The 72089-nt window shown below is 40.5% G+C and overlaps 2 protein-coding genes across 4 annotated transcripts; both read right to left on the bottom strand.

The window, feature by feature from the left end:
• Positions 1-24007: 24007 nt before the first annotated feature.
• CH25H (cholesterol 25-hydroxylase) lies at positions 24008-26224 on the bottom strand. Of its 2 annotated transcripts, XM_037805028.1 has the most exons (2): positions 25881-26224; positions 24008-25518 (listed from the first exon to the last, which is right to left on the bottom strand). In XM_037805028.1, the coding sequence occupies exon 2, from the start codon at positions 25358-25360 to the stop codon at positions 24548-24550; it is 813 nt and encodes a 270-aa protein (XP_037660956.1). In that variant the 5' UTR covers positions 25361-25518; positions 25881-26224; the 3' UTR covers positions 24008-24547. The 2 variants fall into 2 exon arrangements, with proteins under 2 accessions (XP_037660956.1, XP_037660955.1); XM_037805027.1 differs by lacking the exon at positions 25881-26224 and having other exon boundaries at positions 24008-25613.
• Positions 26225-33550: 7326 nt separating this feature from the next.
• LIPA (lipase A, lysosomal acid type) lies at positions 33551-65544 on the bottom strand. Of its 2 annotated transcripts, none has more exons than XM_037804447.1 (10): positions 65407-65544; positions 62618-62729; positions 61356-61473; positions 48946-49144; positions 47654-47763; positions 46058-46194; positions 42424-42570; positions 41501-41572; positions 35762-35833; positions 33551-34905 (listed from the first exon to the last, which is right to left on the bottom strand). In XM_037804447.1, the coding sequence occupies exons 2-10, from the start codon at positions 62726-62728 to the stop codon at positions 34672-34674; spliced, it is 1200 nt and encodes a 399-aa protein (XP_037660375.1). In that variant the 5' UTR covers position 62729; positions 65407-65544; the 3' UTR covers positions 33551-34671. The 2 variants fall into 2 exon arrangements, with proteins under 2 accessions (XP_037660375.1, XP_037660376.1); XM_037804448.1 differs by lacking the exon at positions 65407-65544 and adding an exon at positions 63086-63104.
• Positions 65545-72089: the final 6545 nt, after the last annotated feature.

Below are 72089 nucleotides of genomic sequence, written 5' to 3'. Positions count from 1 at the left end.
GAAATAACAATCGTAAATGTCTATGCACCCAATCAAGGTGCCACAAAATACATGAGAGAAACATTGGCAAAACTAAAGGAAGCAATTGATGTTTCCACAATAATTGTGGGAGACTTCAACACATCACTCTCTCCTATAGATAGATCAACCAGACAGAAGACCAATAAGGAAATTGAAAACCTAAACAATCTGATAAATAAATTAGATTTAACAGACATCTACAGGACATTACATCCCAAATCACCAGGATACACATACTTTTCTAGTGCTCACGGAACTTTCTCCAGAATAGATCATATGCTGGGACATAAAACAAGCCTCAATAAATTTAAAAAGATTGAAATTATTCAAAGCACATTCTCTGACCACAATGGAATACAATTAGAAGTCAATAACCATCAGAGACTTAGAAAATTCACAAATACCTGGAGGTTAAACAACGCACTCCTAAACAATCAGTGGGTTAAAGAAGAAATAGCAAGAGAAATTGCTAAATATATAGAGACGAATGAAAATGAGAACACAACATACCAAAACCTATGGGATGCAGCAAAAGCAGTGCTAAGGGGGAAATTTATAGCACTAAACGCATATATTAAAAAGGAAGAAAGAGCCAAAATCAAAGAACTAATGGATCAACTGAAGAAGCTAGAAAATGAACAGCAAACCAATCCTAAACCAAGTACAAGAAAAGAAATAACAAGGATTAAAGCAGAAATAAATGACATAGAGAACAAAAAAACAATAGAGAGGATAAATATCACCAAAAGTTGGTTCTTTGAGAAGATCAACAAGATTGACAAGCCCCTAGCTAGACTGACAAAATCAAAAAGAGAGAAGACCCATATAAACAAAATAATGAATGAAAAAGGTGACATAACTGCAGATCCTGAAGAAATTAAAAAAATTATAAGAGGATATTATGAACAACTGTATGGCAACAAACTGGATAATGTAGAAGAAATGGACAATTTCCTGGAAACATATGAACAACCTAGACTGACCAGAGAAGAAATAGAAGACCTCAACCAACCCATCACAAGCAAAGAGATCCAATCAGTCATCAAAAATCTTCCCACAAATAAATGCCCAGGGCCAGATGGCTTCACAGGGGAATTCTACCAAACTTTCCAGAAAGAACTGACACCAATCTTACTCAAACTCTTTCAAAACATTGAAGAAAATGGAACACTACCTAACTCATTTTATGAAGCTAACATCAATCTAATACCAAAACCAGGCAAAGATGCTACAAAAAAGGAAAACTACCGGCCAATCTCCCTAATGAATATAGATGCAAAAATCCTCAACAAAATACTTGCAAATCGAATCCAAAGACACATTAAAAAATCATACACCATGACCAAGTGGGGTTCATTCCAGGCATGCAAGGATGGTTCAACATAAGAAAAACAATCAATGTATTACAACACATTAAAAACTCGAAAGGGAAAAATCAATTGATCATCTCAATAGATGCTGAAAAAGCATTTGACAAAATCCAACATCCATTTTTGATAAAAACACTTCAAAAGGTAGGAATTGAAGGAAACTTCCTCAACATGATAAAGAGCATATATGAAAAACCCACAGCCAGCATAGTACTCAATGGTGAGAGACTGAAAGCCTTCCCTCTAAGATCAGGAACAAGACAAGGATGCCCGCTGTCACCACTGTTATTCAACATTGTGCTGGAAGTGCTAGCCAGGGCAATCCGGCAAGACAAAGAAATAAAAGGCATCCAAATTGGAAAAGAAGAAGTAAAACTGTCATTGTTTGCAGATGATATGATCTTATATCTAGAAAACCCTGAGAAATCAACGATACACCTACTAGAGCTAATAAACAAATTTAGCAAAGTAGCAGGATACAAGATTAATGCACATAAGTCAGTAATGTTTCTATATGCTAGAAATGAACAAACTGAAGAGACACTCAAGAAAAAGATACCATTTTCAATAGCAACTAAAAAAATCAAGTACCTAGGAATAAACTTAACCAAAGATGTAAAAGACCTATACAAAGAAAACTACATAACTCTACTAAAAGAAATAGAAGGGGACCTTAAAAGATGGAAAAATATTCCATGTTCATGGATAGGAAGGCTAAATGTCATTAAGATGTCAATTCTACCCAAACTCATCTACAGATTCAATGCAATCCCAATCAAAATTCCAACAACCTACTTTGCAGACTTGGAAAAGCTAGTTATCAAATTTATTTGGAAAGGGAAGATGCCTCGAATTGCTAAAGACACTCTAAAAAAGAAAAACGAAGTGGGAGGACTTACACTCCCTGACTTTGAAGCTTATTATAAAGCCACAGTTGCCAAAACAGCATGGTACTGGCACAAAGATAGACATATAGATCAATGGAATCGAATTGAGAATTCAGAGATAGACCCTCAGATCTATGGCCGACTGATCTTTGATAAGGCCCCCAAAGTCACCGAACTGAGCCATAATGGTCTTTTCAACAAATGGGGCTGGGAGAGTTGGATATCCATATCCAAAAGAATGAAAGAGGACCCCTACCTCACCCCCTACACAAAAATTAACTCAAAATGGACCAAAGATCTCAATATAAAAGAAAGTACCATAAAACTCCTAGAAGATAATGTAGGAAAACATCTTCAAGACCTTGTATTAGGAGGCCACTTCCTAGACTTTACACCCAAAGCACAAGCAACAAAAGAGAAAATAGATAAATGGGAACTCCTCAAGCTTAGAAGTTTCTGCACCTCAAAGGAATTTCTCAAAAAGGTAAAGAGGCAGCCAACTCAATGGGAAAAAATTTTTGGAAACCATGTATCTGACAAAAGACTGATATCTTGCATATACAAAGAAATCCTACAACTCAATGACAATAGTACAGACAGCCCAATTATAAAATGGGCAAAAGATATGAAAAGACAGTTCTCTGAAGAGGAGATACAAATGGCCAAGAAACACATGAAAAAATGTTCAGCTTCACTAGCTATTAGAGAGATGCAAATTAAGACCACAATGAGATACCATCTAACACCGGTTAGAATGGCTGCCATTAAACAAACAGGAAACTACAAATGCTGGAGGGGATGTGGAGAAATTGGAACTCTTATTCATTGTTGGTGGGACTGTATAATGGTTCAGCCACTCTGGAAGTTAGTCTGGCAGTTCCTTAGAAAACTAGATATAGAGCTACCATTCAATCCAGCGATTGCACTTCTCGGTATATACCCGGAAGATCGGAAAGCAGTGACACGAACAGATATCTGCACGCCAATGTTCATAGCAGCATTATTCACAATTGCCAAGAGATGGAAACAACCCAAATGTCCTTCAACAGATGAGTGGATAAATAAAATGTGGTATATACACACGATGGAATACTACGCGGCAGTAAGAAGGAACGATCTCGTGAAACATATGACAACATGGATGAACCTTGAAGACATAATGCTAAGCGAAATAAGCCAGGCACAAAAAGAGAAATATTATATGCTACCACTAATGTGAACTTTGAAAAATGTAAAACAAATGGTTTATAATGTAGAATGTAGGGGAACTAGCAGTAGAGAGCAATTAAGGAAGGGGGAACAATAATCCAAGAAGAACAGATAAGCTATTTAACGTTCTGGGGATGCCCAGAAATGACTATGGTCTGTTAATTTCTGATGGATGTAGTAGGAACAAGTTCACTGAAATGTTGCTATATTATGTAACTTTCTTGGGGTAAAGTAGGAACATGTTGGAAGTTAAGCAGTTATCTTAGGTTAGTTGTCTTTTTCTTACTCCCTTGTTATGGTCTCTTTGAAATGTTCTTTTATTGTATGTTTGTTTTCTTTTTAACTTTTTTTTTCATACAGTTGATTTAAAAAAGAAGGGAAAGTTAAAAAAAAAAAAAAAAAAAGAAAAAAGACAAACAAGGAAAAAAAAAAAAAAAAGATGTAGTGCCCCCTTGAGGAGCCTGTGGAGAATGCAGGGGTATTCGCCTACCCCACCTCCATGGTTGCTAACATGACCACAGACATAGGGGACTGGTGGTTTGATGGGTTGAGCCCTCTACCATAAGTTTTACCCTTGGGAAGACGGTTGCTGCAAAGGAGAGGCTAGGCCTCCCTGTATTTGTGCCTAAGAGTCTCCTCCTGAATGCCTCTTTGTTGCTCAGATGTGGCCCTCTCTCTCTGGCTAAGCCAACTTGAAAGGTGAAATCACTGCCCTCCCCCCTACGTGGGATCAGACACCCAGGGAAGTGAATCTCCCTGGCAACGTGGAATATGACTCCCGGGGAGGAATGTAGACCCGGCATCGTGGGATGGAGAACATCTTCTTGACCAAAGGGGGATGTGAAAGGAAATGAAATAAGCTTCAGTGGCAGAGAGATTCCAAAACGAGCCGAGAGATCACTCTGGTGGGCACTCTTACGCACACTTTAGACAACCTTTTTTAGGTTCTAAAGAATTGGGGTAGCTGGTGGTGGATACCTGAAACTATTAAACTACAACCCAGAACCCATGAATCTCGAAGACAGTTGTATAAAAATGTAGCTTATGAGGGGTTACAGTGGGATTGGGAATGCCATAAGGACCAAACTCCACTTTGTCTAGTTTATGGATGGATGTGTAGAAAAGTAGGGGAAGCAAACAAACAGACAAAGGTACCCAGTGTTCTTTTTTACTTCAATTGCTCTTTTTCACTCTAATTATTATTCTTGTTATTTTTGTGTGTGTGCTAATGAAGGTGTCAGGGATTGATTTAGGTGATGAATGTACAACTATGTAATGGTACTGTAAACAATCGAAAGTACAATTTGTTTTGTATGACTGCGTGGTATGTGAATATATCTCAATAAAATGATGATTAAAAAAAAAAAACAATATCATTTACAAGAGCACCAAAAATATAAAATATTTAGGGAAAAATTGACAGAAGATATGTAACACACACTGAAAACTACAAAACATTGCTGAGAGAAATAAAATAAAACCTAAATAAGAAGAAAGATACTTCATATTCATGGATTGAGGACTCAGTATTGTTAAGGTATCAATTCTACCTAAACTGTTCTATAGATTCAGTGCAATCCTAACCAAAATTCTAGCAAGCTTATTGACAAGCTTGTTCTAAAATTGATGAATTTGCAGATTCAATTGCAAAGATCCTAGTCCAGCCAAAACAACTTTGAAGAAAAGGAATAAAGCTGAACAAGTTATACTATTTAATTTTGAGACTTTTTATAAAGCTCCTGTAATTAAGACTGTGGCAATGTCATAAAGATAGACAAATAGATCAGTGATTCAGAAAAGAGTCCATAGAAGAGAATCCAGAAATGAACCCACACATGCAATGCCAATTGATTTTTGACAAAAGTGCCAAAGCAATTCAATGGAGAAAGGACCATCTTTTAAACAAACCATGCTGGAACAATAGGGTACCTGTATATAAAAAGAAAACTTCAATTCATAACTGGGATTATATATAAACAGACATGTAGGGGATCAAAATGGGTCACACACCTGAATATAAGAATATAAAACTTTTTAAAAAATACAATAGGAGAATATTTTTGTCATCTAGGTTTTGGCAAGATTTCTTAGGTACAATACCAAAAGCATGATACATAAAAGAAAAATTTGACACACTGGGCTTTATCAAATTTAAAATTTTTGCTCTTTGAATGACATTAAGTCAAACAAAAGACAAGTCACAGACTAGGAGAAAATACATGCAAATCATATATTTGATAAAGTACTTGTATCCAGAATATATAAAGAACTCTCAAAACAATAAAAAAAATCAGTCTAATTTTTAAATGGGCAAAAGTTTTGAACAGACATTTCAGCAAAATAGATACATGAATCTCAAATAAGCACATGAAAACATGCATACTATCATTAATCATTAGGGAAATTCAAATTAAAACTACAGACATACCTCAGAGATATTGTGGGCTTGGTTCTAGACCACCACAATAAAGCAAGTCATATTGTGAAATTTGGGGGGTTTCCCAGTGCACATAAAAGTTATGTTCACACTATACTGCAGTCGATTAAGTGTGCAATAGTGTTATGTCTAAAAAACAATATACATACCTTAATTTTAAAATGCTTTATTGATTAAAAAAAAAATGCTAACCATCATCTGAGCCTTCAGTGAGTCATAATCTTTTTCCCGTTGGAGGGTCTTGCCTCAGTGTTGATGGCTGCTGACTGATCAGGGTGGTGGCTGCTGAAGGTTGGCATGGCTGTGACAATTTCTCAAAATAAGACAACAATCAATTGACTTTTCTTTTTACTTGAACACTTAGAGGCCATTGTAGAGTTATTTATTGGTCTAACTTCAATATTATTGTGTCTCAGGGAATAGGAAGGCCAGAGGAGAGGAAGAGAGATGGGAGAACAGCCAGTCATGGAGCAGTCAGAACACACAACACATCGATTAATTTCGCCGTCTTACATGGGTGTGTTCATGGTGCCCCCAAACAATTGTAATAGTAACATCAAAGATCACTGATCACAGATCATAACAGATATGATAAGGAAAAAGTTTGAAATATTGAGAGAATTACCAATATATGACACACACAGAGTGAGCACACGCTGTTGGAAAAATGGTGCCAACAGACTCGCTCGACATGAAGGTTGGCCACAAACCTTCAATTTATTAAAAACACAGTATGCGAGAAGTGCAATAAAGCACAGTAAAACAAGGCATGTCTGTACAATGAAGTGCCATTACATACCTATTAGAATAGTTAAAATTTTAAAAAGAAAAAGAAAGAGGAGAAGCAGTGGTCCTAGTGTTGCCGCTGGGTAAGAGAAGCTGAACCACATCCCAGGGCCTGGGTTGGGGCAGGTGAGCAGGCATCTGGCCCCCGCAATTTGCCCCACCTGGGTTGGGGCGGGCAGTAAAGGGACACCCCCACCCCCATCTGCTGTCAGTCCCAGAAGAGAAAACAGCAAAACTTGCAGAAGCTGCAGAGAGAAGACCAAGGGAGGCTGCATCTCGGGGCATTTTGGATGTTCAATCTGTGGAAGGAAAGAGAAAAAAAAAGGAAAAATTAGAAAAATAAATCACCACATATGTACCCCCTCCAGAAGGTGGACTTAGGTGGACAATTTCATAAAGCATAACACGAGTGGAAGAGTCTGCTGCCAGTAACTTTAACATCTGCAATCATGTGGACCTTCTCAATTTAATTTTTTCTCTTTGGATAAAGGAATACTCAGCCTTTAATTTTAGTGTCCTTAAATACAGTACTAAATCTATGTAGAAAATATTGCAAATGCTTTTGATTTTCCAACTTAGAAAATGACCAGTCCTTTCATTAAATAATTCCTACATTTGCTCTTCTGCAGGCAGTGAGTATGTGCCATTTTTTAGCAGTTAAAGCATGGTAAATAGTGAATTTATATACCTCTGCATGTAAAAACTCTGCATACATCTGTAATATTAAAATTTGCAATTCTCTTTTCTCTCCTTTATAAAATTATCTAGCTATTTATAGTTGTGCTGCTTAGTCATAAATCTGTCTTTATCTCATTATATTTGAGGACTTTTGCTTAAACATAGATTTAGTGCCTTTGATCACTAGGGAAAACTTTGAAAAATCATTTAAAGGGTGTTCTGGTTTGCTAACGATGCCATTATACTAGAAATATATTGGCTTTTATAAAGGAGGTTTATTTGGTTACAAATTTACAGTCCTAAGGCCTTAAAAGCAAACTAAGGCATCAAGAAGGGGATACCTTCACTGAAGAATGGCCATTGTCATCTAGAGCACCTCTGTCAGCTGGGAAGGCACGTGGCTGGCATCTGCTGATCCTTTCCTCTCAGGTTGTGTTTCAAAGTAGCTTTCTCCAGAATGTCTCTCTCAGGTGTTCTTGAGGCATTTTGTCCTCTCTTGGCTTCTCTGGAACAAACTCTGGACCAATATCTCAAAGCATCAGCAAGTAAGCATCTCTCCAAAAGTCTCTCTCAGCTGCTCTGAGCTCCTCCTGTCTGTGCGCTCCCTTATAGGACTCTAGTGATTTAATTAAGACCCACCCTGAATGGGCGGGGCCAGTATCTCCATGGAAATAATTTAATCAAAGGTCTCACCCACAGTTGAGTCACATCTTGGAAATAATCAAAAGATTAATTTCTGCCTCCACAAGATTGCATTACAGAACTTGGCTTTTAAGGAACACAATATATCCAAACTGGCACAAAGGGCTTATGTGAAGGAACGCTGTAAATTTTTATAACTTACCAACTATTGAATATTTGTAGACAAATGTTGAATTTTCTTCAAATTTTTATTGCTATAGCTTATAAAATTAACATACTGTGTTGTGCATCATATTGAAGAATCTTGGGTTTTTTAATATTTTCCTCGATTTAAAATTATATAATGCTGGTACCATCAGAGGGCAGTGATGTGATATTGTGTAATATCAGATTCCACTCTGTAAAGATCTTTGTAGTAATTGGGTGAGTGAAACTGAAAATCTGTATGAGTTATACTGTGTTAATATATTTGTCTAAATTTCATAAGCATTTAAAATTGTTTGTATTTATTAAAGAATGATTATAGGATTTATACAGATGTGTAATTACCAAGGAAAGTATTAGGGTATGAGAAACATAGGTTCTGTATTTTAAAATATTTACTTAAAACATAAATATTATGAAGTAATTCTATGTGATATATGGTCATAAATTTAGATTTTCATTCATTAGAAAAACAAATTTTATAGCATTTTGTTTTGTGATTTTTAAAAATATATAAGCCAAAATATAGGAATTACTACTTCTTTGGATCAGCTATTATAGTTGCTAACTGTTTTGAATGGTAAAACCCCATACTTACCCTAAATTAGAATTTGCAGATTGTAAGTCCTAATAGAATTAATTAATCCTGCAAATTAAATAGACCAGTTCGCTTGATTTAGTGAAAGGAAACTGAGCCCCCATCTCACCCATCCCTCCCACAAGACCATTATTATATTCAGTATGTATCTGCTAATTTTAGAGTTTGAACTATAAGAGATGTAGATCTCTTGATTCCTCACGGAAAAAAACTAATTTTTAATCATGATATGAAATATTCTATGAGTATCTAGGCAAAACTTAATTAGGTTCAATTTTCTTCATCCTGTTAGAAGGTTAGTGGTGTTTTTGTTCATAAAAGATAGTGAAATCATTGAACTGTGTTTAGAAATAAACATTTCTGTCTTTATGAAGATGATTAACTTTTTCAAGGCAGAAAGGAAAAGGGGTCTTTAATGACTGAATGGATTTAGAACTAGAGCATTCCATCTTTGAAATGTACATATCTTTCCTAGTATTTTAATATAGCAAGAACAATTTTAACCCTAACTCTGTTTTCAAGAATAAGAACTTGGGTTAGAGGTCAGGGAAACCTGAGGGATACTTTCATCTCTGTGAGATAAATGAGAGCAGAGCTTAGGACTGCTTGGTGTGTCCATACAATCTTTGAATTTATAGTTAGGCATGTTCCTTTTGCAATACCCTAAAGGAGAAATTATATCAGTCTCCAATTTTCTTAGAGAATGATACTATAAAATAAAGGTTTACATTCAGGGACCAAGGTCCTATTTGAAATAGCAATATATCCAAATTCTGTGCTTATCTACTGTTCAACCAGGGATGATATGTTGGTATACTACTTTCTGGGAACAATGGGCTGTGATCATTGCAGCAAAACATGGCCTCCCTCCCTGGGTATGATCAGCTTTCCCAAAATCATGTGGGTTACATGGACTGGGGTGGATACCCAAATGTTAGGAATACTGTTAGGAAGGGGAAGGGAAAAGGGAAGGCTGGATACCTGATAGGAAACCAGAAATGACTACTAAATTCATTCATATACCATACATACAGGTGTCTCCCTTATAAAATTAAGAATCAATTCCTGATGAAAACACTTAATGGGGAGCTGATTTGCCATAATTTAAATAGGAAACAGTTATGTTTCTATGTTCACCAAACCCCCAAAGCCAAATCACTAAAATATAACTGAAACAGTAAAATGTGTATATATGAGGATCGTGTTAAGATGTAAAATGCTTAAATCACTGTTTCCTAATTCTAATCAACAAACTATTAATACGGCTAGTAACAAAAAGTTGTGTATTACTACATAAGCCCCTTTGTTGATACAATGCATGTTTTAAAAACTCGATATGCGATACTGCTGTTCTCACCAATTGTATTTGTAATGTAACTCAATATTTTTCTCACATGTAGTTTTATTAAAAATTCTGTATTGCCTTTTGGGGATATAAATATACATTTTTCTTATATTAAAAATTTAAACAAAAAAATGATCAGTATTGGTGAAGATGTGAAACAATCTGGAACTAGCATATACTGCCAGGAAAAATTTAAATGCTTACAACCACTTTGGAAAACAGTTTGGCAGTTTCTTAAAAGGTTAATATACACCTACCACATGTCCCAGACATTCTACTTCTAGGTATCTACCCCCAAAGAAATTAAAGCATATTTCTACACAAAGACTTGTACAGAAATGTCCATAGTAACTTGATTTATAATAGCCCCAAACTGGAAAACAAGCCAAATATCTACCATATGATGCATTTATATAATTCTACAAATTGCAAACAAATGCATAGTGACAGAAAGCAGATCATTGGTTGTCTGGGGATGCTGAAGTGGACAGGAAGAGGTGGGAGGGATTTAAAAAGGGCACAAAGAAAGTAGGGGAGTGACAAAATCTTCATTTTCTTGATTCAGGTAATGATTTCATGGGTGTATACACGTCAAAACTTATCAAATTGTTCACTTCAAATATGTGCCATTTTCTGTAGGTCAATTAGAACTCAATGAAGCTGTTTTTAAAAGGCCACCTAGCCCATGAGCCTTTCCTGGAAATTCCAAGCCTTCTAGTTGTTTTAATGACCTTGTATTTTCATTTGAAAAGTATTATTTGTTCATTCTAAAAGATTTGGCAACATAGAAAGGCACAGAATAGAAAAATATACACCCATAACCATTGATCTAATTATAGCCATATTTAAAATTTTAGTGACTATATAGATCTCCAGTTTTTTGTTCTACAAGAATACTTATTTCTTTATTTATGGATTACCAAATCATTGTTTTTGTGGTACACAGGCAGCCCAGTGAGTTGCTGAGAGCTCAGACCCCTAAACCAGGCTGCCTCAGTGGATCCTGATGTCTGTAGCATCCTATTCCATTGTAGTTGTACCATAAACTACATAACCAATCTCTAATGTTGGACTTTTAGATTTAATCCACTTTTTTATTATTCATTTATTATTTTCAATACACATGTATTAAGTGCCTGGGAATACAACGATGAACAAGGTAAAGTCCCTGCCTTTATGGAACTTGCTGTGTTGAATATCCTTACAGATAAAGCTATCTGAACTTGCGTGATTATTATCTGTTCTACTTATCTATTGATGCATAACAAACTATACCAGTCTGATTTCAGACGGCTAGCCTCCAGAACCATGAGACAGCAAATCTCTGTTGGTTAAGCCAACTAGTCTGCAGTACTTTGTTACAGCAACCCTGGCAGACCCTTAAGATAAGACGGCTCTCCCTTCTCCTGGTCTCACGTTTCTAGGAAGGGACTTTCACTAGAATGATGAGAGTTCAGGCCTCTCTCTCCACTCCTTACCCACCTTTCCCCATGAGATGAGCGAATTACCTGTCTGATGAATGAGGAGAGCCGGACGTTCACTTCTCCATGGTCCTCTGGTGGGGGATGTTAATGTTTTAAGAAGTTGAATGCTTTGAGGGCTTCCCTTTTCCCCTTCTGTCCCCCAAAGTATTTTTATCATTTTTTTATCGTGGAATATAACATATATACACAGAAGTGATAACTTTCCAAGTACAATTTAACAAGTAGTTAGAGAGCAAATTTCAAAGAATGTTATGGGTTACAGTTACATAGTTTCAGTTATTTCCTTATTGTGAAATATTACATATATGCAAAAAGGTAATATCTTTCAAAGTATGATTTAACAAAGTAGTTATGTAGGAAATTTCCAAAAATGTTATGAGTTACAGTGAAATATAACATATATACAGAAAGGTGATAACTTTCAAACTGCAATTTAGCAAGCAGCTATAGAAAATATTTCAAAGAATGTTATGGGTTACAGTTCCACCAGTTCAATTCTTTCCTTCTAGCTATTCTAATACCCTAGCAATTAAGAAAAAGAAAGTTATATAGAGATTCAGTATTTATAACCCTTTGTTGAATTCCATCTTGTCTGTTGCTACCCTGTGCTCTAGTTTAATCACTTACATGATCTTCAGGGATGTCTAGGCACTGATCACCCTAACCTGTTATGTTGAAAAGGGGTGTTGACTTTATGAGCAAAGAGGACCTATCTAGTTGATGCTCTTGAAGAGGCTATTACCTGGGTTTTGGGACTTAGCTTTAATAGGCGTTCTCTGAAGGATTTAAGTTTCTGAAGAATAAACTTAGTGAGTGAAGCTTTTATAGAGTATCAGATAGGGATATGCATATTCTTTAGGGTTTTCGGGACTACTGTTGATTTGGTCTTGTCATACTACTGTGGCCATTTGGCATATCTAGCTGAAGCTTGCATAGGAGTAACCTCCAGGACAGCCTCTCAATTCTATTTGAATTCTCTTAGTCACTGAAACCTTATTTTGTTGCCTTTCTTTTCCCTCTTTTCGTCAAAAAGGTATTCTCAACCCCTCGATGCCAAGGTCAGGCTTATTCGTGGAATCTGTGTCTCACGTCACCAGAGAGACTCATTCATCTTCCCCAAAGTATTTTTAACTCCTTCTGCCTGACTCTTACTTCTCAACTGGATCTGAACTCAGAGGTGGAGATGCAGAGGGGGTGCTAGCAGGGAAGTGAGGCTGCTTCCCTAAGCACCATAGTGAGGAGGCAGAAAACATGGAGAAACCGGTGAAGGAGACTTGAGGAATGCAGTTGCTGATCATCTCTCCTTGCCTGCCCAAAGCCCTTTCCAATATAATATGATTCTGGAAGGACATTTCTGAAGCACCTGATACAGTCCCAAAAACAACAAGGGAAGAAGCAGAACCCGTAATGCGACATGAGAAGGGCTTAACTGTTGATCCAACTCAGAGTCCAACCATTGTCTTTATTCTGCAGCCTGGGCTGTGGACTGGGGTGGAAGCTCTCAAATGGAGCATCCTCTAGACAGACTGAAGTGGCAAGACATGTACAATCTCAGCCCCAAGGTTACTGCTGAGACCAGGCCAGATATCATCGTTGAAGCTGATCTTTATCAAAGGGTAAAATCTGCCTTAACAACTGGATGAGTGTGGATCAGGGAAATAAAAAAAAAGTCAGAAAGAAATACATAATGCAAAAGGGATAGGTCTTGCAAGAGCAAGAAGCAAGGGAGACCTCCTGGACAGGTTAAGCGGTGGCAGCCAAAACAGGGCATGACATGCTGTGGGACACCATGGAAGGTACATGAGCCCCAGCTCCCAGCTCTACCTCTCATCATGTTTGATCCTGAGCAATTTGCTTTCTGAGTTTGCTTGTTGGTGAAATAGTAATAACCACACATTATACTTCACATGGCTGGCTCCTTCTTGTCGTTCAGGTGTCCTTTAAATATCACTTCTTCAAAGAGATTATCTCTCACCCCCCATCTTTAGGAGTTTCCCCCTCCTCATCCGTGGCCCCCTCTATCAGATTACCCTGTTTCATTTTCTCTGTAGGATTAACATAATCAGAAATTAATTTGTTCATTTGTTTACTTGTTTATTGTCTACAGTGGCTCTTTGCAATCAGTTGATAAGGATATTATTTAACCAAGCAGATTGTTAGCTCTGACAACAAGATCGTTTAACGATGAAAAGGAATCATGTGTGGGAAGCATTTAGCACAGTGCCTGGAGCATTTTAATTCACTATAATGTATGAGCCATTAGTATTATTATCATCATTGCTATCAGGGTCACTCCTATCATGCTCATTGAAGTGTTGGGGATGGAAGTGCTGGGGAGGAAGCCAGGGACAAAACATAGAGCTGTTCTGAGTGGCCTGATGGGCTGGGCTGTGTTCAGGTGGCATGGCCACAGAGAAGCCCTGCACTGAAGCAAGCCACAGGGGAGAGTCAACCTAGAAAGAAGCCTGACCCCAAAAGAAGCAGACCATAGTTCTCTTTATCTACAAAGCAGGCCTGGCTACTAGAACTCACTTCTGGAACCCAGTTCTTCAGGCCCTTCCCAGTTCCCTCTTCACTGCCCTTTAGGAAAGGGTACCACCTCACTGCACCAGAAAAATACATCATAGTCTTACCTGCATTTTTTTTTTTGCAAAGTTCCCCCATTTATGATCCCATTCTTCCTTTATCCATGAACAATGCCTGCAACGGTCCTCTTATCCAGTCCCAAAGTATCCCACTGAAATGTTCCCTTGGATGAATTCACGGGCTAGCTTCACTTTATGAAAGTATAATCCCTGCTTGAAGAAACTTGCCTTTTCCTGACAGAATGAAGAACAAGACCACAAAGGAAAAAGATAAAAACTCTTCTAAGCAACTCTTGACTCATTTTTCTATGAGAGCATAAGAAGCAGATAGTGACAACATACTAGCCGAGTGATCTGGGGCAAGATTCTTAACCTCTCTGTGCCCTTCATGGGGCTGCTGTGAGGAATTAAATGAGTTACTAGAGGTAAAATAAGAAGAATAGAGCCTGGCACATAGTAAATACTAAACAAAAACAAAAGAAAAGGACATCAAGAGAGACACAACTGGAGACAGACAGACAGATGGGGAAAATACCAAGATGCATCAAATGGAAAATTAACCCAGCTGAGGAAGTCAAACTCTGTGCTAAGAGCTGATAGCATTGGCTGAGACTTCAAACCCATGGAGAACCCAGTGTGCCACTGCTGGACCCATTGCCCATAAGAGATCGTTAAGGAAATTAAGAATATATTCATATGTTCTCTGTGGGAAGAAAGGCATTGGGGTAAGGTTTGGGCTTCCAAGTAGGCCTTGATTCAGAATCTCTTTGATGGGACTGGGGATGTCTTAGCAAAAGTTTAAAATAAACTCTGCATTCAAATTGTCATAAAACAGCAATATATGCTGTTACATTACGTTACTATGTAATGTCAAAGCATTCCCCTTGGCCCCTGACAATGACACACAGTCGGGGACCTGCCTATGGGGCACCACAGCCTCTGACCATCACTTGGGATGTGGCTATTTGTTGTCCATTGATGTAAATGACCCATAACTCTTAGACTGATTTGTATCAGTGGGGTCTCCTCCTTCAACCTAAAAGCCAAAGGACAGCACAAAACCCTCGTGTTTGTAACCAACATTCTCTTTGAATACAAGAAAAACTGCATTCAACCATCCAAGAAGAGGAATTTATTGGAAAGTCATGGAACCCAAGGCAGGAAGTGTAGCAGGTTTAGGGCCTAGAACCTGGGTCTGGAGAGCCTTCAGAAAAGAAGGTAGCTGACTGCTCTCATAACCCCCATTTCCCCCACTCTCTTTCCAGGGCTGTGTGTCTCTCTTCTTGAAAATCAGTTTCTCCTCCTTTTGTTCTACAGATGAACTTTCACTGCATCTCCATTCACATGGCACCAGATGGTAGCCCCAAAACGGCAATCTCAATTCCCTTGTTTGTATATGCTAAATTCTTGGGAGACAATCTGATTATTCCTATGTGGATCAGATTTCCAACCCAGGTCCAGAAATCTGTGGCCATGATAGGGGATCATATAGTGTTCCATGGCTGCAGGGGTCCAACCTGTGTGTGTGCAAGGAGATGGGAGAATTCTCAGAGAAAGGGAACTGGATTTTGCAGTCTCCCAAATATGTCTTCCTCCACTTAAGAGGCTGTCTCTCAGAGGTCAGGAGTAAGGATGGGCAAAGGATGGATCTTAGTGTGTGTGTGTGTGTGTGTGTGTGTGTGCGTGTGTGTGCACTCACATTTGCACTTGTGATGTCATGCAGTCCCCTCCCATATTTTTTCCTGGTGAATTGGCTTCAAGGCTAAAACTCAGAACACAAGGTCCTAGGTTAATTTCTCGTTATAATTATTATCTTGTGTAATTCACATATAATAAATTACACATATTCAAAGAGTACAATGTGATAAATTTTGACATGCATGCACTTGTGAAACCATCCCCACAACCAATCTAGTGAACACTTCCATCACCCCTGAAAGTTTTCTCTTTGTCCCTTGTTAATCCCTTCTGGCTGCCCTGCCCCCTCCTCAAACAACAATTGATCTATCTTCTGTCACAATGGATTAGCTTGTATTTTCTAGAGTTTTATATAAATGGAACCATATAGTGTTAATCTTTTTTGTCTGGCTTCTTTTAATCAACATAATTATTTTGAGCTACATCCTTGTTGTTATATGTATTAAGAGGTCGTTTCTGTTTATTGCTGAATTGTATTCCGTTGAATGGATGCTTTCTTAAACATATTTTAAACAGCTTGTCAGAGTTCACAGAAATAAAATAAAAAGTTACCACCAATCCCCACAAAGTGATGTAGAAATAGGTCTTAGCAAAGTTTGAAATAGATACTTCAATCAGTAGAGGTGTTTTTCCTGAGTTTATGCAAATGATTAACAAAGAATATGTTTTGTAACAATTTCTAAGCAGCGTCTCAACCACATAGCTGATCTTCAGCACGAGTCAGCCCCCAGTGGCTCTGAGGATGCAGGAGCCTCTGGCAGGAGAGCAGCGGCAGGGCGGAGAGGAGGAGCCCAGCCCAGTGGAGTGACCGGGAGAAAGTCACTTCTCATCTCTCGGCCTCAGTTTCCTCATTCTTAAAATAGGGAAACGACTGTGGCATCTTCGCCTTCGCATTCCAGGGATCTCTGAATGTGGCAGTACCAGAAAATGAACCGTCTTCCCTCCCTCGCAATGCTGGATCGGAAACTGAGCAAGGCACTGCAGAAGATGAGTGTCTCCCCTTTCTCCACCCAACAGGGGGCTCAAACTGACTAGCAGGGGGGTGACATGTTTCCAGTTAGGAGACTAACTCCAAGAGGCTTCTCCTTTCAAAAGCCCTTTGCTGCCAAATTCCACTTATCTAACAGATTGCAGCGCCTGGCATGGAGCTGTCCCTTAGCACAGAGGAAAGAGCCCTCTCCTGGCAGGTCTCAGGCGGACATTGCCTCTGTCTCTTTCTACTGATCCAGCTACTTCTGCTAGCTGGGCTGCCCTGAGGCCAGCTTCCTCTAGCTCTCGTCTTCCGGAGCCTCCCCACCCCCTCCCACTCCCAGAGGCTCCTAAGAGTTAGCAGGGAAGCAAGAGCCAGGGCTTGCAGAGAAGAGGAGCACAAGGAATGGAGGCCACTGTGGAGCTGGAGGGGCAGAGGCTGGATGGAGGAAGCCCGAGAGGAACTTAGTTATGAGGGGGTGGGGGTGAGGGGTGGGCAGGAGTGGTAGCACCTTCTTCATACAGCCCTGAGGTCTGTATTGTCACCTCGGCACACAGAGCACTCATCCACTCAACTTCCTGTTGCTCCATCTCATCGGATCTTCACAACAACCATAAGAAGTGGGCAAGGCCCGTTATTACTACCCTAACCTCCACCCACTTCACAGTGGAGCATCAGAGAGGGAAACTGATGTTCAGAGTGAGTCAATGATTCCCTCCAAAACAGATAATTAGGCAACTCAAACCCTGCTTCTTCGCTGCAAGCTCTAGGGCCCGCATTCCAGAGAAGGTCATTGAGCACCTTCAAGTGCGAGATCCTTGAAGATACCAAAGATTTTTAAGACCTGTTCCCCTTCCTTCAGAGATCTTTCTCTTCAGTTGAGAAGACAGTAGCTTCGGGGGGGAGGCAGAGAGGGAGGGGGCTGTGAGAGGCCTCAGAGAAGGGAACCCTCCCTCCCAGCTGCAGGAGTTAAAACAAACCTGGCTTTCGCTGTGGCCTGGGCTTCCAGGTATAGCAGCTACACTGCTCAGCAAGCCTTCCCTGGAGGCTGTGGAAGATGGGAACCTAGGTTTCTCTTCTTGTTTTGCACAGTGAACAGGAGGTACAGTAAAAAAGGAAATAAGCAAAATATATTTAGAGGGGGGAAATGCCATTGTCCTTGTATACAAAGGTCTAAAGGGTTTCTGATCACACTAATTTTCTTTCCTTATATATAACCAATTAAATGCATCCCAGCCAAAAAGGAATATAGATTAGATAGATAGATGATTGATTGATTGATAGCCAGATAGATAGATAGATAGATAGATAGAGAGATAGATAGATAGATAGAGATAGAGTGATAGAAAGAAAGACAGAGAGAGACACTTTCTGATGGGGTATCCAAGAAAGAATGGGAATAAATGAATGGGGAGGGGACTTAGCTTTTTACTTTATACTGTTTTATAGTGTTTGAAATGTTTCCATGAGTATATGTTACTTACTTTTATAATAAAAGAGATGTTCATTTCCTCCACTCCATCCCATCTACAATTGTTTGGGAACAGGTTCAGTATCTCTCATGTATAATCATAGTATTTTTAATAATAATTTATAGAGCTACCAGTCAGAGAATGCTTGCTATATGCAGGGCAAAATGCTAACGGTTCTCTAAATGTTATCTTCTTGAAGGTGCACCACAATCCTAAGGGTAGATACTATACCACCACACTGCCTCCTCCCACCGCCATCATTTTACAGATGAGGAAACTGAGCCTTAGAGAGATTAAGAACTTGCTCAAGATCACTAAGTGCCAGAGACAGAATTGGAATCCAGGAGAACTTGCAACAGTCTCCTAACCAGAATCATGACCACTCATCTCTGTAGCCAGTTGTCTTCTTAAACTAGATTTAATCACATTATTCCTCTGCTTAAAATCAGCAGAGCCCTCCCTTCCCCATTGCCCAGAGAATATAATCCAAACTTTTAGCATGGCATTTCCAAATCGTCTCAATGCATTCATACACATATCCATTATAAACTAACAAATAACAGCAAGGCCTAACATTTACTTCAAATTAATTTTACATATAGTATAACAATAACACTGTGACACAGGCAAGTGAGTAAACAGTTTAATTAGTTTCATTGCCTTGCCAAGAGACAGGACAAGGGTTTGTTTCTGAGACTCAAACCCAAGCCCTAATTTTCTATCAGATATATTCCTTCAAGTTCCTTCCACACTCACCCAATGCTCTGAGCTTCCTACTGTGTTCCAAAATGCTGTTCTTTCATCTTTCTCTGATTTTGTAGTTGTTGTTTCTTCTACCAGATATGACTTTGACCCTGCCTGGTGAATGCATACAAATCCTTCATGATTTAGCTCAAATGACAATTCCTCTTTGTCCTAGCTTTCTTTGGGATCCTTTAACAACCTGTTCATATCCTCATTATAGCACTAACAACATTAGATTAGATGCATTTGCTTGCCTGTCTTCCCCAGTAGACTGTGGCCTTCTCTAGAACAGAAATCATTGGTTGTGAGCATGGCATTGGTAAGAAGCTGGGAAGGACTAGTGAGGGAGGATGGAGAAGAACAAGAAGGACAGGATGTGAAAGATGTGAAATAATGGGAAAGGTGTGTTTTTAGTGCTTCCCAGATTCACACAACACTGAACAGATTATTTATCAAGAACCAGGCATTGTACTCAGGGTAGAGCTAAATGGTAAACAGGACAGAAATGGTAATGGTATATGTATACATAAAGAGAGAGAGAGAGATTTACATATATAGAGAGAGGAAGGAGATTAGGTGTAAGTTCATGTAGTATGTGTGTACATATATAGTGTCTCTATACAGCATGTTTGCACATATATAGTTTACATATATAGTGTGTGTACACATATACAGTGTGCATAATGTATATACTAGTGTGTATATTTATATACTGTACGTATAGTGTTTATTCATCTATAGTATATGTACACATACCCATATAGTGCATGTGTGCATGAACATGAACATGTAATAGTATGTGTACATGTTGAGTTTGTGTGTATAGTGTATATACCTATATAGCATACAGAAGCACATATATATATGGTGTGTGTGCATATACATGTGTATTTGTGTTGTTTGTGTGTGTGTGTGCTACAATGCATGCAAAAGAAGATTTCTAGGGTGCATTAGATGGTAAGAAGGACATGTATTATATATATTGTATATTATATATATTGTTATAGATATTTTTGAACAAAAAGGAGAAGCAACTTGAGGCTTGCTTCCCTGGTATGGAGAAAGAGGAGCTATTGAAGAGAGAAGAAACAGCTGGAGAATTAGCAAAGAAAACTATTTAGAGAAACTTCACTAAAGCCAAGCAAGAAACAGATTCTAAGAAGAAAACAGTTAGCAAAAACAAATACAATACATACAAACAAAAAAAAAGCCAAGGATATGGAAGACCAATAAAGAAGTCATTAGAAAAGTGATCATTAGGAATATAGCAGTGAACCAAGAAAGAAAAGTTTGGGGAAGAGGTGGGAACGGATGACTCAGAGTTGAGGAAGTAGAATCAGACAATCACAGCCTGTTGTCTCTTTCCAAAACTTTGGCCTTGAAAGGATGACAAGAGAAGCAGCTTGTGAAAGAAGCAGGATCAAAATACCCCTGGTAATGTGGAATATGACTCCCAGGGAGAAATCTGGACCCGGCGTCGTGGGATGGAGAACATCTTCTTGACCAAAAGGGGGGTGTGAAATGAAATGAAATAAGTTTCAGTGGCTGAGAGATTCCAAAAGGAGCCGAGAGGTCACTCTGGTGGGCACTCTGACACACAATATAGACAACCCTTTTTAGGTTCTAATGATTGGAATAGCTAGCAGTAAATACCTGAAACTATCAAACTACAACTCAGAACCCTTGAATCTTGAAGATGATTGTATAAAAATGTAGATTATGAGGGGTGACAATGTGATTGGGAAAGCCATGTGGATCACACTCGCCTTTGTCCAGTGTATGGATGGATGAGTAGAAAAACAGGGGTAAAAAAAAAAAAAAAGCACCCAGTGTTACTTTTTACTTTAATTGTTCTTTTTCAGTTTAATTTTTATTCTTATTACTTTTGTGTGTGTGGTAATGAAAATGTTCAAAAATTAATTTTGGTGATGGACACACAACTATATGGTGGTACTGTGAACAACTGAATGTACGCTTTGTATGACTGCATGGTATGTGAATATATCTCAGTAAAATTGAATTATTAAAAAAAAAGAAACTTCCTGAGCAGTCTGAAGAAACAAACAAAAAAAAAAAACACTGTTTGGTTCCAGAGAAAGAGAAGCAACAGGATTTGTGTGTGTGTGTGTGTATAAAGAGATTTATTATAAGGATTAGGTTTCCACAACCATGAAGGCTGGCAAGTCTGAACTCAGTAGTCAGGCTGGAAATTCTGCTCCAGGTGATGTCGAAGTCCTTAGTCTGAATTCCCCATGGGAACTGGATGACTGGAAATTCCAGCAGGAACCAATGTTAAAATTGAGGTAGAAATTCTTCTTCTGACCTCAGAAAACCTCAGTTATGGCTTTTAACACCGCCAACTAATTGGATGAGGAGATTACCCACATTGGTAAGGGCAATCTCCTTCGTAGATTTTAGATGGAATCAACAGATTTTTGAGACAAATCCCATCTACAAAATACCCTCAGAGTACCAAGCAGGCCAAAGCTTGACCAAACAAGTGGACACTATAACCTAACAAGGTTGACTCAAGAAATTAACCGTCACACCTGTTAAGAAGGAAGAACTCAAACTTGTCTGTGGACAGGTTATAATTCTGAATTGCAGTCTAGTGTTCACATCAGGAAGCATCAATCATAGCAAAACCAATGCAGCCAAGACTGCTAACTGACCTAGCATTTTATATAAAGTAACTCTAAAATCCCTCACAACAATGCTGGGAAGTAGATTCTATGATTATCCACATGCTATAGATGAGGAAGCAGGTGCACAGAGGTTAAGTAACTTGCCCAAAGTCACTCAGCTACTAAGTTACAGAGCTAAGATTCCCACCCAAGCAATCTAACTCCAACACTTGTGCTCTTAACCAATATGCAATGAGGGATGCAGAAAAAGGAGACTGTGTCCTGCCTCCCTGCTTGCCCAGCTCCTGCAAAGACCAGCCTGGGCCTTGCATCTCTGGCTCTCTCCACTGCACAGGCAGAGGCTTTGAATCCAGGGACATCCATGTCAGAGTAGGGTGGGCCAGAGGTGCACTATGTTTGAGGGACAGTGGCTGGGGAGGGAACGAGAGTTGTGGCAGGGTTTGCATCTTTCTTGTAGCCATGAAGATCACCTTCAGGGAGGTGTAAAGGACACTACAAGAACTAAGTTTGGGAACTGGCTCCAACACCTATATTTTATGATGTGGAACAAGTCACTTCATCTGTGTGAGTACCAATTCTCCACCCGTACCATGGGATGATGATGATGATAACTCCCACATTCCTCAGGGTGTTGCTGTGAGGAGCAAGTAAAACAATGTGTGAAAATGCATGCAAATGCTAGTTTCTCCTCAGTATTATTATTTTTGTTGTTGTAATTGTTATTGTTAGGCTTTTGAACTGTCTGAAAAATTGCCCATCCTCTCTTCTCTCCCATTCCCACCCTCCCAAGGCATTACAAATTGATAAGCTATGATTTTGAGAAAGTGTTTCTAAATCCAAACAAATACTGTCCATGTGTACAATTTGCTCCAAATCCAAAATTCCCTTGTATAGTGTGGCAGCATGACACATTTTTTTTTTTTTTAATTCTGAGGGTAAGTTGTGAAAAATCATCATTATCCAAAGATTAAAAGGGCAGCTTCTAGGTTCCTGGAGCTGCTTAGCATGATGAATAGCTGCACTTTCTACGTAGTCCACACCTCTTCATTCTCCAGCAGGCACGCTGCTGATACTGATATGCTGCCTCCAGTGGAGAACTTTCCCCCCATATCTCACCTCCTGTATTTGTGGGTTTCACCTTCATACCATAAATACACATAATATTTAAATCCCAGCATGGTCCTGCCACTGACAAACGAGGTACAAAAGTCAAGGGACCACACCCTTTGAGGGGCCTGTGAGGAAATCAGCCAAACGGCTGGGCATTCCAACTGCGTTCCACCAACAATTTGTAGGGCCTACACATATTTCTACAGTGTCTCATTTGGCAGGCTGTGAAGACCAGGTCTTTGGGTGGGTGTTTTCACCTTTAAACATGATAATTGGGATCACAAGTTTAGAGCTGAGGTGCAAACCTGCCTTGATTTATACTTTTCCATCTGAATTCTTAATTTTCAACTTTCCACAATGTAAACTACTTTAAAATGTTAAGATGAAAACAGTTAGGCAGCAGCCAGTTGTAATGTGTGATGTGTGAAGCATGTGTGCTCAGTACCAGAGAAATTTACAATCAACAGTAATCTGCAAGAACATCTTGGACACTATCTCCTTTTACAGATGAGGAACCAGAGATCTGGGGCCAAATTTCACTACATAATTACCTCTCCTTCTCTTTCTTTGAAAAAGGAATATGTATTTTGAATTATGTCTTAATTAAGAAAACTGAATATACAAATATTCTGGGTTGCAGAGCCACCGAATTCAGTGATTATTTGCATTTTCTAAGGAGGCTGGTTCAAGAAAAGGGGCTTACCCTGAATCCTTTCTTGTATCTATCAGCTGTTCTAATGCACTCATTTGACTTATCTGTTTTGCAAAGCAAGGTGCTCTTCTAATTCTCTTCACTCCTCCCCAAACATGCTCCACCACCACCCCAGAAAACAATCAAATGGTCGTTCAGTGTTAATTCTATCAGTTGCCTGTTAGGCAGAAATCAGCTGAAACACATTCAGAACAACAGTGTTTTACCCAGGAATACTTACTTTGTTTCCCTCTGTAAAATCTTTAGGCCAAAATAGACACCCCCAGGCCTACAAGCCCCCCCCCCCAACCCCCAGTTCTCATTTGCCTGGTACAGCTGATCTAGGCTCTGAAAGGCACACCCCTCCCATTCCATCTCGCTCTCGCCTCTTGTTAAATAGTCGGTGAAACAGAAGCCAGTACTTGCTTTACTCATATTCTTTTTCTTTTTTTAGCACAAATAACATTTCTTTCAAAATAAATATATGTTACTATATAAAAATAGAAAATGTACTGTAATCTTGGTCACTGTCCAGCAGGAACATGTTTCATAGTTTATGAAGTCCGAGGTCAGATCCTCTATTAAAATCTATTCTCTTAGCCTGATTCTAGGACACTTGCAAACATAGGACATTCCTTGTTCTACAAACAATTCATTTTAGAGATGATTTAAATATGCCCGTGATGAGTATCTAGCACTCATCTAGAAATCAAAGCTATTGAAATGGGCTAGAATTCAACACCAAGAATACAATTGCTTTGATATACAAACATATAAATTGCTTGTTAGACTGCAAAAATACCTGGGATTTTATCTACAACAGTTTCCATCAGTAAGTTCATGTTCTTTTTTATGTCAAATAAAAACAAAAATAGCTCAAGTGTGTTTCTCCTGATTCAAGAGTGAAATGTACAGCAATCCTGCGTCTAAGAGCACCCACAGCGGCCACACACCACGCTGGGAGGGTGCAGTTACTTGGCATGAGCAGACTGAAGCGTTCCCAGAATTCTGTCCCAGTGTGTGAAGTAAGGTGCGAAGTTGCAGTTGAAGCGGGAGTGATGCAGGTCGTGGTGCGCCACGCCCCCGTACCACCCGAAAGGCACCAGCCTGTGCGTGGACCAAGGGAAGTCGTAGCCTGAGTGGTCCTCCACTGACAGCCAGATGTTGACCACGTGGAACACCAGGACGGTCAGCGGGTGGCACCCGAGCAGGGTGACGTTCACCATGTCAATCAAGCCCAAGGAAAACAGCTCCCAGAAGCTCAGGTACTGCGTGGCCAGCGCGAACGAGGTCGAGTGCTTGTGGTGCACCTTGTGGAAGGTCCGGTACAGCCAGGGCACCTTGTGGTGCAGCAAATGCCACACGAAGAACTCGGCGTCGAAGAGCAGCAGGCAGGTGACGACGTGGCACGCCAGCTCCAGCACCTCGGGGGCGTCGGCAGGCAGGCGGGCCGGGCTGCGGGCCCAGTGCAGCAGCGTCACCGGGAACACGAACACCGCGTGCTGGTAGAGCGTCTGCCCCAGGCAAGGCAGCAGCTGCCGCGCGGACGGCGAGAAGTCGGGGTGGATCTTGTAGCGCCGCAGCGCGGGCACCCAGGGGCACAGGGCGTCCAGCACCACGAAGGGAAGGCAGAAGCCCACGTAGGTGATGATCGAGAAGATGACCGGGAAGAAGGGAGACTGCGTGAAAGCCTCCCGGGTTCTCAAGCGGTCCCAGAGGGGCTGCAGGAACAGCTGGCCGGAGTCGCAGAGGACCTGGACGTCGGAGCTGTTGTGGTGGCTCATGGCGAGGATGTGCCAGGCTGCGGCTGCCACTCGCGTCCCGTCGGCTTTTCTTAAGACCTGCGGCCCCGCCCCGAGTGAGGTCAGCAGCGTTTTCGCTCCCTTTCCCGGCTGCGCCGAGCTTGAATAACTCCGTAACTCTGCAGGGTAGCGCTTAGTTGCTGTAAGTGTACACATCTAAAGCTAAGCATTTACTTGACTTTTACATACGCACGTGTAGAATACAAATGTAACTTTCATATGCATGCATTTACATCCTCTGTTCTTTTCAGTTGACTTACAATTTACATACGATACAATGCACAGATCTTCAGTGTAGTTTCCATGAGTTTTGGTAACTCAATTCACCTGTGTCATCATCGCCCCAAACAAGAGAGAATATTTCCTTCACCCCCAGAAAGTACCCCCTTGGCAACCAGTGAAGAATCACTTGTATTTTTAAATGCCTGCATGTAACTGCGCTTGTGTTTTCATAAAGACGCAAGCATAAATGCGTTTTTAAAAACTTTGAAAAGCGACGTACCTTCTGTATTTCGGTTCTTTTCTGCTCTACGCAGCCTTCATTGTAACTGTAAACTACAAACTGCAAACTATCCTTCCGCAGCGGGAACGAGAGATCCCCGGGCCGCCCGCGGCGGCGAACAACTCAGGAAATGGGACGCGGCGGGTGGCCGGGCGGGAACCTCCGGCGGGTTCAGCGCTGAGAGGGCCTTTCCCGCCCGGCTCGCGGCAAACTCGAGAACCCGGAGCTCAGCCCCGCCCGGTGGGTCCCGCAGCCTCCGCGCGCGCGAGGCGCCCACACCAGCCGCCCTGCGAGGGGGCCGCGGCTCCTGGGCTTCGCCTAAAGGAAAAGTGGGATTTAACACACACAGCCTGCGCTGGTCGAGCTAAAACGCCGCTGCGTTTCAATTTGGACCGTAACCAATGAAATCAATAAACCACCCACTTTGTTCCTCAAAGGAATGGCGTGTGCGGTCCTGAAGCTTCCCAGGGGGCTGTGAAAGAACAGATGACGTCGTGCCCTCCCCAGCCTTCCCTTGGCAGGCTCCGCGGCGCCCTCCTGCCCCTTCCCCTCTATCCGCTTACCCCAAACCAACCCCGACCCAGAGGACCCGACTGCGGTGCCGCCCTCATCCTTTGTGTTTTTCCGCCACCACACTGGAGTTATCTGGCCAGAGGCTGGACACACGGAGGAGCATGAAAAACAACCTCCGCGTTTGACCGAGTGGTTGACACGCAACACACGGGACGCCTAGAGAATAGCGGCTTTGAACAAAAGCTTTGGAGCCAGTGACCTCTTCCAGTCCTAGCTTTGCTAGTTGTATCTCTGCGGTTGAGGCCGGCGAGTCACTCCTTCAAGTTTTGGTTTTCTTATCCCTCCAAATGGGAATGGTAATAGCAGCCATTTCATGAAGCTGTTGTGAGCAGTAAAGGAAAAGAATAATAACGGCTACCGTGTAATGTCCACCTATTAGGTGCCAGGCATTAGCCAAGAGTTTTACTTGAAGTGATTTCATTTAATCCTAGAAGAGCTCAGCTCCCCACCCTACCAAGAAGTAGGTATTATTATTATTGCTGTGATTTTATAAAAATAAAATCATGGTGCCTGGCACAAGGTAAACACACAAAATAGGATACATATTTTAAGTGTGTACCCCACATTTTACCTAAACATAATTAAGGAAGCCAATAATTAAAATCAATATTATGTAAAAAGAAATATAGTCATATTGAATGAGGAAAGAATAAGTACAACAAAAATATAGGCCAATATCTAGGCCTAGAAATATATAATAGGGTAATTCATAACGTAATAACATAATATTTAGGAAATATATATATATAAACACACACATGCACATAATAGTCCAACTCATGATTCAGAACTTCACAACTGGTGTCACTGCACTGCCACTGGTAAAATACTCAGATGTTCCTTAAATGCAAATATCCCTTAGATTCCAACTCCCCGGAGACCCCAGGAGATGGCCTCTGGCCTTACAGCAGCCTCTTTTTTTTTTTTTAAACCCCAGTGACAAAAGAATATATTTTATTTTGCTTGTGCCTTGATGAGTAAATGGTTCCAAAGTAGCTCTGAGCTTCTTGGAAGCCAATGTGAAAAGGGAAAGAGGATTGATTTTCTAATGCTCTGATCTCTAGATGGTAGCAAAAAGATACAATTCAGATCTCCAAACTCTCTATTCCTTGGCTTCTTCCAGCTAGACAACCTGTCCTTTCTAGGCTACCTCCTCCAGATGCTGTTTCCACTTCAAGTTTAGGGTAACCTAGGAATTTCTTCTTATTCCTTGTACAAATGGACCTGCCCTTGAGCTGTGTGTGGCTCAAGCAGAGTCTTGTAGAGAACAGCAAGAGCTTTTTCCCTCTTATTCTTGGATCCCTCACTGCTCCAAAGGGATCTTCAGAGCTCATTCTTTCAGACTTACAAATGAATTCTGCTCATAAGTAAGTTGTTCTAATTTACCCTCAAAAGAAATTAAGTCAACCCTCAAATTGCCTTTCAGCACACACCATTCTTTTCTTATGATTTCAGCTACCATGCTTGGATGCTTTTGATGGTCTTACAGATTTTTTAAGTGGGTGGCACTGGCAGGTTTGTTTAATTTGGGCTTAGATATTAGATTTGCTGTCAAGACTGTCTCCCTTGAGCCCCAGCCCCAACCAACCCTTTCTTTTCCTTCTTTAGGCTTTCATCCTCTATCATCACTAATAATCTTAGAATATTCTCCAGGGCCAATTACATAAAGCCCTCTGTGCAGCAAGACCTGGAAGGGATGGCTTCAGTCTACTTTGTGCAGGTTCTCACCTTTTACCTTGCAGCGCTTTGAAGAATAGAAACCAGCTTTTCTGCCTTCCGTGCACACACAGATGACCAGGACAGTAGTTTGTGTCCCATATTAAAATGCTAGCATCTCAGGGAAATGGATCAGTTTAAAATCCTTCAATCATCCTCTCTGCATCATGGAGGATGCTGAAAAAGTAGGCACGATATATAGGGCAACCAAAAACAGCACCACTTCACTGACCAAAAGAAAATCAATTTATATCTAGTATTGACTCAAGTGATGTCAGTTTTTTGAATTGGCAAAATTGCATCTTTAAACTTCTTTTATTTGCACAAAATATATTGAATAGCATACGAGATGTTTAACTCTCTTGTAAGGCACAGGATGTGTATCTTCTATGACTTTCTCTTACAGTGTTGAGCATTGTGCCTTGCCCATAATGAGTATTCAAACGATATTTGTGGATTCGATTAATAAATGAAAGTGATCATTTTAAAAGATGCTGGCTCTAGGGGTATAAATCTCCCTGGTAACGTGGGACATGACTCCCAGGGATGAGCCTGGCCCTGGCAGCATGGGATTGAGAACCCCTTCTTGACCAATAGGGGGGAAAGAAATGGAACAAAATAAAGTTTCAGCAGCTAAGAGATTTCAAATAGAGTTGAGGGGTCATTCTGGAAGTTATTAATATGCAAGCTGTATCCAGATATTGCAAACTACCACGGTATGTCAAGCTCCAACCAACAGTATTCCTGAAAGCCCTAGAGAGTGCACTGGGCTATATCTAAGTCTATACAAAAGTTTTTCTTAGTAACTTTATTTTTTCAGAAACTTAAAGCCTCCAGATTGATCCCGTGCCAGATAAGCCTTGAAACCCAAAGGTACCAGTCCCTCCAAGAACATCAACCAGTTTCATTCCTCTACCCCATAAGGTCACACCCCTTTCCAGCATGAAGAAGTTAAAATGGTCATTGTCCAGATATCGCTGAAGATTGAGAGAATGATCAAATGAGAAAGAGAAGGTATAACTGCGAAATTAGGATTTAACAAATGACTGAGACGAATGACTCAATATATAGATATTTCTTATTAGTGTCTAGTGTTTTAGAATAGACAGGAAATATCTAAAGTTGTTGAACTGTAATCTTTGATAATGATTGTATAACTAGATAGCAAAAAAAAAAAAAGTGTCAGTTGGCTGTGTTTGTATGGATCCACTTCTGGATATTTTGTTCTTTTTCACTGATCTATATTTAGATTTCTGACAATACTACACTGTCTTAGTTAACCTACCAGATTGGGTAGAGTGCGATACTAATGGTCAGTATGGGTGGGGAGTAGTAAGGGGCATGGGATGTGTGGGGTTTTCTTGTTTCTTTTTCTTCTTTTTTTTTTTCTGGAGTAATGCAAATCTTCTAAAAATGACCATGATGATGAATGCACAACTATGTGATGATACTGTGAACCAATGATTGTATACTTTGGATGGATTATATAGTCTGTGATACAAGAAAATTACATTAAAAATTTTTTTAAAGGTGCTGGCTCTAAATCAAGTCTCAAAAAAATAGAGTCCATTTTTTTTCTGGAGCACTAATTGATGCAGTTTGGGGCAACTTACCTACAGGGAGGTTTTCCACAGAAGGGGGTGTTTGCTGATTTCAAATGTTAATAGGGCATTGGTCACACTGTTTCTTATACCTGTCCAGTTGATCCTGACTTCCAGTGTATTGTTTTTATCTTGGCAGTCTTTCTGACAGGGTTGGGGGACAGGAATCCTTTTTCTAGCTATCCCAGGAACTAGCTATCAGTTTTCTGAAATATAGTAATCAAGTATGTGCATACTTAATACAAATCTCAACTTCATTTGGTATCAACTCACTAAAAGACTTTGGATGCCACTTTCCCCTCCAAAAAAAAAAGATAGAATAGAATATGTAATTGGCAAAGCCCATTACCAATTATATGATCTCTTTTGTTTTTCTCAAATGACCTTTGGGGGTTTTTCTTTCCCAAAGAGGGTGAGACTCCTTTGGCATTTATCAAACCAAAACGATTCCTGGATATCAGAGAGGTATGTTTATGATAGTGCGGTGCTATACCTGATACTCAGATAGCGTGGAGTAATCTCAGGGATCAAATCTAATCCTTCATTTTGAAGATGAAGACTCAACTCAGGAAAGTCAAGATTAACAGTCAGAGAATGGAACCAGGTATCTCTACAGGTATCTCTACAGGAATTTGGGGTTTGAAGGGGACACTGAAGCTGCATTTACATGGCACTTTACAAATGCTCAGAAAACTTTATCCATACCAAAGCCAGTATGGGGTGCTGAAGAATATGGGGGGGTGTTAGCCCCCCTAAGGGACTCCTTGATGCCTCTGTTGACCCAGATATTGATGTATATTTGGTTTAAATACTTTCTCTTTATACTTTTAAACCCCTCCATGCTACACTTCTGCTGAAATCGTTGCACCCAAGTCCTTTAAAACATTTATAGCATATAAAATCATCCCTATTAAAAGGCATACCATTGTCTGTCAAGCAGAAATAATAATACTCACCTCGTCTGTCAAAGGCATTGTTGCAAAGATCAAAGCCTTAGGAAAAAGCTTTAGAAACTCAGAAGGCACACTGTAAAACAGAAATTATTATTTTAAGTACTATTAAACCATTTGGCAGAGAAAGAGTTTAACTTACTTGGTTTGGAATTGAACTTGGAATCTGCAGCTAATACAATACAATAAATAGTAAATAAATAACTGAATGGATGACTGACAAGCTTTTAAAAAAAAATCAGAATTACTACCTGAGGTTGCCTTTCAGGAGTCACAAGATACCAGGACTACTTCCATTTTGAAAATCTCTCCATGTATTAAAAAATAAATAAATGCCAAGGGTTAAAAATACACTATATTTTAAATGTTTACATTGAACAAATTAATACCTTTCATACCCACAAGCACAAAATCACCTTCTTTATTTGGAGTTAATTTCCATAGTCTACATTTCAGTCCTTTTTTAATTTGGGGCCTGGGTAAAGGCTTTCTCCATTCCCCAGCCACCATGTCTGTGGTACTGACCATTTGTTTACCTTTCAGGCAAAACTTTATTTTCACATGTCATATTTGGGAGGGGGTGTTTCTTTGGGAAATTTTTTCGGTTATCCATTAGACAAGAAATTAATCACAATCTTCAATAGACATGAGCGCTGTCACAGCTGACCTTAGCAGTCCTCAATCTACCAAATGGCTCAGAAAGCAGCCAAGTGCTCTACCTTTGGTGAGGAAGGTACTAGGGAAAGCCTCCTTACCCTCCTTACAGGGGCCCTGGAAGGTTTGAAAGCAAAGCCAAGTGTGCCCTCTTGTGGCAAAAGAAAAAAAATGACTGTTCCTTCTTCATTGTGACTACAGTTGGTGGCCCTTTTCCCCCCATGTGTCTTAGAGAAGAGTTCCAAGTTGGCAGAATATTAACTAGTCTTTTCCTTGCTCTAGAGGTCCGTTGGGATCTTTGTGTTTTGTTCAGCAGAATATACATCAAAGCCAGTTGAAAACGTAGAGTCAGAGTCCCTACCAACCTGGCATAGGACTCCTTGCCACGAAAGCTCCAACCTGTGGAACAGGTCCATAAATTAACTATGTCAGTGTGGCCAGAGTGATTAGGCTACAAAGGGCCTATGTAGCTATGTCAGGGGTAAGAGGCCACTAGGGAAGGCAAATGTGCAACGTGGCCCAACTGTATCAAGAACCAACATGCAACATCTCCAACCTTTAGTCTGGTCCACACACTGAAGAAGTCCCCAGAGAAAAGTCTGCAAAGGAGGCAAAGAGAAAAACAGGCACGTGGAAGGTGGAGTGTATGGAATGCAGCCACTGCTCATTCTTCAGCTATCCTCTGATGTGTGGGAGCTTTACTGACCACAAGTTCTCAAGGGCATCTGTGGCAACCCGTGGCCTGAGCAAAACAGGCCTGCAGATCTTTGGTGCATAGCAGACTGCATGACCTAGGCAGCTAAATGTTTAACCTACTGTCTTTCTAAGCCAGTAAAGAAAAAAAAGGGTAAATTGACCTTAAAATGTAACTTTATGCAAGCAGGCAGGAAGTGAGAGGCTCTTAGTCTCCCAAAAAGAGCAAAATGTAATTGTTCAAGTGTTATTCTAGTCCTTCTTGCACCACCCCCCAGGTCAGAATGACCTATTCCTACATCTATGCTCCCCCTACCCTTAGGAAGGCCTTTGTCTTAAACCTTTATAAAAGGCTTTCTTTTTTGCATCGTGCGGTCAACTTTCCTGTGAAAGCGATGCCTGCCCGGCCTGAGAGAGCCGTCATGATCTCTACACGACTTCTCACCCTGTAAGGAAGCCCTGAATAAAAGTTCATGTATCAGAAAATGCTTGTTCTCTTCTTTGGCCTTTGGACTGGCATCGCCCTCTTGGGCTGCAGCAGCATCTATGGGATGCCCCAGGGCAGCAGCCAAAACTAGAGAAAGCAAGTCACCTGTGGCACTGAAGCCATTCTCTGGCAGCTCCCTCCCATTACTGGCAGAAAAAAACCAAACACCCACTTAGTGTCCCTCTCTTTCTGGCCCTGAGAACCCTGTACCTGCCTGGTCAAGCCAGTTTATTGGTTCAAGGGGAAAGAAGACTTCATTGGGGGACATATGGCCAGGAGGTGGGGGGAGTAGGGTGGTGGCACCTTCCTGAAGAAGCACATCCTTTGCTTCTAGTTCATTTTTACTCTTTCTTCTGGGTGTCATGAAAAATCACAGATCCCAGTTCAGTCCTTAGACTTCCCCAGATATTAACTGTGCATCTAATTTCCTTTAGCTATATGAAGAAGCCCTCTTATTTTCACACATTTAGTCAATCTTCATACCTACTGAGACTCACTATATGAGAATCGATATATGGAGATGAGTAAGATATAAGCTTTTACCTCAAACTCATAGCCTAGTGGGAGAGATCACACCGGGGCCCCAAATGTATGCTGTGGGGCCCTACGGAGTGATCTATCTGTACTGGCTTTGGTTGCCTCATCCGTACAGTGAAGGAGTTGCATGGACAGACCTTGAATCCATGGTCCTGCCTAGAGCCACCAGCTACTTGCAGTTGGGGTTAATCGCTGCCAAGTCCCCATTCACAGCCTCACTAAAACGGTGCCCACAGGATAACTTTTAAAGCCAGTATTTCCAAACCACCTCTAACCTACCTTACTCTTGAGACTGCGGTCTCCTCCCCATGAGAGAGGAACAGATGTTCAAGAGCAGTATCAGCAAGATTTACAAGGAGTAAGGAGGGGGAGAAAGAAAAAAGTCTAAGTCCAGCTGAAAAGGGAAAGGGAAGAATAGAAAGGCAATTAAATTAAGGACAAACCACATACACACAATCCTTCAGGCTTGAGGCTCACTGAGTTTTATTGAAAAGTTTAAATGAGACTCTTAAATGTTACAAAGTAGTAGTAATTTTCCTGCATATATTAGCCAATACCAAGTATTGTTATTGCAGCTTAAGTAATTATATCACAAAAGCATCTGTCCATCTAAGAATATTGTAAGGAAACATTGCAAGAAAAGTATATGAATATAAGCTTCCTGACTTAGGATGCAAACCAGGACTAGAAACCCACAAAGCTACAAAAAGAAAATGAATCCCTGAATCTTGATCTGAAAACAGGCATGGTCACATTTCTTTTGTGTGAAATTGATCTTGGACACTTCTCACAGCCAGCCACAGGGCTTTTGCTTCTCCAGAACATCATTACTGAGACACAGCAGCGGGTTAAGAGAACATTAATTTCAAAGAAAATCACAGGTATAGTCTCTCCACAGGATTCAGTGCAATTAGTTTTTGAAGAGATCAGCAAATTATTTTGCTTGGCCTGAGTAATTTAAACACTTACTAAATAACAGCTATCATAGTTAAGTTAGAAAAATAAAATTCATTATGGAGTCTCTGTATCTGGCACAGCTGTGGTTTCACTGGATTTGACTCTGTACCTACTGAAAGAAAACATGAGAAAAGTATCATTTAGGTCCCTAATTACAGACCATTAGACTGGAAAGCCTTTTAAGGCAAGGAGATGAGACCTAGGTACTTTTACATGGAGTTTTTCTCAAGTCATTTACTAATGAATAATAGCAGCTTAAAAATTCCACCAAGTGTTAATTTGCCTTTTGTGGGAGTAAAAATGTAATACAGTACATTTTATATTGGAAGGATAGGCAGAATGGTTTTAATGATCTTTTCACAAGTCAGTAATATTTCTAAAAGACTTAAAGAAACAACACTATGGTTGAGACAGTTTCTTAATCAGCTGGTGATTATAATTAAACAAACAACAACAAAAATAGCTAGGACGTTTCTAATCCTCACTGGAGAGAACTGGGCATCTTCAAAGTCTCACTATTTCCTTGGATATAAAAATGCAAAAGACCTGAGAAAGAAAAACTATTTTATAGAAATTAAGCAAATTTTAACATGACTTAATCGTAAACCTCTCAAGTCTGGCTTTCACTGATATTTCCTCATTAGATTAATAATTTCCATATACAGCTGCCAAGAGGCATCCAAGCCCCAGATAAAGTCGAGATGCTCCCATTCAAGAACGTGTTTGTGGTACACCAAGTTGGTGATCTGGGTCAGCAAGATACTGATGTCATCGCTGTCAGCAATCAAGTCACGACCTCCACTCCAGACTGCAGTCGGCACCAGCATGTCTTTCACATTATAAGGGGGAGGGTAACTCTACAATTAAAAAGACCACAGGAAGTTGTTTTATTTTTTTTAAATTTTCAACATCATAACCACAATCTACATTAAACATTGTTTAGTCAGTTTGATGGGAGAATAAGAGATTAAATTTTGAAAATCACCATCAGTTTACCTTTAGAGTTACCATTACCAAAACAACAACCCAAAAAACCAAACCCACAATGGAAGGATAATGGCTGCTAGTTATTGAGCTGTTACATACGCCGGGTGCCCTGTGAGAGAGTCGCAGTTCTCCCACCTACCAGATGGCAAGCAGTAGGACCACGGGCTTGGAAAGGAGCTTGGGAGTTAGACCTTTCCGTGTTCTCCCTCTGGGATGGAAGACAAGCTATAAAAATTCCCTAAGCCTCAGGTTCCTCATCTGTACATCAGAAATAATCACATTTATGTCACAGGGATGTTGTGAAAATTACATAAGAAAAACAGGGGAAATGTGCTGCACAGTTAGCACTCAAAAGATGGTAATTTTCTTTGTATATGGAAGAAGAGGCTTAGGCAATGTAATGTGGCCAAGTCCCCACACTTAACAGGTAACAACCCTAGGACTTTCTGACTCCTAAGTCTGTGTTTGTAGTTACTATGAAATATGTTACAGTGGTGATTCTTATTTACAGCCGGCGACAGGACAAAGAGGAGAGGCCCATTCCACAAAACTAACCACAAAGCTTGGGTTGTTTGGGAATTGACTGAGGAAAAGCAAACGCGTTTACTGAACTCTCCCAAATAATTCCCACTGCACTGACCCCTATCAGAATCTCAATAGCCCAGGCTGGCTTCCCTGAGCAAGTCTTCAGGGCCCATTTTATTCTGAACACTATGAAGACTTTACCTGGTTGTAATGGAAATAATTCTTGGCACTGCTTCCCCAGTCAAAGGCTTGAAACTTTTGGAATTTATAAGCCTAAAAAGAAAATAGTTTGGAAAAAAGTTACCTGATATAGATGTCTGAGATAGCATCACAGGTTGCTGGAGTTAGTCATGGCCTCAGAAATCAATTTTATATAGATAACCAGATTTACTCTTTATTTCCAAGCTGTATTTAAAATGAAATGGCATTTTTTTCTTTACTAAATGACTCAATTTCTCTTGGTGTAATTGGACAGTAGCTATACCATGGCACAATAAAGCAGCTATACACATATGCTTTGAATTATATTGGATCAATGGTTGCTACCATTGGATGAGCTTTTGATGATGTTTTCTGCTGAAATTTGAATCATAAACTTTTTCAGAAAACAACTGTTTTACTTGGTAAAGAAAAAATATATAGATACAGAACCATCATGTATTCTATATATCCATCCTACTTTCTAGTTATATTATTTTTTAATGGCTTAACACTTTTTCTTGAGTCTCAGTGCCAGTGTAATCACCAAATCGTACCAGGTCAGTACTACTTCTACCTAGTTGGGGAGAAACAAAGCAATGGAACGGTATCTTATTTAAAATTTAAATCTATGCATATTTAAGAGTATTATATTAAAGTATTAACAAAAAGTGACTTATTTGTGAAATTTGGAATAATGCAAAGTCGTACTTCACCCAGACCCTGAAATTAATATGTCAAGAATTAAATCCAGAATTGGCACTCCTAATGAACTGGAAACTATGTATAAGCTTTGGCCACACGGTGGCGCCAAATTAACTGGTTTTAAAAAGGCATCCATCTATGCTTGGTCAGCACTGCTTTTGATTCATATGACGTTTCAGTCCTTATCAATTGCATAAAATTCTACTGTTTGATATAATAAAAGATAGTGTGAGATTAGATACCACAGAGGATTGCTACAGGAGAAATTTTAACATCTGCTTTTGTCATTTCAAATGACATATGATAAGTATCTGTGGCATATTTAACAAGCAGAACACAATATGGATTTACAGCACCTGTTAGTGCATCTGTTCCCTATCTCTATTAGTGGAAATATCTCAATGCATTGCTGTACATACACATGAATTTACCACTCTGTACCATATGTCTTAGCATTTATATAAAGCACTCAGACTGAGTATGGAATGTAAAGGAAAACCTTGCTTATTACTTAGGCTAAACTTCTAAACTTCTAAAGTGACTTAGGGAGTCACTTTAGAACTTTAGAACTTCAAAAACTATCCACTTGAAAAAGGGAGATATGGAAAAGATTATTTATAGCAACAAAAACCTGGAAATAAGCTAAGTCCATTAATAGATATTTGGTTAAATATATTATGTTACAACAATATGCACAAACAGTATGCCATGCTATAAGTAATAAATATAAATATGATAATAGAGAAACAGAAAACTATTTCTAAAGAATGTTTATGAATAATATTAAGTGGGAAAAGTCAGAAAATGAAATAGAATATGCACCATTGTTACAATTATATAATAACCATATATGGATAAAGATCAGGAGGAAATGCTTGTAATATTAGGATAAACAGTTTGAAAGAGACATTTAAAAAGTTATATTTAGGTCTCAAATGGTAATAAAAACGTAAATGGGTTCAACTTTCCTATAGTACAATATGTATTGAAGTTTTAAAAATATGCCAACATTCTGACCACTAACTCTACTTCTTCAAATGCATCATAAGAAAAACAATCTGCCTAATGTATAAATACATATCCATAATACAAGGATATATCTCCTAGGGTGGTTTGCTATTGCAAAAAGCTATGAGGAGGAAGAGATGGGGGGTGGGGTGAGAAGTAGAAAGAGAAGAGAGAGAAGAAGAAAATTCAAGTGATGGAAAACTGTCTGTCCATTAGGAATATTTTTAAAATTTAGTTATTGACCTGGGCAGGATCACACCCCAGTATTCATTCTCACCTTCTTCCTTTCACTAACAGAACCCCTCAAGCTTTTGCTGAACACATGGCCAGCCAGGTAGAAACCACATCTTCTATCCCCCTCACAATTAGGTAGGGCTATACGACTCACTTCTGAGCTATCTCCTAAATGTGAAGCAACCTGCCCTGGGCTTCTCCCCCCACTTCCTGTGGGCTGGAAAAGACATGGAGATGACCCAGCTTCAACCAGGCAAAAGAGGACAGCACCCAGGGATGGCAGAGCCACGGTGTGGAGTGCACCAGTCCCTGCATGTCCACGAGAAGCACATCCACAGCCCCTCCACCACCAGCCCGGACTACTGAGCTCTGTATTAGGTGAAAGAAACAGCTTTGGTGGCTGTGTTTTGGGATCTCTGATACAGCAACTTAGCCTGTTTCTAACAAATACAATGCTATTTCCTTAAATAAAAAGGAAAGTTACAGAAAGTACAGGTACTTTTGTAATGGAATAGATTATACCAGACAATTGTAACAGTATACCAAAATACTAATAGTGGCTACCCCTACAGGTAAGTTTTCTTCTTTTCACTCACATATTTTCTAAACTATGATAATGAACATATCTTAATTATATTAAATGTCCTTTCTACAACGTTTTAAGGAAGATTTCTTACCAAATGTTTGCTGTTATTTTTTTAAAAGCATTAGGTTGCAGACAATAGAATACATCATCTGGGGGTATCTATTAAAAATGCAGATACTAGGGATACCTGCCCCCCACCCCCACCCCAGTAACTCCAGTTTTCAACAGATCTTGGGTAAGGTCCAAGAATTTGTATTTTCACTTGTACCCTAATTATTTCTGACCAACACTGTTAAAGATATACTTGGACTAGCCTTCTTCAAACCGGAGTGAGTTCCTGGGCTTTGGGCAGGGCTAGCTTGACGGCCAGAGACAGTAACAAGAGTCTCAGCTCTGGGGATCTTTGGAATTTGTCAGGCTTACAAAGAGAATAAGATTTGTAAACTAAATATAAAAGCCCAGTAAATATCTAGATTTTGGAATTAATAACTGAATCCTAATTACTTAAACAAAAACTATTCAAACTATTTAAACTTCTGAAGGTACTGTGAATAAAATGGCCTTTAAGGGCACCCCCAAACCCACATCCCAGCAACCTCCAAAATTCACCACCTGTCTTGTAGCTCTCAGCCTGCCAACACCCAGGCCCGCCCACCCTCAGCCGATGCCTCTCCCAGCGGGCACCGGGCTGCCTTCCTGTGGGCAGCCTGTGCCAGTGTGTCCCTCACAGGCAGAGAGTGGCAGCCCCTGGCAAACAGCCCAGAGGAGGTGGAATAAAGGAGAGGATCCTATGGAACCACTCCATGAAGCAACTGTTTTACTGACAAAGGGATGACACAGAGGGCAGAGGGTCAAAGGGCAAGGCTGCCCTCTGCAGGGAATCTGGGCTTTGGAAATGTTCATGAAACAAATGCCAATGTGGTTAGAGCCTAAAGCCCTAAGGTCACAACTGGGCCAGAGAGCTGTGCTCTGAACTCAGCCTGTGACCTCTGCCTCCAGCTAGCTGGCCGATAAAAGGGGCTGGAACAAGAGCAGCGCTTCTGAAAGGCCATTCATGGGCTTTGGTACTTAGCCAAGGCACGTGGAGAACCCGAGCAGGCAGTGAAGGCCACTGAGCTGAAGGGTAGCTCAGCTTCTGCCTCCAACCAGCTCAGCCACCCTCCATGCATCTCTGGGAGTACACTACCCCCTGAGGTGACAGAATTTCATCCTTTCTGAAAAATGTCCACGAGGGAAGAGAGGAAAAAAGGGTCAAAATAGGTAGGGGGGTTTTGGTGGTAGGGTATACAAAGAAAACAAGTGACTATAAACAGACACGTGACTGAGGAGAAAAGCAGGGGTCTGAATGAACACTTGTGAATCTGAGGATTTTTGAAGGTTTGAGGACACTCCTTACATGGTAAAAGTGCAATGTTCAGCATCTAACAAACTGCTTTCCATTTCTAATGCCCCTATTCTAAACCGCAGCAATCTCTGTCACTGAGCCACTGACATTTAAAGTTCAACCTATGTTCACTACAGTGAGCTAAAAGTCACAGGCAAGGCCCTTTCAGGTTCCTTGGAGAGAAGCACCAGGGAAAGGCTAAGGACAGGACTCCCAATGGATGATAGTTCTAGGGCAACTGAGCATAGTAAAGTGGTATCACACATCGGAGGTTCCCAAATCTAATGAACCAGAAGAATCTATTGGGCAGCTTTTTTTTTCTTTCTTTTTATAAATACAGATTCTCACTGCTCAGCAATAAAAGGGAGTGGCAACTGGTACACACAACATAAACGAACTTCAAAATAATTAAAGAAGCCAGACCAAAACCAAGCATATTCTGTATGATTACACTTACATAAAACTCTAGAAAATGCAAACTAATAAGGACAGAAAGCAGATCAGTCATTGCTTGGGGACAGAGAGGTGGAAAGCAGTAAATAGGAGGGATTATGAAAGATTACCAGGAAACTTTTGGGGGTCATGGATACGTTCACTATATTGATTGTGGGGATTGTTTCACAAATGACTACTTATGTCAAAACAAATCAAATTGTGCACTTTCAATATGTTCAGTCTATTGTATGTCAAATATAACTCAAAGCTTTTTAAAGAGACAGATTCTCTGGTCCAAATGAATTAGAATCTCTACAGATGGGATACAGAAGTCTTTGTTTCTCAAAGCCTGAATTGCAGCCAATCCAGTCCCTCTACTGCAAACCCAACTTCCCCTACTCTCTTAAAGCAATATATACTTTTAAAAGCAATTCAGATAATTCTAATGCAGGCAGTGACTGCCTAATTTTGGAAATTGCTATGCAAGACACCTATAGTAACTTAGTATGGAGCTTAAACAGTAAGTTGTTTCATATTTAAAAAGAAGTTGATTTCAAAACAATCGTGGAAAAATATTTCTTAAAATGAAACTATGCCCATTTAAGTGAAGGAAAAAAAAAAGCAAGTTATAAAACAGTAAGAAGAAGAAAAGAAAATTATGTATTTCAACATTATAATTTCTATCTACATCTTTAACTGTATCCTTCTGAAATACTGTAATACGCAGTAAGAGATATAGAGTAGACTGCAAAGATGTTTCACATCTCTGGGTGCACACTTCCTATATCTTGTGTAGGATTATAGGATAACTTTTATTTTTATTTTAGGAGAATGTTTAATTTTATTTTTTGTCTATATTTACTTTCTAAATGTCCTAGAATGAACATGCATTACTTCTGTGATTTGCAATAAAACAATCAAAACTGTATTGTAAAAGCTAGAGGCTCCCGTTTATATCAATGATAGGTTTGGCTCATTTATCCACTGATGTTCCAGGCATATTACGTTAATCTATCTCCAAAGCATATTATGTTTATCTATCTCCAAAGCTGCTCAAAAATCATGCTTTATGACACAACATGGGAATAAAATAAATCTGAGACTCAATGAATAATAGAAAAGAGAAGGGAAGGGAAGGGAAAAGAAATACGTCAACCCCAATTACTGTTTGGTGAACCAGTGGCACAGTGTGGATGCTCTGGAGAGGACAACAAAAGCAATACACACACAGTGACAGGAGCCCAGGACTTTGGGGAAGGAAACCAGCTCATATATATAAGCAGACTATCCTTCTATCTGGAAACCTTTTTTAGAGAGGTACTTCATGGAAGCACAGACCTTTCCAACAATGATTTTACACAAATCCCAATTGTACTCCTGGAATACATACCTGGGTCCAGTGTAACAAGTTTTGCATAGAAGTTCCAGCAGGATTGTGTGTTGTATATACATCCACTCTAGACTGCAAAATAGATATGTTGAAATAAGAATGAAAACAGGAGCAAGGTGACATCAGTGATAAACATATTTTACTCTTCAAATCATTAAAAACTACAGAGCTGTAATCTCAAATATGAGAGATTTCAGGAGGGAAAAAATTTCTTGACTAAAAATATGTCCTATAAAAATACGCACAACTGCACACACACACACACACAAATGCACACATAGATTATATAGGAAGGAAATGCAACAACAGTAACCGTGGAGCTTCACAGGTTGAGAGTACAGGTAATTTTTATTTTCTTCTTCATGATTTTCTGAATTTCAAAATTTTATATATCACAACATGTTATCATCAGAAAATGAGCATCATTTAAAAAAATTCCCTATAGCCTTCATTCCAGAATTTTAAAACATGTTTTCAAAAATTCAGCATTATGAACTACCAGTGTATTTAAGAATACCACCACAATGCTGGCCAAAGGTTTACATGTTATAAAATAAATATACATACACATATACACATGTGTGGCCATTCACATTTAAACACACATATAGTAATTTTTTAAAAGAAAAAATCACTAGAATAAATATAAATATCAGAAATTAACTTGTGACAGAGCCCCTCATTCAATAGTTTCCATATTGGTACAATGTAGGAAGGTGACAACTGTCTGCCTGATGACAGCAGCAGATAGCATTCTAGGCATCTACAGAAATTGATCCTCGCATTTCTTAAATGAAAGACCCTTTAGAGCTCTGATGAGGTTGTTCCTGCCTTTCCCACATCATCCAATCCAGAGAAATACATTCACAGACAAAATAAAATCACTGAAAGCTTAAAGTAAGTGTTACTATACACATACATACCATATTTAAGTTTTTCTCATTAAATCCACACAGAACAAAAAAGAGATTTTCACAAAGCTCCTTCAGAATGATGTGTGTGCAAACATGGGTACCCAGCCACCTTATAAATTCACTCTGGGGAAGAAATTCTTTGACTCCAAACAAATCCTATAAAACAAAAACAAGCCTAAGAATATCTCAGGATCTCTTTCTGATACAAAGCCTCCCATGACCCACCTTGGAAGCAGAGACGAGAGGGAAGTATTTCCATGGATGAACTCAGGAGTGAAATGACAACCAGTGGCAATTTAAATAGGATACTTATACAATAAGTTTACTAAGGCAAAATCTGATTACTTCCCCCAATGTTACAGATATGTACTTACTTTCTCAAAATGAAGGAAAGGAGGCAGAAAATCAAATGATATTACAGCCACCTTTTCTAGTTTGCAAAGGTCTGAATTGCAACTCATCCCAGGGCCATCCCCAAACAGTTTTCACTGACTGTGATGGCTTGGCAGTGACTTCTGAGAAAGAGTTGAAGCTGTGATTGATTAGCAATTTCTGCCAAGGGTGCATCTACCTAATCCAATTAGGGGCCATGGCCCAAATCTGGCCCCCTACCTGTTTTTGTAAATAAAGTTGTATTGGAACATAGACACACTCATTTCTTTATGCATTGTCTCTAGTGGCCTTCACACTACAACAGCAGAATTGAGTAGTTGCAACAAAGTCCCTGTGGCCCACAAAGCTGAAAATATTTACTATCTGGACTGTTACAGAAAAAGTTTGCCAACACCGGGTCTACATCATTCCTGATCAATGGTCACCGAACCTGTGTTCAAGTACTCCCACAGTAATTACTAGGTCCATAAAGTAAATCTTCCCACATTTGTGCAATAGGAAAAACATCTTCCTTATATTGAACCCAAACCCATCTATAATTTACAGACTGCTCATGCCTATCCTTTCAAGGGACAAGCAGGAGTGAAAATTCAAATGCCTAAAAGAAAGGCAGCATGAAAAAATAAATTAATAAAACTGTGACGGAAAAATGCGACCTTGCCAAAGTGTTTCCAATTAGAGAGTGCTGAGAACTATGGAAAGCTTATGTTCAGTCTAAATGGTGCAATTGCAACTCGCTCTGTACTACCTGGCAATAAGATCGTGAGCCCAGTGATGCACAGCTTCCTCCGCTCTCCGCCAAAATAATCAAAATAATCAGCTATCCAGATTTTAATGTTAAGTATTCAACTTTTTAAATGATGCAACTAATTTAAATTTAAAACATGTTTATGGGCCATATTCAACCCTTCTCCAGGCAAATTTGACCCACAAACATACAGTTTGTGATTTCTGTGAAATCTTTCTTCTACAAGACAATCTATCAAAATCTAAAGAGAGACACCAGGTCTCCCCTCATTTTCTTCTTTTCTAGGCTTATCACTCGAGAATTAGTTGTAGAGAACGAGGAAGCAAACATGGCATGTAGAGGTCATGTGACATGAAAAGCCATCGTTTTTACAAATCCCGGCTTTAAGACTACATAATGGTCACATGTGCTAATAGCATATGTTTGTGAGGTTCTCTATTAAAAACAAGTTAATAGAAACAAACAAGTTAATAGGATGACATATCAATGGCCTGAATCACAATAAATCAAGTTTTCCTTTTGACTGACATGGGATGCAAGGTTGACCTTGTACATCAAAACTGCTACCCAACAGCAATGTGACAGAATATACAGGAAAAGCAAAATACACCTTACACATTTACAGGCCTGCTCATGTCAACTTAGATTTCTTAATAATTTATACCTTTGTATTCTGAAAAAGGATTAGAGGGGATATTCAACTATCACGGAAGTAACATGTACTTGTCAGAGCAGCTAATTCAAAGGTCTTATGAACATTCATTCGCTCACTCACTTTGTCACTCTTCTGCAATACTATAAAACACAATTGTCTGGAAGAGTGGGTCCCAAATACCAGGCTGTTTAGCCTCCATCAGAATCACAGAGGGTGATGAAGGACACTGATCCCTGGGTCCCACTCCAGATTTAACAAAACACTATCTCCAAGGCAGGGAAAGAAAGAAGGGGGTGGATGGAGCTTGTATTTTCACAAACTACTAAATCACAATCTCCAGGGGCTGGGGCACACAGGAATTTTTAGTGTTATGATGATCCTCCAGAATGGGGAAATAGGTTGCTCATAATCTGCTGATAGGGATTTAAATTGGTACAGCCACTATGAAAGACAGTATGTATTAAAGGAAATTAAAAATGCACATTCCCTTTGATACAGCAATTTCACTTCTCCATGTCCACTCGTGGGAAATATCCAAAAAAGGGCATAAGGAAGATATACTAACAAAGATGGAGCAACACCAAATTAGCAACAACCTAAAGGCTCACGATAGGAGTCTTATTTAAATAAATACTAGTTCCTTTTAATGGAAAGCTTACTATGCAGCACCTCTATAAAGAATGTGGTCAATTTTATGGATTAACATGTTAGCCCCCCAAGAGTGAAAAATGCCACCTGCAGAATGCCATATCGAGTAAGATACCAATTTACATTAATCAAACAATATATTTTCTCCAGAACATATACATGTATGCAAATGCACATAGGAGGTCTGTAGGAAAATACCCCAAACTGAGTGTTCTGCTTAATTCCCAAGATGGGTCTAGGAGAAGACTTGCTGGTCGAGGCATACTTTAGCTGTAATCTTCGAATTGTCTATAATGAAAATCAATGTATCTATTATGTACTGCATTAAAATAAATTGGCTTTGAGGAAGCTACATTTAAATGCATACTCTGGTACATAGTATCCCATTTCAGGTGCTCTTAGGCTGAGGTCTGAGTATAGTCCACATTTCCTGTAAAAGCCTTTTAAATGACCCATGAGATATGTTATATCTGATTTTACTTATTTATATATATATATATATATATATATATATATATATAAAAACATATATATTCATGTTACAGGATTACATACGTACATATACACGTGTGTATGTGTGTGCATATGTGTATATAAATAAATGAATTATGTAAAACATGCATAATACATGAATAATAAGCTACCTTGCCTCAGATGGCTCTAAATTCCTCCTCATGAAAGCTGTTTCCTCCTTGACAGAACCTGGGGTCTCATAGCCTAGGACTGACCCCTGATGCAGTTATTGGCTTGTGTTAGGGACCATATTATAAAATATAACAGTGTCTTTAAATCACCCCCAGTGTGGTTAGGGATGGGCATATGGGAACAGCAGACTTCCTGTCTCCCATCTCCTGCCTCCTCCTGTGCAAGTACTCACTGTGTGGACTAAAGGGCAACTGCAAGAACAATTAAATTATTTTCTTCTACTTTCTTGTGCTCTGTGTGGTGGGCAGAAAGCTGAGGTGACTGACGTTAACCGTGAGCACACTAGGGCTCCAGGGTACAGCCAACAACATTCCTCCCTGACCCCCCGGATCTGGAAGTAGGGTGAAGGGGAAAAGAAAAAAACAAGAGAAGAAACCCTTTTGTTCTATTGACAGCAAAATGCAGAGAAGGAAGGCATAAATTCGCCCACATTGGCCAATTCTCCAAGTCTGAAAAGGAAATTTCTGGGCGGCGGGGAGGGGAGATCAATGTACCTTAAGAAGAAACTCTGAAATTTGTCCCAGTTTGAATAGAGGGCTAGAGGCGAATTCAACTGTAACCACGGGAGCCAGGGCAAAAAACATTTTAATCCTTTTGGCCAGCCCAGGGATCCGTGAAAATGCTATAAAACCTGTGAGAACAAAAGAAAGATAAAAGGAATTCCATCTCGAGATTTTGGTGGAAAATGCAACGGCTGTCCTTTCGTGTCGTCTGCTAGAGGCAGCCTGAGAACAATGCCAGCAACGCTGCAGTCAGAAGGCAAAACACTCAAAATGGAGCCCTCTGAATTTCTATGAGCGCAAATGCTGTATTTGATTAAACTGGTGAATCAAGTATTTTTTAAGTGCTTGTTCCAAATCTCAGCCCAGACATGCACTGGAGGAAATCCCGGTTGCAAGAACCAGAAGACCTTCCTTGTTCCTTTAACAATTTGAACCTTGCAAGGTTAAGACTATCCCCAACAGCTCCACCCCATCACCCTCCTCCTTCTCTGCCCCTTCCCTCCATCCCTAAGGGCTAGCAGACCCATTCAATTATATAATCAATGGCTTAGAGGGAACTCATACATATTTAGAATCTGAAACTTTAAAATAGCTTTTGGCTTCCTTTTAGGTCACTTCCTGTCTTAAAACTAGGCCCCAGTATATCAACTGAAAAAGAGGTAGGGCAAAGGACACAAGAAGGCAATTCAAGGAAGAGTGCTCAACTCCATTCATAAGATATGCAAATGTGCCTCTCAAATTGGCAGAGACTGTTTGGTGGTGGTGAGAGGCCATTTAACCATATGTATCAAGACACTTAAAAGCATCTGTACTTGCAATATAGTAATTCTTCTGGAAATTTATTCTAAGGAGATCATGCAACATGAGCACAAAGGTGTTACTCGTAGTAAACATTCTAAATATTAAATTAAGAATCTAAATTAAGGGCAATTTTTATTTTCTTTAAAGCAAAGTTTAAATGAACACATTACTTTTATAATCACCATAAATTAAAAATGCATATAAAACTTAAAAAACTGCTTTTAAATAATGGCAGTGTGACCCGACAACCTTGTAGCTAGTTTTGTTCCACTTAACTTTAAAGGTCAACGTATTGTCTTGAATTTTTTTTAAGTCTCTGAACTTATAAAACTTCTTGTTTTCTACCCTCTCACATCCCCATATTGCTTAACTAGGAAAATATGTGATAGGCTGTGGTATACATTCATTCATTCAATTTCAAGAGAACCATACCATGTTTGTCCATTTTTACTAAAGTCTAAATTTCTAGAGAAAAACAAATATTACCAAAATTCCTTGCCCTATTTGTTATTTCTGCTTGGCATTTAAAAAAAAAAAAAAAAAAAAAACTGTATGTGAACTAATATTATTTCTTTATATAAGTGAAATACAGATTGTGGTGGTGAATGCATAACTATGTGATTATACCAGGACCACTAACTGTACACTTAGGATGGATCCTATGGTGTGTAAATAAAACTTCTTGTTTTGTTTTTTTCTGTTTTTTGTTTTTTGTTTTAAAAAGAACAAATGCAAAATCTGCAATAAACACATTACTTACATCAACTTTCCGTCTTTCTTACATACCTATAGTGGTGCCTTGAGAATGAGCCACATAATACACTTGTTCCTGGCCAGTTTTATTCAGAATGAAGTTAATTGAAGCCGGTAGGTCATAATTTGCCATCTCATCATAACTGTAATCCAAAAATGGAAGTGATCCACTAAAAAATTACATACAAATAGAACAGCCTACAAATAATAATAGCACACAAATAAGTATCACAGACGGAACACATCTAAGTGAACCAGCACTGAGCTCAGGAAACAGAGCATTAACAGAACCGCAGAAGGCCCCTTGAGCCCCCTTCCTGTCATGCTTCCCAAAGGTAATTATCCTAACTTTTCACACCAAATTTAATTTTATCACTATTTGAACTTTTCTATAAATGGAATTACAGTATGTATTCCTCTGTATCTGACTTCATCCATGTGGTTGCATATAGTTGTAGGCTATTTGTTCTCACTCCAGTGAGAATATACCACATTTTATTTTTCCATTCTACTGCTGATGGGCATTTTGGGTAGCTTCCAGTTTTTTACTATTACGAACACACTACAAGAAACATGTCTTCAAGTAAGAGCTCTCATTCTTGTGTTTCAAGTGCTCAGGGTGGCGTGGTTTGACATACGGGAAGCAGGCCTGGAGGAGACCACAGTGCTCGCCTCCTCTAATACCTGGTACTGGACCCATGACTCTGAAGCCCTGCTGCATGTGGCTGCACACGTGTGTGTCTGTCATCAGGGGATGGCAAGGCCAACTGTTCCCGAGCACTTACAATGTGTCAGAGCCTTCTCATGCATCTTCTCCTTTAATCCCCCAATTACTGTATGAAGTAGGTATTGTATTATCCTCATTTTACATATAAGGAAACTGAGGGGCAGAGGGCCTGTGTAACTTGTCCCATGTCATACAGCTATTAATTACTAGAGCCAGAAGTAAGAGAAAGAAGAGGAGAATTTCAGAGGTGAGAACTTCTGGAAAGAAGAAAAGTGAACATTTGGCATATATGTTTATGGAGAAAGGGGGAAGGTTAAGGGACAAAATTTGCCCAGCAGCTCCCAAACCAGCAAGAATGCCAAAATAACTTAAGAATTCCTAATCCCTAATTGACTCTAATGCCTATAATGTAATTATTTATAATTTCTACTGCTGTTTCTTCAATTTAGGAGGTTTAAAACCTTTCAAGAGACATCAGCTTCCTCCTCATATGGTCTCAGAACTACTCATCCAGCTACCTCCACTGCTGGAGTCCCCATGCAGCTGCATACAGGGCACGAAGGGAAGACACCCACGTCATAAGCAACTCAGAATATACCTGAAAGCCCAAAATTCATCCTCAGAAACTGAAAGAGTCTTGTGTTTCCGAGACCAGGTGTTTCCCCTGCTGTTCCCCATCCATACGTCAAAACCAGCATCGGCCAGAACAAAGCCCAGGCTGTTGTCATCAATGTTCGAGACCCAGTTGCTGGAATCTCCAAGGAAGCCATGCTGCAGAAACACAACTGGCCTGGGACCTGCAAAACATTCATGCTTAAGAGTTAACAGCACTGAGAGTCAAGCAAACACATGACATATCACTAAACAGATAATTCATAAACGATTCCACAAATAATAAAATAGAAACAAATAAAATATTGAGGCAGCAATGTACGCCTATATAACAGTAAAGAATTTTTTAAACAGTGCTAGCAGTGGAACTAGACTACTTTTCTATGCCTAAGAACAAGACACACTGGCTTAGCGGTTGAAAAAAAATATTTTAATATCTTTTTAAGAACTTACAAATGGTTTCTACAATTTGCTCCAGTAACTGCATTTCTCACAATGTATCCTAGCAAAATAAACCAGAAGAAAGCAAGCACAAGTTCATAAATACATATTCACATGAATGCTCATATACATACATGCATATGTGAATATATTTTCTTCTCTCCTATACTTTGGACACTGTGATATGGTGCAAGTAACACAGACGTGAGAGCCAAGGAACCCTGCCAGGCTGGTTTCTTTCATCCAGAACCAAAGGGCCCTTCAGGTGAGGGAGAGGCAGTGGATAATAACCCACTGGACTTCTGAGGTGGTGATTCCATTAGGCATGATGAGATCATTCACAAAGAAAATATTAAACCCTGGGGTGGAAAACCTGTGAAAAGTGGGTACTAAACTGTCTGACTGAGTGAATGCAAGGAAGTGCTAAATAGGGCATTGCAACAGGCCTCCCCTCCTTCTACCAGCTTCTCTCACCTGCTCCTAGCGGGGGCACATCTCACAACCAATCAAGGATTTAAGGTTTTGCAAAACAAGTTTCTCTAAGAGTAGGTTAAGCCCACTGTCATTCACATCTTCTAGTGTATTATTTTAATTGGATTTCCTTTGCTTTGCTAAGAGAAACTGACAGAAATGATAATCAGCTATTATTGAGTGCTTATGTGCTATAGGGACTGTGCTGAAAGTACTATGAAGTTGGTACTATTCCCATTTAACAGGACAGGGAATTGTGGCTAAAAGAAGTCAAGTAACTTGCCTACGGTTGAATTTTGGCTAATAAGTGGGGAGTTGGGATTTGAACCCAAGTGTGTCTTATGCGAGGGTCTGTGCTCTTAACCACTGTCCTATAGGAAAGAAGGTCAATGAGAGAAAAGTCATTCCAGAACATACACAAGGACCTCAGGGAATGATGGGCCAAAAGGGGAAGCTATTTTAGAGGGATTCTACCAAGTGCTTGGCAGAAAATAATCTCCAGTAGGTGCAGGAAATAGAGAAGGGAAGGCAGAGGTACCAAATTCGACCCGGCCTGCTGGGGCAGTTCTTCTGAAGACCAACCTACCAATGCCCGACAGGACAAGGGCTGCCCTCCCCGGATGTGTGCTAGGAGGGCTGGGGACTGAGGGCAAGGCTAAAAGGACCACTTCTTGGCCCAGACAGGGCAAGTGACCTTATCAAGGTCACTTAAATAATTAGCACAGAGTTGGCAAAGAAAAGCAGTCCTGTGACGATCCATCACGATGCTGTCCACCTGACTAGTCCAAATGTGGGTGGAGCTGAAGAGGGTATTACTCAAGCTCCAGAACTGAATCTGCTGAGGCCACAGGCCCACAGGAGGAAGTTCACGGGCTAAATGGGGAAGTTCCTCCTGCCTCCCAAGGTCTTCTCTATGGCAACAATGTGTCTGTCTTGACAAGCCTCCACCACACTCTAAAGGGTTGTGAGAAACCACATGAGTTCCAGGAAAAAATCAGAAGGAAGAGTAAGCAGTAGGTCAAAAGTGAGGACAAAAAAGATGGGCATTAACATGAGGCAGACCTTGGCTTTTACTAGCCGTGAAACTTTACAGGAGTTACTCAACACCAACTGTTCTTTCCTAAAGGAGGGATGATACACTGCTTGATACATACTATAGATCAAAAAATAATAGCCACTGATGATCATAAAGATATATAATATACAATAAAATATTGTTAGAACTATGAAGAAAGAGAAAATGAAGTGACATTCTTTAGCTCAGAAAATCAGAGTCACAGTAAGACCATAACAAGTGTTGATTACGTGCCGGGCTCTCCCTCAGAACTTTGCAGGCACTGGCTCAGATAAGCCACATGACAGCTCTCGAAGTTGGTGTGGTCGGCTGAATCCTTGACCCCCAAAGATGTCCACTTCCTCATCCCAGGATCATGTTAAGTTACATGGTAAAAAGGACTTTGCAGACATGATTAAGTTAAGGAACTTGGGATGAGAGTATCCTGGAATGTCTAGGTGGGCCAAATGCAATCACATTATAAAATGGAGACAAGAGGGTACAGACTCAGAAAAATGACGTGACAATGGAACCACAGAGGTTGGAGGGATGTGCTACAATCCAAAGAAGGTGGGCAGCCTCTAGAAGCAGGAAAAGACAAGCGAACAGACTCTCCTCTGGAACCTCCAGAAGGAACACAGCCCTTGACTTTAGGACTTCTGACCTCCAAAAATATAAGATGATACATCTGTATTTAAAGCCACTAAATTTGTGGTTATTTGTCACAGCAATAGAAACTAATACAATTGGAGACTAGTTTTTACCCCATTTTGCAGATAAGAACTCTGTGGAACAGAGTGGGTAAATAACCTGTCCACGGCCAAAAAGCCAGAATGGCGGAACCAAGATTCAGATGCAGGCAGAATGTCTCTTGGACCCGGCTTTAACTACTCACTGCATGGCCTCCCTAAAGAGGAGAGAGGCTGGGGAGTGACTTTGCGGGTATGTCAGATCCCCACAAGTCCCTCTCAACCTTGCCTCTATTTACCCTTGGTGTTCTTAAACTCTGATACCCCATATGCAGGCTTTCAGGGACCAACAAACCCTGAAATACTTGTTAAGCATTCAGCTTCCGGGGTCCATCCCCAGAGGCTCATAGGTAAGGTCCAGGAATCTGCATTTTAAAACTAATTCCCTGAATTGGGGGACTCTGATGCAGCTAGGGGTTTTGTCTTTCCCAGGACCATAGGCAGGTCTCTCCCCAGCCTGAGAGCCCAGGTTCACGGGCTCTCACACCTGAGAAGAACAGGCTGGCACCTTGCTAGTTTAGGAGGAGCCTTATAACCCCAAACCTTCCAGAATAGCTTAGAAGATACGGTGTAAGTCACACAAGGATCCCCTATCCCCCTGCAATTGCAGATTCTAGACAAAATGGCAACACAGATGTTTATGGAAATGCAATAATTTTCCCCAGGGCACACCTCCCTACAATGGTCTGGAAAATTCAGCAAGGCCTGATATCTATAAAAGTAGACACTCAGCTCTACAAAAACCCAAAGTCCAAGGGCTGGTTCAACCATCCCTAAGACAGGCTTCAGATCACAAACAGCTCTGGGACCTAAGGGGTTTCCTGAGCCTGCTCCACCTACTCAAGCATTCTGACAATTGGATGAATTGTTGTGATTACTAGTGTTTGTCATAACAGTTACCAATTATGTGCCAGGCACTGTTTTATACAGAGTACATTGTGAAAAGGAAGAAGTTATTATCACCCCTTGTTAAAGATGCGTTAACTGACATGTGGAGACATTAAATAATCTGCCCTAGAACACTCAGCTAGGAGTAAGCCAGAATTAAAACACAAGTCTACCTTGTTCCAAAGCCCTTGCTTTTAACCTCTGTCCTAAAGAGAAATAAAGTGGGGCATGGGGACACATAAGCATTCAGTTGCAGCCAGCTACTTCATGCAAGTAAAGTAGCATTTCCGAATCATCTTGGGAGTGTTTGTAAAATATGCGCATTCCTGACCCTGCCCCTGATCTGGCAAATCTGAAACTCCAGGGATGGAGCCTGGAAATTTGTTTTTAAGGCGCTTTCTGGCTATTCTGATGCAGCTCATTCACAGCTATGTTCAGAACTGGGATCCATCTACGGGGAGTTTCTCTAGCCCTGCACTCCACGAGCTAGCCCAGGGAAGAGTGAGCTGCCCCAATTCCCCAGGAGAGATCAGACATGGAGACCCCTGGCCAATATCTAACAGACCATGAAAGCTAGTTCTAGGGCCTCTCTTTCAAGAATCATTGGGAGTAGACTTCCATCTATCCACAGCAGGAGGCCTGTGAACGGATTTTTGCAGTCTAATTCTAAACTGAACAGGTAGCCTCAAAAAACAGCCGGAAACACTATAAACAAGTAAGTTTGGTAAGAAGCCTAAGCCATGATCTCAGATTCACTAGAGTAAATGAACAGGAAAAGCTTATCTCCAAAGCTTTACCACCAGTAACTTAAAGAAGCTTGTTCACAAGGCTATCTAAATCAAGCAGTTTCCACTGTGTGACTTTAACAGGGCAAAGAGCAAAAGAAGACACAGAGATTAGGAGCTTAATCAAGAGCCCGTGTGACTCCCATCTTCACTACCAACCAGTCTGGGCAAGTTACTTAACCCCTAGAAATATTGGTTTCCTCATCTGTAAAATAGGGATAATAAGAGTAATTATGTAGAGTTGTGTGAGAAATTCATTTAATAATCCACACCAGCCGCACAGCCCAGTGCTTTGCACATACCCAGGGAGCACTCAGGAGGTCTGCAGCTTTTGCTGCTTGTTGCAGTCTCATCTTACAGCACCATCCTGTTGAAAAGGGGATGACCCTCTGAAGGAGTGAACACAATAGCATCCTGCATCACAGAGCAGGGAAGGAAACCATCCCATCCTCCGGAAAGCTGTGCTCCCCACCACCAGCCACCGAGACATTGTGATCATTAAGCTCCATGAAGGTAGTAATTTGCTGTCCATAGCATGGAAACACAGAGTTCGGCACATGGTGTGGAAGAATGAAGGAATAAATGAATGACAAAAAAAATTACATTTTCCTTCTCTCATTTCCCCCCACTCCACTCCACCCCACACACACCCCACTCCACCCCACACACACCCCACTCCACCCCACACACACCCCACATAGGGTATATACACTTTCTCGGGGCATCGTTTACTATGCATCCAGAACAGTGCCAGGTCATAAATAACTTGCCCCAAGACACACAATTACTAAGTGGTAGAGCTGGGAATCAAACCCAGCCCAGTGTGACACCAAAGTGCTGGGCATCTCTGTGCCAAACTGCCTCTCGGCTTTCCACTGCTGTTCTCGGCTACTGCAGTCTGACCTTATACAGTTTCACATTATGGCATCTTGAGATCACAGGGCTTTACAGCTGGCAGGATGTTTGGGAAATTACCTAGCTTAGGTCCAAAATGCCCATTTAACAGAAAGAAACAGAGGTCCAGAGAAGGGAGGTCCCTGCAAACAGGCACCCAGCTATTCATCCAACTCCCAGACAAGGTTCTTTCTAGTACATTCTTACTTCAGCACCTTCTGTCCACAGTAAACAAATCCTGACACAGCATCTTCCTCCTTTCCTTATAGTTTAGGATACATTTCCTGTCAGGGAGGACTGGATCCTAAGCAAGTAGACGTCACAGACTGCAGTCAAATTCATCACAGTATTTAAAAAAATGAGAATGGCAACAACAGCTTCCATTGTATTGGGTGAGATGCTTTATGGGACTTATTTCATGTAATTTTCACAACAGCATATGAAGCAGGAGGTATTTAATACATAAAGAAATTAAAACTTAAGAAAGGTTAAGTAAATTGCCAAGACCACACAGTTAGTCAAAGTAGTAGAGCTGGAACTTAAACCCAAGGCTGGCAGCTGTTATCATGCTCACACTTAACCACTAGGCTAAACAGCCTTTAATTTAACACACCACAGGCAGCCCTCAAGTTGTGTTTTTGGTGTCTCGGTGCCCAGGAATAGAAAATCCTTAACCCATGAGGCCTTCGACAAGGAACGCCGCCCTAAGTTTCAAAGCTTTGCTCAACCCAGTCCCAGGAGGCCCTCAGGGCATGTTCTCAGGTAGACCAAACCTTGGGCTGGAGTGTTTTTCAAGTAAACAGTCAGACAAGGCTTCCGCCCTCACAGAACTCCTCCTGATCTAGTGAAGAAGACAGGCTACATGCCTCATCATCTGTATAGCAAGTCACAGTTGTGTTAACTGCTATGAAGGAAACCCACAGAGGGTACAAGAAAATGTACCCAGGGGCCTGACCCAGTGTGGGTGGCCAGAGAAATCCTCCCTGAAGAAGTGACATTTAAGTTGAGACATAAGATGAGGAAGGGTGCTTACCCAGGGGAAAGAGAGATAGCCCTGGGAGAGGGGGGGTGGTACAGGGCAGAGCAAAGGGTCTGAACACCACCCCCCACTAAACTCCCACGAGACCACCAAGAGAGCCTGGGAATCAGCTCATTCGCCCAAGTCACCAAGCCCAGGAGTTGATTAGTGAACCCTCATCATCCAGCACCAACCAGGCAAGGAATCACATCCTGGCTTATCAAGGCTTATGTGTAGCTTGTTAGAGCACTGCATTTATTGAAGGGGGAAAAAAAAAACAAGTTTCTTTGGGAAAACAGCACGTAACAGAAGATAGAAAATCCAGAAATTGGTCAGAATCCTGAAGCAAACCACCAAAGCAAAACACAGGCCACTGACCTTTCCTTCCAAAGATTTAACTCAGAAGCCATATTTTGAATTTTCAATTATTACTCAAAAAGCTCAACCCTGGGCAATCTTTGCCAAGCCATGGTTCAAAAGCGTGTTTCTGCATGCTGCAGACAATTATTCCAGGCCTTCATATCCAAGAATGCCACTTCCCCAAAAGGCCATAAGACCATCCTTCACAAAACTTCTCAGATACAAATGTGCCCCTCTTGGTGTTTAATTTGATTATTGAATAATTTCCCACTTAGGCAAGGAAAAAGTCTGTTGCGGTTTTATGTGTTTTAGGCAAATACAACCAAGATTAATACGCATTTCCTCCTTAAGCCATGTACATTATATATTCTGAGTATCATGGGATCAACTTGCTCAATACCTACTATGTATGGCTGTGTGATCTAGTTCAAACAAGTCAGACTTGCCAGGCCACAGTCCCTTGACCTGAGGCAAATCCCTTTCCCTCTTTGAGCCTGTCTCACCCAATTAAATGAGTGTATTTATCTAAAACAGAGGTTCCCAAATCCAAGGATTTTCCCTGAAGAATCACCCAAGGAATGTGTTAGAAATACAAGTTCCTCAAATCCCTGGCCCAAGCAGGGATCTGAGATCCTTCTAGCACTAATATCCCATAAGTCTCTTTTGAAAAGGCTAAGCAGATGAAAACAGAATCACTCCCTATAGATGATCAATATTTGAATTTCAGTTCCCTTAAGGAGCTAGCATTAAGCAGGAGTAACTCAACACTAGAGAAAGAAGGTTGCTTAACATTGGGAAACAACACATATACACTCCACAAGTAGCCAAGAACTTCCTAAACAGGACTTCTAAGCTGTCTAGATAGCAGAGGTTTGACCACAGACAGGCAACTGTCTAAATCAGTGGGTTCTTTACTGAGTCCATAAACTCCCTACAACTAAAAGTAAAATTTGTGCTCATATATCCAGTTAAGAACCCCAGATTCAGAAGAGTGCCCTGAAAGGACTCTCAGTCAGGCTTGCCATGCACAGTTGCTGCTAGTTGCTAAGAGGGATACAAAAATGATAAAGACACAGTCTCTGCCTTCAAAGAGTGCAGCAGGGAGGGGTTTGGGGGAGGGAGAAGTACACAAACAAGTCAACTCTGAAGCAGAAAATGAGAAGCATCTAAAGAGGGGTGTTAGTGAGGCATTTGGTTGTCCAGAGAAAGAGTGTTTCCTTCTCACTTGAGCAATCAGGGAGGGTTGGCATTCAAGTTGAGCCTGGAAGGATGGAAGGAATTATTTTTTTAAAAGATAGGAGAGTCTTTCGGCCATCTTTCCATGCCACCATAATGGTGCAAATGAAAGCCCTGGCTGATGTGAGAGGCAACTGCCAGGTTCTTAATAGTCTGTGCTTCAAAATCATCATATGGTTTCTAGCTCTGATGATGAAGCACAGTTACACTGATGAATTTGAAATCAGTTATGATCAGATGGCTGGGAAAACTGTTGTGATCCTCACAGGAAGATTAACCAAGTGTGAATGATTAGCCTCAAATTTGATGTGCAACTCAAAGATCTCGAAAAATGGCAGAATAATCTGCTCCCATCTGTCAGTTTGGTTTCATGGTACTGACGACCTCAGCTGGCTCATGGACCACATGGAAGCAAGATGAAAACACACAGGAAGAAAAATCCCCGGATTCTTTTTCTATGGATATAATACATATAAATAATATGCCTCAATTGGAAAAAAAAATGATAGGACTGAGGATGGTAGACATCATTCTAGAAGTGTGTCTCCAAGCTGAGGTCCAGAGGGAGTTTAATAAAGAGGAAATAATTCATTTGTAGTTGAGAGTGCCAGGGAGTAGTTCTTTGATAATTAATTATAACAGACCCAACTTCAATTATATCATTTATAATTTTGCTCTGGTACCAATTAAAACCTATAGAGCTGATAAATAATGAGCGTTTCTTAAATAATGAGTAAACACATTTGGCAATCAATGGTTCTCAAGAGCTCCTCAGAAAACCTCTTGAGAAGGAGATTCTCACCCCATGCTGCAGAGTAAGTCACCATAGACATTATAGCTTCTCACTGTAATTACAGATTTAGGGAATCATGAAGATCTCTGAACATATCCAGGGTGAACTTCAAAGTTCTAATGAATATAATAGGAGTGAGTGGTATAGACAATAGCTAGAAGTACAAAATATAAATAAAAGTGTGTATCTTCATTCATTAGGCCCCTGAAGACTACTGAATGGCAGATTCACATAATTGTAGTTGGGCTTCAAGAAGCTTAATCAGGCAAAACAAATAAACAAAAAACCCTGCAGCGTGGACAAGAAGAGGGAGACTGGTAGAGAGGAGATCAGCTGGCAGTGCTTCTAACAGATCAAAGACAGAGCCACCCCATGGCCCAGTCCTCTGCTCATGAGAAGCCTCCAATGATCTCCAAGTAAGATTACACATAGTCAGAGAAGCCCATTGAGGCAGGACCGAAAGGTGTCCAATATAGCTGTCAATTCAAGTTCCATGCTGAATGTGGTACAGATAAATAAATAATGCTTTAAATACATCTTGCAACGATCTTGTAAATAGCATAGATGTACAGCATTATATTTGTGTGTGTTAAAAGCATTTAATTTCCTAAATTACAAGCAGACTGAACTTTTATATTCCTGTTTCAAGATTTGCTTTTTTTTTTTTTTTTTTTTTAAATCTATGGGGAGCCTCAGAAATGGAAGTGGCTCAAGCCTCTCTGTTTCGGAGCTTATTTCTGGTGCCCTGATAACAAGGACCTAAGCTAGGGTGCTGGCCTGGGAAAGCAGAGGAAGGGATGAACTGAGGCATATAACGTGGGTGGCCTAGAGAGAACTTGACAGCTACTTGAAGATGGAAGTCAAGAAAGATTCTGCAGTTTCCAGTCCAGGTCATTAGTTGGACAACAGTGCTATTAATAGAAGGGGAAGTCAGGCAAGGAGTGGCGTGATGAGTCCCACAAGTTCCTGAGATCCACGTTGGGAACATGGATCCTTTTTGCCTATTTGATCTTAAATGAGCAACGTAACACCATGGCTCCCAAATAGGAGTGAAGGACAATTAAGAAAGGAACTGAAGGACAATTAAGATCCTCAATCTCATGTTCTGCCTGGGGTCGTGGAAATGCAAACCATCAGAGAAGCACCTATTCAGTTATCAGGAAAATCACACGTTCCTTTAGATAGCTGAGTCATTTGTCATGATTTCCTTTAAAACTTCCCTGTGACTGGACCTCATAGCAGGTGCTACATAAATGTCACTGGTCACCTCAACAGAGAGGCCTCTTCAGAACAGAGTAAGAAAATGGGGGTGCTAATGCTATGACCAGATTTAGCTTAGGGTACTCTCAATCTATGTTTCCCATCCTGGAGACCAAGTGTATTCACCTCCCCCACCCACATACACATTCACGAAAAAAAGAAAGAAAGAAATAATATAACCCACAGAACCAGAGAGTGATAACGACTAAAAGGGAACTTTAGGTGTTAGGAGTTAGGTGTAGACCTACATCTAGAACTGAGGTCTCCTAACTTTTCTTCCCACCATCTGGGAGCAAATCAAGAGGAATGCTCACTTTCTTCATATTCCAGGGCAAGGCACCTTCACATGTGGCATAAGCAACACACAGGTAGAGCATGTAGCACCATTTGCTTTAATTACTGTGTGGAGAGAAAAGTCTAGAAGCAGAAAAGAGTAGGAGACGCATTCCCTCAACATATTTTAATGAGGTAGGTCCTGGCACCTTTTAACAATAATTCATATTACTGATTATAACAGTATAGGTATATACTCAGAGGAACTGAAAACAGGGACACGAATGGACATCTGCACACCAATGTCTACAGCAGCATTCACGACTGCCAAGAGATGGAAACAGCCCAAATGTCCATCAACAGATAAGTCAATAAACTGTAATATATACACATGATGGAATATTATGCAGTTGTAAGACAGAGCAAAGTCATGACACATGCAACGACATGGATGAACCTTAAGGACATTATGTTGAGCAAAATAAGCCAGAAACAACTAATGACTTTTAAGAGGAAAAAAAATCAATACATATTTTTCTTTATGTGGGATCTGAAATCAGTATATATCGGTTACTCAGTTTGAAAAAAAAAAAAGAAAGAAAGAAGGGAAACCAAGAATAAATGCTCACTCTGGCATAAAATATATGTTTTGTGTGTTTCAGCTAGAAGAAAAACTAGAGAAGTCCTCACTGCAACTCACCACTCATTTGGTAACATGTTTATAAGAAGGAATCTGAATAGCATGTATGTATGAAAGAGATAGAAATTAAATTTCAAGATGTCCATTGACTGTTTTGGCCACTTAAGCATTATCAAAGCCCTATTATAGCTAGGATTTATGAGAGAAAAAATAGGTAAATCAGATTAAGGAAAAAACAAAGTAGAGAATGATACAAAGCTCGCATTACACAGAAGTTTTTAAGTTTGCTTTGAATAGTAATTTGGGAAGGAATTGGAGCAAAAGAAGACCCTTCTGCTCATATAAAATTCTCATTGAAGAAGAGATACTTACCTTACTCTCAATTTCCCAAGGAGAGTTTGTAGAAAAAGAAAGTGTTGAAGGATAAGCTACACCTGGAGAGATGACTGAATAGGGATCAGATCCCAACAATTTCAAGTCACTGTTTAGAAATTCCTGAATCTGCATTGGAAATGGCAGTTTTGCTTAATATATATATATATATATAAGCATATGAGCATTATGTATATATACAAGAACTTTCATATATTCCTAGTGAGAATAAATATCAGTACAACTTCACAAGGAAAACAATTTAACAACAGCTATCAAAATCACAGATGCTTACATCCTCTATCCCAAAAAATCTATTTCTGGAATGCATCTTATAAATAATCTTACACACATATAAGGTTATTTATTGCAGCGATATTTGTTAGCAAAAAAACTAGAAATAGCCCAAATGTCCATTAATAGGACATTTGCTAAATAAAATTAACAGGACTTGCTAAATAAACCATGATATAGCTACCCAATGGAATACCATATATCTGCAAAAATGAATGTTGAAGTACTCTGTGTAGTATATGGAATGATCTCCATGATATTAAGTGAAAAAAACAAGGAACAAAAGAGTGTGTGTTACATAACACCTTCTGTATAAAAAGGAAGGTGGGGGAAAATAAGAATCTATGCTTGTGTTCATTTTTATATACATAAAGAGATTCTGAAAGGATACACAAGAAATGGGAGAGATTGGAAATGAGATGGGAAAGAGGTATTTCACTGTGTATCTTTTTATTCTTCTTGATTTCTGAACTATGCAAATGCATTACCTATTCAAAAAATTAAATATATTTTCAAATAGCAAAAGCTACTTAATACTGATAACATTTCATTGAAGAAGACGCTTCATAACAAGGAAAGCGGAGATTTTAGTCTATCCTTAAACAAATATGACCTGTGAACTTCAAGCAAATTATGAAATCAGATGACTCTTGTCCTTACTTCTTTAAAAGAGGAAGCATTTTGTATGCCTTGCATTAATGTAACATAAGTGTAACACTTTTAGTACACTGGTCTAAACATAATCTTATTTCAAGTGATTTCAAGTTAACTCTAAACTTGGTTACTGCCATAAAAACCAGCCAAATTCCAGCAATGAATGAGATTACTTTTAGGAGCTTTCCTGATCCCCCACAGAAGACACCCTTACCTTTGTCAGAATGGTTGTGCCTCCCATGAGGGATTCGGTGAAGGCAAAGAATATATCCATCTTCTGTCTCAACTAGATGCTCCTCGCTAGGGAATCCCCAGTACGAGATCATTTCATTCTGTGAAGATCAAGAACAATGGAAATGCCATGGAGAGAACCTGACAGGATCCCCCACATGAAAGCAAAGGAGAAGACACAAGTCAAGGATATTCTCCAGATTTTATTTTTAAAAATCAACTGTTTTTCAAATTTTATTCTGCTATGCTAGTAGCCAACACCCCATCCCAGTGACCAACCTCCCTAACATCCTCCAAGTACTTACCCACTAGCTTACCCCAGCCCTCAAAAACCCTGCTATCCTTTGGATGAAGTTAGTTGGCGTCTCTTCCCTGCAGTCGTCCTTGCCTGCTGGACGCTGTCGGGCACAATTCTTTCTTTTACATTAATCAGGATTTCATTGGAATAGGGATAACTCAATTACGCAGAAGATTTCAGGTAAATAAGTAAGTGACCATAACTACTTGAAAGGATTTAATTTTATCATTCTAATAAAGAGGAATAAAAAGGAGGAGGTAAGAAGGAAGGATAAAAGATGTGGGACACAAAAAAGATTGAACCTTAATCCTAATGCCAGGTCTTACTCTCTGGCTCAATATGAATTTATCTCCAAGTCTCTGATTCTTCAGTTTGATCACAGTATCAGCTGTTTTAAAGTTGTTTTAATAATCTGTATTTTTCCCATATTTTATAGCAAAATGAGGCATCTCCAGAATTTGTTTACTTAAGCTTACTAATTTTGAAATGTTTTAATCAAGGAGTTATTTTTGCTTATTTGTTCTAAAAAGTTTTTTTCAGATACCACTTTGATGTTTGTACTGAACTGTGTTCCCTGGACATTCTTATTCATAATTCTTGTTCAATGTATTCTAAAACCAGCACTCAAGCAGAAACATTCTTGCAAAGTTTTGACACTTTTTAATTGCTCTTTAAAATGAATTTAGTGTGACTTGAAAAGGAAATGAATAAAAATCATTTTATCTTATGAAGAAGTATATGGTCTTAACAGTAAAATGGAGTTTGTAAATACACATTAACTGGTAGAAAAAGCCTCGCAAACTGAATCTAAGGTTCGGAGAAAGTAAAAGTATATGGGATAGAAGGAAATTAGAGTTTGTGGCTTCGTTTAGGCCGCATAACTGGATTTAAGAAAATAACACTTGCCACAGATGCATTTTAAAAGCAGGTGACTTTGAGAAACTTACCACATTCATGTTTGCTTCAGGATTCACAGTTGCCAGCTTCCTTCTGGGCTCCTCACAAAGCACAGTCCCAAGGATCATACAGACCACCAACCCGAAGAGCCACATTTTCATGCTGTATGAAGCAGTCCATTATTAATTATCTAAACTTTACTACACGAAATTATGGTGGCAGATTTATGTTCCCATAAAAAGTCTGAACCAGAGCAAAAATTAAGCAAATGACTCTGGCCATTTCTTGAAGCAAAAAAATTCTTTTTCACTAGGAACAATCCCCCTCCCTCACCCACCCACCCCCATAGTTACTATGTGACCACAAAATTAAACTCATTCCTGAAAAAATAAGATAGGAGGGCTCAGAAGAGGACAGGGTGAGAAAAGGGAAGATCTGCAAAATTCCAGAATCTATTAACCTCCCACCTCTTCCCTTCCACTTAAGTTGGGCCAATATTAGCTCTTGCCTTCCATTACCTACTCACTTCTGTTCTTGCCCAGAATGAAGGGTAGGATTCAAATGTGTCATCCTAGGGAAAAACTGAAATGAAAGAAAAGAGAGAAACAGAGGGGAAGAACACCCTTCTCTCCTGAGTCTCTCCAACCACCTACCAAAACATCTAATTTCTGGCTATGATGATTCAAAATCACAGAGTAGCAAAGACCTTGGGGATGTTAAAAACAAAGTGAAGTGGCTCTCCCAGGCACCCTCAGAGGGTTAGTGGCAAAACTGGAACTATAGCCCAGAACTCCTGCTTTTTTAAAAAAAAATGAATTTACTTACTTAAAAAGATGCATGCCATGTATGCTCATACAAAGACTTGTACAGAAATGTTCCTAGCAGCTTTGTGTGTGATAGCCCCAACCGGTAAAACCCAAATGCCCGCCAACTACTGAAGGGACACACAAATTGTGGTATATTCATATAATGGAATACTATTTATAAATAAAAAGGGATGAACGCTCAACATGGATGAATATCAAAATAATTACGCTGATTGAAAGAAGCCAGACAAAAAAGAATACATACCGTATGATCTCATTTTGAGAGAAAGTAGATCACTGGTTGCCTCAGGAGAGGAGGGAAAGGAGGGACAGATTACCAAGGGGCATGAGGAAATTTTAGAGGGTGAGGGGTAGATGTTCATTATCTTGATTGTACTGATGATTTCACAGGTGTATATGTATGTCAAAATTTATTAAATTGTACACTTAAATATGCCCTATTATATGTCAGTTATACCTCAACACAGCTGTTTGAAGAAGAAGAAGAAAAAAAAACCTGTGCTTAAACTGCTTATTCCACAAGTCTTTAATTACTCGATTAAATTTTAAGAAACTGATTCTCAGGATAGGATATGAAAAGTGACTTGATCCCTTCTGTTGATGAAATTATGAAGTTATTTCTCTGAGCACTGGTGATGCCCGAACTTCTAGACAGGAGGAAACACTGTCTGTAGTCTTCATTGGCATAGCAAGCTCACTGCTTTTAGGCTTCATATTTCTTTATGGTGCTTGGGAAGTGTAGGAGACACCCAAGCAACTTTTTATCATAAATGCAAATCTCCCAAAACTGCATTAGCACTAGGGAATAAGAAGTAGACTGAAAAGGAATAATTAAAAGTTACAGACACAATTCAAAGTAACAAAGCAACTGGCTTTCCACTTAGAGGCTACCCTAGAGAACTTGAACCAGCTGTCCAGAGAGAAAGTTCTATTAGAGTAACAGCTGAAACTACTCAACTGGAAAAGTCACCAAGTTAATTTTTCTTCCAACACAACACTGCACAAGTTTCTCAACATATTCGTCAAGCAATTCACAAGAACGAGAAAAAGAAAAGAAGCCCCCTCCAGAAGGTTTTCTGATTCTCTCTCCCACAAGTTAGATTCAGTGCCTTTTTCTGGGCTCTCTTAGCAACTTTTCCCAATTCTTTCTACAATCCTATAAACAATCAGATAAATAATCCTATTAAGTGCATGCCTGCCCTCGTTTTACTCCAGCCCCACAAGGGCAGAGCCGGTGTCTGATTGAACTTTATGCACATATTAGATGTTCAACACAGATTCTGAAAAATGGGGTGGGAGTGGGGTCCAACAGTTTAGCGGCTGCAGAAAAGGGCCAAAAGCAGTTTGTTATTTGTGTTTATAATAATCATCATGATAAATTATTATGGCTCCCATTTAAGCTCTTGCTATGCAGAAAACACCACCGCAGGCAGCGCGTCCAACCCATTATGTCAATTACTCCTCCACCAACTCTGTGCAGCACCGTTAGATCTATTTTTCAGCAAACTGAGGTTCACCCAGGTTAAAAGCCGGTAGTAAAGTGCCAGCTGGTTAAACAGCAGTATCGCCAGGATTTTAACAAGGACTGATGCCCAAGTCTGCTCCCGACCACAGCGCTGGCTAACAAGTTGAGAGGTCAGGCAGGTCGCCAGGGGGACCTAACAGCAAGAGAGCACGAGGAAGCCAAAGGAGAGCTGGAAATCAGGAATCCCGGCAGGTCCCCCAGTCCGGGGCCTCTAGGCAGCCCAGGGAACCCAAGACCAGGCGGGCAACTTCCAAGATCCCCTCATTCTGGGTCCCTGAGAGTTGCCTCGGGCCACCGCCTGCAGAAAAGGCATCAGCAGATATCCCAGGCAAGACACTCCGGGTCCTGCCGGCCGGCAAAGGCTCAGGTGCGCGGGTGAGCACCTTGGGACCACGTGCGGCCGTCCCAGAAGATCCCTGGAGGCCCGCCGCGCGCGGACTCCCACGCCGCCTCCGTGCCTAGCGGCGCAGCGCGGACCCACACTCACCTTGGAGCGGTCCTCCCCGGCCGCTGTCCTAAGCTGCAGTGCCAGCTGGAGCGAACAAAACTTGGAAGGGGTGGAGGCGGCTCCCGCCCGAGGGTCGAGGCCGGGACCTGTTCAGGCTACTCGCGCAGCCAATCAGAGCAGCCGGCGACGAGGAAGTGCGCGGAGGCTCCGCCCCCGCCGAGCGCGGCCGCTTCCGAGCTGGCGGGCGATCGGGACCGAGCATGCGTTGTCAGCGGGTCAGAGCCGTCCGGCCCTGCGGCCTTTGCCTCCTGGCTAGACAGGACCCGAACTCTACTGGACCTCCGCGGGTCGAGGAGGGAATCGGCGCTGTCTCGTGAGAGGGCTGAGCCTGGGCTGCTGCCCGCCGCACCGCCCTGGGCTTTTAGGGGATTGCTTCCGGCTCTGCCCCTGGGGGCTCCAGCAGTGCTGGCATCCTCTGCGCCTGGCACAGGGTGTGTGGGCCCTGTAAATAAAAACAAATTATCTCCATCTGACGCGCTCAGCATTGTGCCTGACACAAAGCAAGGCTGCATGAAATAGTATTATTAAAGATTTGATGAAACAGAAAGGAAGAAATTGAATAATATTTAGTAAAAGGGTATTATTTATAATTTCATTCAACAAAAATTTTACTGAGCACGCACTACTAAGTGCCAAGATTTATTAAGAAACGTGGGGTATAGCAGCCAACCAAACAAAGTCTCTGTTCTTCTGGAGCTTACATTCTCATGGGAAGAGATACACCATGGACAAATAACTGAATAACATATGAGATGGTGGTAAGTGCTAAGAAGAACAATAAAGTCAGGTAACAAGATGAATGAAGGAGGCTGCTGTGTTATATATATATATATTGTGATCAGAGAAGAACTGTCTGGTTAATGACATCTGAGCACTGACAGAAAAGAGGTGGTTGAGAGTCATATGGATACTGGAGAAAGAATATTCTGGCTCATTCTGGCTACTGGGGTCAAGTATGGAAACAGGGAGACTAGTTAGAAGGTTACTACAATAATCCAAGCAAGAGTTAATGAAGTCTTGGACCAAGGTGGTGGTGGCTGTGAAATTGGAGCAAATAGGCAACTTCCAGTATGTTCAGAAAGTTAAGCCAACAGGACTTGCTGGTGAACTGAATACAGGTATGAGAGGAAAAGAGGTTTCAAGGATGGTAGTTATGGGTTTTGTAGAATGAAGTTGCCCTTAAATGAAATGGAGAAAGTACCAGGTAAAGCAACTTAGGAGGAATTCAACAGTTTGTTTTAGACATGTTAGTTTTGAGATGTCTGTAAGAGAACTCTTTCAGCTAAGGTTCTACCAAGAAATTAGACCACTCTAGGTATTCCAAACAGAAGAAATTAGTTACACAAGTAATGAATTGCAGACAACCCAAACAGGGTTTGGGAAGGCACTGCAGAGATTGCAACAGTGGGAATGGCTGGGCATCAATGGGAGAAGGTGGTGTCACCAGAGCCCAGAGGCTGTAGTGCTGAGCAGCAGCCTTTGTCAGAGACACCACTCAAGGCCAAAAGAAGGAAGCTAGAAATACCATGACTTTCCCTTCCTTCTGCTCTCCAGTCTCCCACTGGTCTCTCCCATGGGTCAAACTCAACCAGAGCTGGGTGACACAGGAGCCTAGGACATGCACCCTGCAGGCCCCAGACTGCCATCTCCACCCTCTGTAACACGGAGTAGAGTAGGAGAAGGACATGAAATGGATATGGAGACAAAGGCAAACATCAGCAGATGTGGATGTGGAGAAGTTGAGTAGGCATTAGACTAGAAATATAATTTGGAAACAGTAAGCTCAGAGATGGTATTTAAAGCCATGAGACTGGATGAGATTGAAGAATGTAACATAAGGATTCCAAAGATATAAAGACTTCTCGGTGAGAAGGTAGTGAGGTAGAGGAGAAATGACAGTGTTGAAGTTTAAACCAAGTGAAGAAAAAATTCAAGAAAGAGGAAATGATCAGCCAGGGCAAATGCCAATGATGGCTTGAGGTTGGTGAGCACTCACTGAGACATGAGCATCAGAATTAGCAGTATGTCTGTGTGCCAGACACTGTGCTAAGCCCTTTATGTCGAGTGTTTCATTCAATCCTCACAACTACCTCCATATACCCATTTTACAGGCCAGGAAACTGAGCCTTAGAAAAGTTAAATAAATTCTCTCAAGTCATAAAGGTAGAAACTGATGCTGCCCAAAATGTAACCCAGGCAAATTAAATCCAGGTGGAAGGGAGTAAGGGAGGGAGGGAGGGAGGAAGGGAAGGAAGGAAGGAAAGGAGGGAGGGAGGAAGGAAAGGAGGGAAGGAGGGAGAAAGAAGGGGAGGGAGGGAGGGAGGGAGGGAGGAAATACAGCCAAGAAGTTCCTTCCTCCAGGTAAGGGAGGATTTTCCTCCCTATCTGTTTTGGCCCATTGTAATCCACATGACTGGGGGATGACCCATGCTTTGACTATAAAAAGAAAGTTTACATTAGATAGGAGGCAGCAGGTATTGTGTGTTTGTGTGAGTACATGTGTGTGTGTGTGTGTGTGTGTGTGTGTGATGGGCACTTTATAAGCCAGACTAGTGGATCAAAGATGGAGCAACGATGCTAATAGCAGTTCTGCTTCATGCCAAGATTCTGGAGCAATAATGACCCGATTTACTCTTCTACCCTAAACAAACAGAAAAAAAACAGTATGAAACTATGATTTCAGACATTGGACAACAGGACAACAGTACAGGACAGTGATCCCTGAGAGAAGGAAAACAGATGAAGTGAGCTCTGCAATTTCGCAGGTTACTGCCTAGAGAGAATGTCCATACTGCAGTGCAGGAAGTGGGAGCCCAGGTGAAGTCCAGCAATCTCTGAGTGGAAGAGAGAGAGATGAGAATTCAGGGAGACCGAGGCAGAGTACTGGAGTGGGGAGAACTGCAATATACAGGGCATCAGGCTGAGGATTCAGATGTGGATTTCCTCAGTATTGGGGCAAAATCAGTCCTAGTCTAAAGCTAATTAAAAATAAAAGTCCTGGCAAGATGGCGGAGTGGTGAGGAGCAGAATTTCGTCTCTCCCTAGAGCAGCTGGCAATTAACCAAGAACTACATGAAACAGTGTTTTCGGGGTCTCCAGTAACCAGTCACACATTGGACACAAGTTTGGAATTGGAGGAAAAGCTGAGATCGCAGCGAACATTGTAAGTTCCCCGGACCAGGGGTCTGGCGCCCCTCCCCACCCAGACCTCACAGACTGTCTTGCTGCCGGCTCCCTGAAAGGGGGGAAAAAAAAAACAAAAAACAACAATCTGCTGAGAGCAAGAAGGGAGGCTCAACCAAGCCTCAACTGCAGAATTAATTAACAAATTAATTAACTAACTTTGGGAGCTGGGGTGCTAAAGAAGGGCTGGGCTCCGAGAAGTGGGGGCATGTAAAAGCGGGCACCCATTCCCATACTCCAAAAAAGCCATTTTTTTTTCCCCTACATTTTGTCCCTTCTGGCTTCTCACTGATCCCTTATCTTTTTGCATTTCAATAGCCCCCAGCAGGGGTGGAACTGAGGCGGTTGGAGAGTAATTATCAGACAGTAGCCCAAAGCATATCTTTAAATGCTCTATTCTGACAGTGACAAAACTTCCAGGCTGGGGAAAGACTTTTAAAAGAGACTCTTTTTTTTTTCCCCCCTTTTTTCTTTTTCTTGATTTCTTTTCTATTTTTTTTTTTTTTTTAAATCTAAAAGTAATATATGTGGTTATTTTCTATCAGAAAGCCCAGGTTGAGGGACTAGGCTGGGCTTGGGGGAGACAGAGTACCCACAGTGTCTTTGAGTTCCGTATTCACTACTGAAGGCCTCCACCCCCGTCTTTAATTGGCAACTCAGGCTGACCAAGGAATCTACCTGGAGAGGCCCCAAAGAGGAGAGAGGAAAAGGGAATAGTGCCCCTGAGAGACAACTGGAGTTCTGAGGATTGGGAGAATGGAGGGAGGTCCAGCTCAACTGGCAGTCCTCCTTCTGGGAATTCAGACCCCAGGGGCTGGAATTCAGATTCCAGCTTCACTCAGCCACGCCCCTGACAGGATTAGAGTCACCAGGAGAACTAAAGTCTATATACCTCCTTACACTGGTGGGGGAGCTGCGGGCTGGCAAGCGCCACCTGCTGGACAGGAGAGGAAAAGCACCAATTCTAAAGGCCTCATAGGAGGGTCTCATTCTCAGGAAAACTCCATACCCTCCCAATGAGACCTGGGCCTCACTAGACTGGGAAAATCTGACTAGGGTCAACCATATCTGAGGAGACCCACTCACAAAAAGTTTACATAGAGGCAGAGCAAGAAGCAGAAAAAACAAGAGGGGAAAAATTCTGATCAAATAAATAGAACCTAAGTTACAGGTCTAGAACAAGTTGAACTGAATAACAGAGGCCAGAGAACAAAGCCAACCAACAAGAAAACCACTAGGTAAAAGACAGAAAACAAGCTCCAAAATAAACTAATCAAGAAAATCAGATGCCTAGACAACTTAAGATAACAAGCCATACCAGCAAACATGAAAACATGGACCAGCCAAAGAACAGACTAATAGCTCAGCTGAGACACAGGAGTGGAGGCAACTAATGCTAAATAAATTTGATGAAATGAAGGAAGATATAGTAAAAGAGCTGAAGGATATAAAGAAGACACTGGCTGACCATAAAGAAGAATTCATAAACTTAAAAAAACAAATGGCAGAACTCATGGGAATGAAGGCCACAATGGAGGAGATGAAAAACACAATGGAGGGACACAACAGTAGATTTGAACAGGCAGAAGAAAGGATCAGTGAACTGGAAGACAGGTCATTCGAATTCATACACACAAAAGAACAGATGGTGAAAAAAATGGAAAAATATGAGCAGGGTCTTAGGGAGCCGAGTGACAACATGAAACGCACAAATATACGTGTTATGGGTATCCCAGAAGGAGAAGAGAGGAGAAAAAGGGGAGAAAGAGTGATAGAAGGCATATTCACTGAAAATTTCCCAACTCTTATAAAAGACAGAGAATTAGAGATTCAAGAAGTACAACGTACCCCAAATAGAATAGATCCCAATAGACCTACTCCAAGACACTTACTGGTCAGATTGTCCTATGTCAAAGACAAAGAGAGGATTCTGAAAGCAGCAAGAGAAAAGCAATCCATCACATACAAGGGAAGGTGAATAAGACTATGTACAGATTTCTCTGCAGAAACCACGGAGGCAAGAAGACAGTGGCATGATATATTTAAGATACTGAAAGAGAAAAACTGCCAACCAAGAATTCTATATCCAGCAAAACTTTCCTTCAAAAATGAGGGAGAGATTAAAACGTTTTCAGACAAACAGACACTGAGAGAGTTTGTGAATAAGAGACCGGCACTACAAGAAATACTAAAGGGAGTGCTACAGGCTGATAGGAAAAGACAGGAGAGAGAGAGTTGGAGAAGAGTGCAGAAATGAAGATTATGAGGAAAGGTAAAAGGAGAGGAAAAAATAAGATATGACATATAAATTCCAAAAAACAAAATGGTAGTAGAAAGTACTGCCCTTACAGTAATAACACTAAATGTAAATGGATTAAACTCCCCAATAAAAAGACACAGACTGGCAGAATGGATTAAAAAACAGGACCCATCTATATGCTGTCTACAACAAACTCACTTTAGACACAAGGACAAACATAGACTGAAAGTGAAAGTTTGGAAAAAGATATTTCATGCAAACAACAACCAGAAAAAAAGCAGGAGTAGCTATATTAATATCAGACAAGTTAGACTTCAAAAGCGAAACAATTAAAAGAGACAAAGAAGGACACTATATATTAATAAAAGGGTCAATTCATCAAGAAAACATAACAGTCATAAATATTTATGCACCAAGCCAGAATGCCCCAAAATTCATGAGGCAAACACTGTGATCACTGAAAGGAGAAATAGATACCTCTACAATAATAGTTGGAGACTTCAGTACACCACTCTCATCAATGGATAGAACATCTAGACAGAGGATCACTAAAGAAACAGATGTTGAATTGTATGATAAATGAACTAAACTTGACAGACATTTATAGAACACTATATCCAACAACAGCAGGATACACTTTTTTCTCAAGTGCTCATGGAACATTCTCTAGGATAGACCACATGTTGGGTCACAAAGCAAGTCTCAACAAATTTAAAAATATTGATATTATACAAAACACTTTCTCAGACCACAATGGAATGAAGTTGGAAATAAATAAAAGGCAGAAGGTCATAAAATTCACAAACATATGGAGGCTAAACAACACCCTCTTAGAAAACCAGTGGGTAAAGGAAGAAATTACAAGAGAAATTAGTAAATACCTCGAGGCAAATGGCAATGAAAACACAACTTATCAAAACTTATGGGATGCAGCAAAGGCAGTGATGAGAAGGAAATTTATTGCCCTAAATGCCTATATTAAAAGAGAAGAGAGAGCAAAAATTGAAGAGTTAACTGCTCACCTGGAGGAATTAGAGAAAGAACAGCAAACTAACCCCAAAGCAAGCAAAAGGGAAGAAATAACAAAGATTAGAGCAGAAATAAATGCAATTGAGAACAGGAAAACAATAGAGAGACTCAACAAAACCAGAAGTTGGTTCTTTGAGAAAATCAATAAAATCGATGGACCACTGGCTAGGCTAACAAAAAAAAAAAAAAC

Source organism: Choloepus didactylus, chromosome 15, assembly GCF_015220235.1.
Source record: "Choloepus didactylus isolate mChoDid1 chromosome 15, mChoDid1.pri, whole genome shotgun sequence".
Classification (NCBI taxonomy): domain Eukaryota; kingdom Metazoa; phylum Chordata; class Mammalia; order Pilosa; family Megalonychidae; genus Choloepus; species Choloepus didactylus.
The sequence above is the reverse complement of the archived record's forward strand: the minus strand, read 5'-3'. Positions and strand labels throughout refer to the sequence as shown.

What these genes read in the sequence shown, in the direction of transcription:
- CH25H (XM_037805027.1), bottom strand. Translation starts at nt 25,534, where the DNA reads ATGTGTACACTTACAGCAACTAAGCGCTACCCTGCAGAGTTACGGAGT.
- LIPA (XM_037804447.1), bottom strand. Translation starts at nt 62,728, where the DNA reads ATGAAAATGTGGCTCTTCGGGTTGGTGGTCTGTATGATCCTTGGGACT. An exon ending in TTTCAGAGTTTCTTCTTAAG is followed by an intron (nt 42,571 to 46,057) that starts GTACATTGATCT and finishes TTTGTTTTATAG; the next exon opens with GATTTGTTTGGAGTCAAAGA. An exon ending in ATTATTTCCATTACAACCAG is followed by an intron (nt 34,906 to 35,761) that starts GTAAAGTCTTCA and finishes TTTTAATTGTAG; the next exon opens with AGTTACCCTCCCCCTTATAA.